We start from the raw sequence: 72089 nt of genomic DNA, 5'->3' as shown, positions 1-72089 counted from the left end.
GTCTTAGATGGGATAGTATGGGATGTTGTTACATTTCAAATACATGGACCGACTGAAGTTATTAATGTCTCTAATGTACTTCGTGTTGCAATGGGCGATGTTATGAAACAAAACATTCGCTTTGATGATTGGGATGTGCAAGCCGTGGAGGCTCTATTTTCTGATTTGAAATATTATGCTGCCTTTGATGCTGAAGATTTGTACTTAGATTCCGCAAATTAGGCTGATTTATTTTGTTACCAACACTATTGCAATAATGTTCTGCACAAAGCGAACACATTTAGAAATATGGTTAATTATACACAATGGGAACATTGTCCCGCCCCTGTTGAAGGCAGCTCCTAAACTCTTTTGAAAAAGTTTACTTTTTTTACTGATTTCAATCAGTCCAATCCTGATGCATTTATTTTTTAAGGTGACTGCTAAGTCCTCTTCCAAAGTTAGACTTACCCACACTAAATTATTATATTCCAAGTCCTTTATTGACCAATTGGCTATTGGGGGCTATGGAAAGATACTATTGTGGAGTAGTGTGGCTCACTGGTTAGAGGCGGCAGGCCTCAGAGCAGAAGTCAGCCCAGGACCAGGGTTCAATTCCCGACGCGGCAGGGTCGTGGACCTTGGTCAGCGGACTCGATAATTATCGCTTCGGTGCTTACTCTAATCAGGGGTTCCACTCGCAACTCTGGGCATTAGCTTGCCTAATCTCCACAACAGCCCCACCAATTCCGGGGACGCCTGGCTCCACCTTGGGGACTCCCAGCAAGGGACCATCCCACAGGGAAAGCCAGGACGGGTTCCCCAGAGTTATACAGCGCCGGGACGCCCCGTTGCTGGGGCAGCTGTGCGCTTTACAAGTATACTACATTTACATTTACATCTTAAATCTGTTTGGGGTTCTAAAAGTTGGCAAGTGCAAGGTCTTGAGGCTTTGCATTGTGCGTGTCTCATCCCAAACCATATGTTGTTTTTTAATTCAACAATTTCACATACCACCTGCTTTTGATTGGCTACGTTAAAAAATTAAATGCTCCTTCTCTTCCTAATTTGGGAGAATACCACACCTGGTACAATCACACAAGTAAGTCACTTTGGGCCCGATGTAGGAGCCCTAATACCGGTCGTAAACGGCCGATTTCGGCCGTTTCCGACCGGTATTAGGGTTTTCTAATGTAGGAGCATGCTTTACAGAATCGGTATTTTACCGAATCTGTATTTACAGATTCGGTAAAATTACCGAATCGGTAAATACAGACTCGGTAAAAATACCGATTCTGTAAAAGCACATGTAGGTAGCACATCTTTGAGTGCCGCAGGCCTTTCAGATTCGGTATTTTACCACCCAATGCAATTGGGTGTTAAAATACCGAATTCAGGTGTGCATGCACATGTGTGCATGCACACCTAGCCATGTGACAGACAGACATGCCCTTAGGGCATGTCTGTGTGCCACTTGGCGCACATGCCTATTTTTGGGGTGCCAGAGGGTGTCAAAGTAACACCCCCTGCACCCTTGCAAAATTCGGTATTTACCGATTCTGTAATTACAGAATCGGTATTGCCCATTGATTCCTATGGGCTTCAAGGCCCATAGGAATCAATGGGCAATACCGCTTCGGTATTTACAGATTCGGTAAATACTGAATCTTAACGATTCGGTATTTACAGAATCTGTAATACCTACATCTCCCCCCTTCATATTTACCGACTCTTAAATACCGAATCGGTAAAATTCGGTATTTAAGAGTCGGTAAATATGAATTACCTACATCTGGCCCTCAGTGATTTACAGTCTCTGTTACTAAATGTGTCCTTTAATATTTGCAGTTTTGATCCACAAGTTTGGTTATTATGGCAAAAAAATTCAGATTCATGCCAACATAATTTTCTGGGTTTGGCCCCAGGTTACACACAGGTTAGGGTGGATCCCCATTTTGAAAGTGGCCATTCAGTCACTACCTATTCATTCCACTTTAGCTTTGGTTAAGCTTCATTTATCTAAATTGACTGATAATGTTGATTTGAATGACTTTGTGAAAGGTCCTGCCACAGGCAGATCCAAAAGATGGATTTACGCTATTTACAACGAGGTTTGGAAACTGTCCCAAATTGAAGCTGCTTCTAGGTTAAGGGCTATTGAGCAAGGTAATTTAGAAAAAGTGCTTGCAGTTGTAGATAATAGCATTAACACACTTTCTTCCAGTATTTACACGTTAGATAATATTGTTTCTTCTGTTTTTGATATTGTGCAAGATGATGTCTCTGTTTTGTACCATGGTCAAAATCAATTGCGTTCTATTATGCAGTTTGCATGGACTTTACAAACTTTGAAGGCTGGGAAGGTGCCTTGGGACTACATGAACACTTCTCTATTTTTCCCTTCAATCTGACTGTAAAACAACAATTTATGTCTAGAAAGGATGCTACATATTTGCTCTTGCATATTGAAAAATTGGAACCGTTACCATTTTATGTGGCAGAAACTAATTCTGCTGTTTGGATAATACATGGGTTAATAACTCTACCTTTTCCATTATTTAAATTTGATGCATATTTGAAACACTATGCCATAGGCAGATATGAACCCTTAGGTAGCGCTTATCCCCATGAAGTTTGGTCCCTACCATTTACCTATAGGTATCTGAGGTAAGGTAAAGACGTTTATTTGAAAGTGAAGATTGTACTTCAACACCCGCCCACTCATTGGCCTGTAAAAATATACAATTGCATGGCTCATGTAATTCTGATGCCCCGAATTTGGCCTGCATTTTGAAAGGTACACCAGCCCCGGCTATTACACCGACTTTCACTTTGTCAAGCAAACGGTGGTTATTTACTTTTAAATAATGAAGATTGCTTTGGTATGCAGGCAGGGATTCCATACATAGTGACTGTCTTCCAACGTGTTGTCTGTTGTAAAAATGTGCTGTTTTCTCCTCCGCATGGGAAGCTCGATGTATCCATCAGGCCTTCCATTCCGACCTTGAAAGCAGAGTTCAACAAGATGAGTCGAATAAGGGCTCTTTTGTCTCAAAAAGAAGTCGCCCTTACATCCACGCGTGAAACATTTGTCCTTCACGTAAAAAACACTCGCACAGAGGTGCATGCCCTTTTGAATACTGATCTGCCACTGCATTAGGCATTTGGGGCCAGATGTAGGTAGTGAATTAGCGATCGCAAACGCCGAACTTCGCAGAATTTCCACGTCTGCGATTGCTAAAACCTCATGTGAAATGTAGAGGCAGAAACACCTAATCGCAAAATAAAGAATCGCTAAAACTAATGGAAAAAACTTAGCGATTCCTTATTTAGGGAATTTGCCACACCGACTCACTATTTAGTGAATCGCTAAATAAGGGATCGCTAAATAAAGTCGCAAAACAATGTACATAAAATCGCTAATACCGATTCCATTAAAAATCACCAAATAAGAGTCGCAAATTACCACTAACTAAAAGCAGGTGGTAACCTGGTGCACAGCATATAAACAGCCCCACAATGCATCTGCGTGAACAAAATGGGGCTCTCTATGTCATTGCAAGGCGGATACAGATACAAGCTGCAGCTCAAAGGATCTGGAGACAACAGGAATGCGTATACAGACTGCGCATCTCACTATTCCAACTCACAGAGGCAGAAATCCATAAGTGGTACAGTCTTCACCCAACCACCATCCTGGACCTGATACGTGACCTGCACCCACTCCTGGAGCACCAGACACCAAGGGTGCACACAATACCTCCTCATGTACATGTCCTCTGTTGCCTGCACCTACTAGCATCCAGCAGTTACCAGGGGGTAGTAGCTGTGGTTGGTGGTGTCTCACAGAGTTGCCTGTCAAGCTTTTTCAACAAATTCCTGGATGCCATGATGCAAAGGATGCACCACTATATCCGGTTCCCCAGCACACAGGTGGAACTGCACAAAACAAAGATGGACTTTTATCAGAAGGCCCAGTTTCCACATGTAATAGGGTGCATTGACGGGACACATATACCAATCTGCCCCACCTCTGCTACTGAGTACATCTACCATAACTTCAAATCAACACATTCAATCAACGTACAGGTCATATGTGATGCTTCTCACATCATTACCGACATCGTTGCGAAATTTCCAGGGAGCACACATGATTCCTACATCTTCAGGAACAGTGGGATCTATACCCGTCTTGCTGAGGGTGAATTTGGAGAAGGATACCTGCATGGTAATCAATGTGACACACCCTGATGTATACCTTTGATGTATCTATTGCTGACTGTGAATAATCTTTCTTCCTTTAACACCTAGGTGATAGCACATATGTGGTGCGAGCATTCATCCTGACTCCATACCTCAACCAATCTACCCTAAGTGAAAGGAGATGTAATGTTGCACATAAATCTACGCGGAATGTGGTGGAGCGTACATTCGGACTCCTGAAAAGCAGGTTCCGCTGCCTCCACAAAAGTGGAGGTGCACAGCAGTACCAGCATCTGACCTGCTGCAAAATAATAGCAACATGTGCCATCCTGCATAACCTGGCTACAAAGAAAGGAACCCCCCTGGAACTTACTGAATCAGATGATGAGGGAGAGGATTGAAGAAACAGAAAAGGGTTTGTAGTGTGCAAAACTCAAACAAGCAACAAATGACCCCTGTACTAACCTATGAATATGGTATTCAGTGACATCCTTGTGGATAAGCCAGGGATACCCATCAGTCACCACTCGGAACCGCCCTTCATCATTTGGGAGTCTTCCAAAACCATCCACATAGATGTATTCTTATCAAGCAGAAGGAGACCAAGATGTGAGATAGATCTCTTCTACTGAAAGAGCAGTAGTATGGTATACCACTTCTCAAAACCAATAAGTGGTGGAGTGCGGTGTGACTGGAGGAGTGCAGTGCAAAACAAGTGAAGTGCAAAAAAACATATAAACAAAGTGTATACAATTGGATGAGAGAGTATAGAACGGTATTTATTCAAGTGATACTCACTCCACCAATATTAAAAATCTTTTGTTCAGACAGTTTAAGAAATACACTGTCTAGAGGTGGAACTAGGTCGACATGTTTCAGCAATATATGGACAAAGGTGTCCTTGCTTTCTTCAGGACCTTACAACAAAGAAATGCTACTGCATGTATAAAAGAAATATTAATAAGTGAAAGCTAAGAAACACAGTTCACAGACAAGTACTAAGGTCACCTGCAGTTCCTAGGTGAAGCGTCTTGTCCTGTTTCTTACAGCTATGTCATTCACTATAAAGGGTTAGAACAAAAAGGGGGGGTCAGATGTTAGAAAGGCTGCCCTTGCACAAACAAACACAAATAATAGCTAGGTCTCGTACACATAGACCTTAGACTGAGCCCGATTCTCAGTGCTGGCTTCAAACACTCACAAACATAGTGTAAATATTTAACCATATCGGGATATAAAAATGATATGCCCCAATAGAAACAATCTTACCATGGCATGTAAGAAGTGAAGACCTCACCCCACCTGGCAGCAGCTCAGGAGAAGAGTGAAGCGCCGCTCTAGAGGACAAGTAAACAAAGCAAAAACTTGTCGCTCATCTGTATACAGAGACCTACAACCAGAAAGTACCTTGAAATCGATTAAATAGTGTCTAGAAATTAAACCATGTTCAAGCTGGCAATATGAGGACCATAGGCTCACATTAATCCATAATCTGATAGTATTGGAAGTGACTTAAAGCCAATTGTCCATAGCTCACACTTTGAATGAGGATAGTATTACTATCCCGCATTTCACGGTGGTATTCAACATCACGGTCTATCCCCAACAAAATACCACATTTTGAAATCAAAACGCCGTTCACGGCTTACCTATCCGTCGGTGTTTCAAAATCGGCGTCTGAGCCGACTGGGGAGGCACCGAAGGATTGTTTCGTCTTACTTTTTAAGCTCACATCTGATTGGGCGCGAGTATCACGTGATACTCGATGGCGGCCACTCATTGGCTCTCAGTTGAACAATAATGTGAGAGCGCTTTTCATTGGAGGACTCCGCTTTTCATTAGATAGACCTCCACTGCCTACGAAACTCTAGTTTGTTTATAATCGCTGCCCAGGGAGCCCAGGTTCGTACACATTTAACCTCCCCGCTCGCCGAGACCTCGCATAAGCCTAAGCAGGCGAGTCTTATGAATCTAAGGAAGTCGCATGGGTAAGTTCTACACAGTCCCCACGTCCTAATGGCAGACCAGAGTATTATGTCCTACGTTTATCACAATAAGGAATCAGATATGAGTCTAAAATCAATGGCATGTACAATGGGCAGAGGGGCGATATTATAATAAACAGGGTCTCGAGGGAGTTTAACTGACCCTAGTTTCACCCCGAGTGGAAGCGTGGACATGTTGATTGTAGTTAGACCATTAATAATGGATAGTGAATGATGTAGTCACTGAACTAGTGTAAGGAATGAGAACACAGTTGTTACAGTGCTTCTGAAGGGTAATCCCTGAGATTGCATTACTGAACTGGTTATCACTACACAGTTGGTATAAAGAGTACTTGTAGAAGGTGGTCCATGGGACGTCAGCATTAAACCCATTATAACTATGCTACTAACTACAATGTAGAGTAGTGAATATATCAAAATCATTTAGTTTCATAATAGAGAATTGTTACTGTTATAAACTGTCATGTCCACAATGTGACAAATTTTCTCCTTCTGAAGGAACAGAAATGGGTTCTAAAGCTTGATACTCACCACAGGGGGCTGAATGACGAAATTCCATGGTCCAGTTTATAACAGTAACAATTCTCTATTATGAAACTAAATGATTTTGATATATTCACTACTCTACATTGTAGTTAGTAGCATAGTTATAATGGGTTTAATGCTGACGTCCCATGGACCACCTTCTACAAGTACTCTTTATACCAACTGTGTAGTGATAACCAGTTCAGTAATGCAATCTCAGGGATTACCCTTCATAAGCAGTGTAACAACTGTGTTCTCATTCCTTACACTAGTTCAGTGACTACATCATTCACTATCCATTATTAATGGTCTAACTACAATCAACATGTCCACGCTTCCACTCGGGGTGAAACTAGGGTCAGTTAAACTCCCTCGAGACCCTGTTTATTATAATATCGCCCCTCTGCCCATTGTACATGCCATTGAATTTAGACTCATATCTGATTCCTTATTGATGATAAACGTAGGATATAATACTCTGGTCTGCCATTAAGACGTGGGGACAGTGTAGAACTTACCCATGCGACTTCCTTAGATTCATAAGACTCGCCTGCTTAGGCTTACGCGAGGTCTCGGCGAGCGGGGAGGTTAAATGTGTACGAACCTGGGCTCCGTGGGCAGCGATTATAAACAAACTAGAGTTTCCTAGGCAGCGGAGGTCTATCTAATGAAAAGCGGAGTCCTCCAATGAAAAGTGCTCTCACATTATTGTTCAACTGAGAGCCAATGAGTGGCCGTCATCGAGTATCACGTGATACTCGCGCCCAATCAGATGTGAGCTTAAAAAGTAAGACGAAACGATCCTCCGGTGCCTCCCCAGTCGGCTCAGACGCCGATTTTGAAGCACCGACGAATAGGTAAGCCGTGAACGGCGTTTTGATTACAAAATGTGGTATTTTGTTGGGGATAGACCGTGAGGTTGAATACCACCGTGAAATGCGGGATAGTAATACTATCCTCATTCAAAGTGTGAGCTATGGACAATTGGCTGTAAGTCACTTCCAATACTATCAGAGTATGGATTAATGTGACCTATGGTCCTCATATTGCCAGCTTGAACATGGTTTAATTTCTAGACACTATTTAATCGATTTCAATGTACTTTCTGGTTGTAGGTCTCTGTATACAGATGAGCGACAAGTTTTTGCTTTGTTTACTTGTCCTCTAGAGCGGCGCTTCACTCTTCTCCTGAGCTGCTGCCAGGTGGGGTGAGGTCTTCACTTCTTACATGCCATGGTAAGATTGTTTCTATTAGGGCATATAATTTTTATATCCCGATATGGTTAAATATTTACACTATGTTTGTGAGTGTTTGAAGCCAGCACTGAGAGTCGGGCTCAGTCTAAGGTCTATGTGTACGAGACCTAGCTATTATTTGTGTTTGTTTGTGCAAGGGCAGCCTTTCTAACATCTGACCCCCCCTTTTTTGTTCTAACCCTTTATAGTGAATGACATAGCTGTAAGAAACAGGACAAGACGCTTCACCTAGGAACTGCAGGTGACCTTAGTACTTGTCTGTGAACTGTGTTTCTTAGCTTTCACTTATTATTATTTCTTTGATACATGCAGTAGCATTTCTTTGTTGTAAGGTCCTGAAGAAAGCAAGGACGCCTTTGTCCATATATTGCTGAAACATGTCGACCTAGTTCTACCTCTAGACAGTGTATTTCTTAAACTGTCTGAACAAAAGATTTTTAATATTGGTGGAGTGAGTATCACTTGAATAAATACCGTTCTATACTCTCTCATCCAATTTTATACACTTTTTTAATATGTTTTTTTGCACTTCACTTGTTTTGCACTGCACTCCTCCAGTCACACCGCACTTCACCACTTATTGGTTTTGAGAAGTGGTATACCATACTACTGCTCTTTCAGTAGAAGAGATCTATCTCACATCTTGGTCTCCTTCTGCTTGATAAGAATACATCTATGTGGATGGTTTTGGAAGACTCCCAAATGATGAAGGGCGGTTCAGAGTGGTGACTGATGGGTATCCCTGGCTTATCTACAAGGATGTCACTGAATACCATATTCATAGGTTAGTACAGGGGTCATTTGTTGCTTGTGTGAGTTTTGCACACTACAAACCCTTTTCTGTTTCTTAGACCCTCTGGTACTCTTTTGTTGTTCTGTATCTTTGGGGGCTGTTCCCAGAGCTTGGTCTTTAAACATTCCCCCGGGTCCTACTATACCTTTGTGATGTTGTTGAGGGAGAGGATTGTCCACAGCCACAGCACAGCACTGCAGATGTCGCAGCAGCACCAGATGGGAGACACAGACGGGCTGGGATCACACACAACTATTTCTGAGTAAGTAATGAGACAAAGCGAGGAACTGCAATAGCGTAACAGTGTTTTATTGATGTTCAGTCAAGCAATAGGACAGCGCACCGCCACACCATGATGGCCTCACAGTGCCTCAACAACCCCAGCATGGCATAGATACTCCCCATGCAATATTCCAAATCCCATCATTATGTCAAATGGGTTACTTCACCCATCTCCCAATGTCAGGGGTGCCTGATTTTATTTTCTGCGCCCACGTGCAGCACTGCTGCGTTCACAAGGGACACTGTCCTCCCTAGAGGTCTGTCCTGAGGCTGGCCTGTGCCTTCCACTGCGCCTCCTGGACTCCTGTAATGGGGGAGTGATACTGCTGCTGCTTGTTGCCTCCTCACTTTCACCCCTATCCCCCGATCCTCTGGCAGCGATTTGCATGGTTTGCAGCACCTCCAAGGCAATGATGACTGTGACCAATCCCCTTACGATATCACGGCTGCACTTGGCAATCTCTATCTGCTTGGCCACCGAGCGCCTGCTAAGGACATGGGTGGCATTGCATAGCCCGTTCACTGCCTTTGTGTACCCATCCATTCTCTTTCTTTCCCTGCGCCTTGCCCCATGTTCGTTTTCCATCTTGCTGCATAACAGTCTAACACCCTCTGACATGTCCTGCATGCCCTCAGCCATGGTGTTGTCAAGGCAGTATATGGCCTCCTTCATGTCACGCATGTTTTTGTTGTTGGCCACCATCTGGTGTTGCATTGCCCTCATTGTTTTGCCTTGCAGACGCTGCATCTTCAGCATCTTCCACTCCAGACCTGCAAAGACACTGGACTCCTCTACCTGTGCATCAGGACCGGTTGTCCTTGGTCGGCGTCTTCGGGCACCTGTGTTGCCAAGTTTAATGGGGGACTGTGTTCCTGCTGTGTGTCCATCCTCTTCATGCAGGGTCTGTTGGGCTCCCATGCTCTCCTCCTCTGAGCCCTCTGTCTACTGGAGGCTACCCACTGCATACCTCCTGGCTCTCAGTGGTGGTGGTGGTATTGGTAGTGTGGTGGTGTGACCTCAGCAGGTGACAGGACATCCTCATCCAGTGTGTTGGGCTCCCTGGGTGCCTCTTCTGTCTCCCCTTCTGCAGCCTGGCACGCTGGCTCGCCCTCTGGATACAGAATGTCCATTTACTCACTTGTCTAGCAGTATTTGCCTTACAATACATTTAACGACTGCCAATCTAACTGTCTGTCCCCCGCTTGCCTATTTACTGTTGTGTGTGACATGCATTTGGGTTCAGAGGACTGACTGCTATGCTATTAGTTGATTGGGACTACATCTCCCATGATTCATTGCTGATTATTGGCAAAGCATAGGCTGGAGTGAGATTCTTGCCGGATAATTTGGGATTGGGGTTAGGGAGGGGGGCCACAGCATGCTGTGCATGCATATTATCTTGTCTGTTGGCTCCTGTGGCTGAGCTGCCCATGTCTCCAATGCCACTCACGCTCTTCAGCTGGAGGGTGGACTTCACCATTTGTTCCAAGGAAGTCAGTGCAGGCGTGGTTGATGTCCCCCACCTGTCTTTCTGGCTTGTTTGAGCCTGTCAGCCAACCTCTCCTTGCCAGGTTTGTGAAGGTCGCACCAGCGCTTCTTAAGATCCTCCATCGAGCGCTGGGTGACGCCGATGGAATTTATTTTCTGCTGGATCACAAGCCATATTTTTCTTTTTTGCGATTCGGGAACGTGCAGTGATTTTTTTCCAAACACCTAGTCGTGATCCTTCACCACCTCCTCAATTAGTACCTCCAACTCCCTCTCACTGAATTTGTGTTTTCTCTTCCCCTCTCCGGCATCCTTTCCCTTCTCCTGTGTGTCCATTGTATTTTTGGTGTGTCTGCAAGGTGGTTGCTGTGCAGCTTCTGTGGTTTTGCTTCTGCTCCATGCCTCTCCCACAGCTTCAGAATCAGTGTAACTGCATGGGTGTGGCCACTTCCTGGTTGCGAGGTCATCAGGAAGCACAGGATTGGCTGATTCACAGATTTGCGATTTCTTTAAATACCAGATTCGCTAAATATCAATTAGGTAATGTGTATTCGCTAATGCCGATTCGGTAATAAGGAATCGGTATTTGTTTTAGCGGATATTACTGAATAGCTATCTTTTAGCGATTTTTTAGCTACATCGGGAATTGCGAGTTCTTAATAGTGATTCGGTAAAAATCGCTATTAAGGAATCGCAATTTAGGTTTTACCTACATATAGCCCTTGGTTGATGTTGCAAAGTCTTTCCACTCTCCAATCTGTGGTGTGTGCATTGAACTTAACCACCTTTCCTTCAGAGTGGCTTAAAAAACAGTAGATCAATATTTGTCGCTTCTCTTCTTTGTTTCCTTCTCTTCTGTTTCTAAAACTAGTTAAAGTAGTCCAAGCAGAGGCTCCCCTATAAAGGGCAGAATCATGATAATCTCCTTTTGACAGTTGATTACACCTTCTTGTCTCTTTAGTCTCTCATTATGAGTTCCTCAATAATCCTGATTCAGGTAGAAATAGGAGTTTCCACCAAACTGACATTACGAGATTTGTGATAAAACCTTCATCTGTCTATTTTTCTCAGATACATTTTTTCGATGAAAAGCAAGTGAAATGTATTCTGTGAAAAGTGCAAGAAATTAAGAAACTAATCCACAGGAACCATTTTGGAAACACTAACCCCTGCGGTTATTAATGATTCAGAGTGTGAATACTCTTAATGAAACACTGATAAAAATACAGCACATATTAAGCACAATTCACACCATCGGTAATTCTGGCTGCTATACTTTTATTGGTTTTCTCACAAACCCCATAATACAGGCCTACGTTTGTATACACCTTGTATTCTCTCGAATTATAAGCAAACTAAATCATCTTTTCTGGCATCTTGGTCTATAACAGAAATCTGAGCCGACCTGTTATATTGATTTAACTGAGATTCATTAGCTTAAATACTGGCTTTGTAACAGGTACTCGCTGATACCACACATCAATACTGGAAACGAAAAGTTATTTTTTCACTGCTGTTAAGTCACCAAGGCAAGCTCCTCCATTCCATGGTATCCCCCCCCCCCCCTTACCTGGGTCACCAGAGATTAAAGCAAAGAAATTGAAGGGCGGTGACGGTGCTTCTGTTTCACCCACCTCCTCCCACCTTGCTGAAGTTGAAAGGGCAGGACCTCTGTGGCGGCTCACCATATTGGGCTCTGGGGTCATGCCATGCAACTATTGAACAGGCATGTAGCAATGACCTTTAAAAAAAATGAGAAAATTGTCTGGTGCTTAAAGAGTGTAACACTATGCAAACTCCATAATGGTATGCTAATTGCTATAAGTATTCTGCAGTCAGCAACCAGTGTGAGTCTGCTGTGGCTGGGAACATGAGGTCGTCATTCAGACCGCCCATCATAAAATCCCAGCCGTTTGCTAAGCTCCTCGAGAGAAAGGGGAGGAGAAATAATCACCCTACAAAAGATCCTAATGGGATTTTATTGTAACTGCCCAAAGTGATATCCTCAGCTCCACATCAGCTGTGACATGTGAATAGCAAAGAACAAGCTTTGGGAATACTATGAAAGTATGACCCACTATCAGAACAGGGCAACAATACATAGATGTGGCGTGTAATTACAGAGAGCAGGGCCAGAGCAGCCATTGAGCAGGAAAATAGCACAGACCACACTAAATGGGCGGTAAAACATCATGGCTTAGCTTTGGGAATACTATGAAAGTATGACCCACTATCAGAACATGGCAACAATACATAGATGTGGCGTGTAATTACAGAGAGCAGGGCCAGAGCAGCCATTAAGCAGGAAAATAGCACAGACTACACTAAATGGGCGGTAAAACATCATGGCTTATTTTCGAGTTTTCATGACACTTTGCTCAGTAGAGACGAATTTCATGACAGTTTGAGGGTTTTTGTCTTACTCGTCCAAATTTTTAATAAAATGTTATACTTTTGTTACATTTCTTAACTATACTATCCAGTTGGTTGCTGTTCCCTGCTGAGGATGTCAATGTATATGCCGTTATTTAGTGGTATTGTCTCTATTCCAGTGGCGGCTCGTAATGTCGACGAGTAGTGGGCGGACATTACGAGCCGCCACTGGTACAACAACATGTGAACTTTCTGTGCAAAAACGGGAAGAGAACATGCCTACACTTTAAAAAAAATACATGAGACAAGCCAAACCCCTGCTTGCACAGGGTACAAGTGCAAAATTCTTCTACGGCAATCTGATTTCCTTGATACTCCCGTACACAGATCCATACACACATAAAATACATTCACCTACATTAATGCCTGGAGATCATCCCAGGTCCAATATAACTCAGTTCATGAGTCTAACTGGAAGAGAACCTCTAGTCTAGAGACAGTCTTTTGTACCCCATTCAGTCTGGCATCCTCCACTGCCTGCTAACTATGTATGTGCAATATATGAACCAGTACATATATGTACACTAATTTAGAATGAGTCTTACCATGGCACACTATTTTGCTTTTGTTGTTTTTCAATAATTGGCTGTGATTGATCGAGGACCGGAGTCTCTTTAGTGTATTTTTGGTTTGGCGGCACACATTTCTAGAATGGTCGCGTAGCATCACATGACCACTCTTAATGCCAGCTGCATCACTGAGCATCAGCAGTCACAGAAGGCGCGTCAGTGAAAGCTCTCTGAGTCATACAGGTTCCATTGACTCGGGAATTTACATATTTAATCACAATTAAGAGCTGATTGACTGTTGTTCTCCACCACCGCTGTAGAGCACCCGAGGGTGCTTTAGATGATAAGTTGGCCGTGATAGCTCAGCTGTGTGGTAAACTTGCTGCTCCGACCTGATATGACTCAGCACATACATTCATGCATCACGGCTGGCATTGCGGGGGGGTGAAAATGGGGTCGCAGCGGTGGGGATGGGGGAGGCGGGAGGGTTTAAGGGAAGAATATATATAAAATAATTAAACTTACCTTCCCGCTTTTCCCTAGACTCCCGACTCCCGCCGTTTGAATTCTGCAGCTCATCACCAGGAAGGCTGCAGGCAGCCTCCCTCCCCTCCACCAATCACAACGCTGCAATGGCAGCGTTGTGATCAGTGAGGCCGCTGCCCCACACGTATCATTTTCTCTGTATGCTACATCATACAGAAAGAACAGGGAGAGTGGGCATTTTTTCTCGAGGGCAGGGGGGAACGGCTTGTCCACTGTTGTTCCTACTGACTGTTTGGGCAGCCTCTGGCTGCCCAAACAGTCAGTATTAACAAGAGTGGGCAAGCCACTCCCCCCTGCCCTCGAGAAACACCGCCCACCCCAACCAGGAACTTCAGCTTTCTCGCCGTGCGAGAAGGCAGAAACATAAATGGTAGTTATAACCATTTATGTTTCTGCCTTCTCGCACGGCGAGAAAGCAGGGGGGCGGCGCCCAAATGCCCATATAGAGGAGCCGCCACAACTCTATTCAAAAATACTAATGCTTCCTACATGAACGTCATTTAGCCAAAAGCCCTGGGGTAGCGTGAAGTGCCATCAGTCGCTACTTGACCTTTATGTTCACTCACATGCATACACATACACATACATTCCCACATAGAGAAATTGTCTCTCACATAAACACACTCTCACTTGCGAGCATGAACACAACATACATTTAAAAGCATTTTTTACTCACCTTTGATGCCTGGAGGGATTAGCTAATTGTAATCCATTTTTTATTATGCTAATACTGAATATTTTGCTGTTTTCACAGAGGAGGGCATTCCACCTGTCCTCTTTAAACTGTTTATATATTGAGAGTATCCACGTATGGACTGCAAGCACCTAGAGACTGTGGCTTGCGCTTTGAAGTGCATGGTTTACTCTGCAAACAAAGGCCGCACTCTTGAAATATAGCTATAGATGGCCTGCGTAAGACAAAAGGAGTAATACATGCATGAACACCTTGATGATAGCATATTAATGCCCTTTCAAAAGCCCTTTATTTTTTAATATATTTGCAACTTGTGCAGTTATATTTACTATTTAGCCTCATGATGCTCAAAAATATTCTCTGTTGAAAGAACCCTCCCAAATTTTCTGGGCTGAAATGAGGAACACTTTCTTGTTCACTTAGTTGAACATAAGTTGTGTATTTACACACTCACCAATTTCAAAATATACTAGCCGCCACTATGGTAGCTGGACGCCACTTTAGGGTTGTAAAATAGTGGGATGGTGTGTTAGACCTGGCATCTTTTGGTGTGTTTCCCCTGTTTTTTTGCTTTCAGACCTCCTGTTTTTTATGGTTTCACTGACTTCATTTTTGCTGGTTTCGTGTTTTTTTGCACTTTTTCACTGCTATTCAGTGCTAAAGTGCAAATGTGCTCCTACTGTAAAATGTGTTATGATTGTTTCCCATGATTGGTATTTTCGATTTACTAGTAAGCCCCTAGTGCAGTGCACTGTGTGTGCCCAGGGCCTATAAATCAAAAACTACTAGTGGGGCTTGTGAGAAGGTGGCCTGGTATATGCTGTCCACTAATTAAAGTGGGCACCCTGTACCAGTCCACACAACCCTTATGATGTATGAGGTCAGAGATAACCTTATTGAAAGCTTACCTAGTGGTAGCTATGGAGAGCAGCCTTCAGGCTTAATCTTGAAGGAACGTAAAGCAGCTTGTTTTACCAGAATATCACCTCCTGAATGACTAAATGAAAGGAGAGCCACACTGTAGTTATATAAAAAATATGTATTTATTATTATAACACTCTCTACTACCCTCTACACGAGGGTAGAACACAGAGCACACAATACTGGATCAATAGAACAGTTGTAAGTGGCACAATACACAGAGGGTTCCAGGGGGAGACCGTACCATATACTAAAAAAATAAATGGTATAACAATCACAACTTGAATAGGCACAGTGCCTAGAGCACGCAGAATCGCTGGGACCCCAAGGAACCAGCCAAGGTAGTAACACAGAGAGCCCACGGAGAACGGGTGCAGTGAGGAAACACGACCACGTGCTCCGTACAACTCTATGGGAAAGTCGCGGTTGCAAGGTTACAGTTGAAGGACACTTCTAGGAGGACTTCAAGCAAACCCTTTGGAACATAAGAGGTTCTAGAGCCAACCCACCGCTGGGTACCTAGGTACCTGTGCTACCTATCCCAGAGGAGCCGGGTGCATAGGGCTCAAGTGGTGTCGGAAACCTTCGTCGTTTTCAATGGAGAGCTTCAAAGAAGTACTGCTGCAAGGAGGGTGAAGAGTTTCTGGTGGAATCCATGCCTGAATTCTAGGTGAGGAAAACTTGAAAGCAGAGGGGATAGAGTCTGGGTCACTTCAGGTGACCATTGGGCTCTGCAGTCGAATGCCCACCGATGTCGGGTGCTTCAGGTGTGAAGAAGGGGTGCTTGGCTCTGCAGCCACGAGGACCAGGAGATGTTGAGGATGACCAGGATCCGGAAGTGAGCTGTCCCACAAAGGATGTCAAGTGCTAAGGGGTTGATGTCAGGCTGGAGCACCAAAAAACCTTGGCAAATGCAACCCATGCAGGAAGGACAAACAGGTTACGGTGTAGACCAGCAAGATCCAGGGGACTCTCTAAGCAATGGAGAGTAAGGGCACGACCAGAGAAACCCACAAACAAACAAGGTGGCCCTTGCCAGGACCCATAGGCCAACGGACCAGGAGTCGCAAGGAGACCTCAAGCAATTTGCAAAGTATCAGCCCACGGAGCACTCAGTGTGAGAAGGCCGGAATTCTTTGGTGCAAATACTGCTCGGGACAGGACTACACTGAGTCCAATGCACAAGCTCAGGAATTGCCAACAAGCATTTGCTCTTGCAAATGTACACAAAGCACAGGGGTTCAGGTCATGCAGTCCCCACGAGGGATACTGGCCTTCGAGTTGCTGAGGGTGCAGATCAACCTCAGGGACCTTCGGAAACCCACATCCTGTGTTGCTGAAATCTTCAGAGTCTCCAGGAGCTTGGAAGAAGCAAGCCTGTCAGATGCGCTTAGGTGTCTGCTAGTGCAGGGGAGTAACTTCTTTACTCCAAGGGAGATTCTTCAGTCGTCCAGCATCGTGCAGACAGTCGAAGTACTTGGTATCTTCTCAGCAGAATCTTGTCCAGGTGAAATCTAAAGTCTTGTAGCCAGGTAACCCACTTTATACCTACGGGAAAGGGTTGGACAGATTCAGGGGACCCTCCAGGGGGCGGGGGGCGGGGAGCAGGACAGTGGGGTGGCTACACCTATGACCTTTGTCAAGTTTCACACCAGAGCAGGAGCCAATGGCTCCCAGAACTGGTTTGAGCTGGACTATGCCAGGGACACCTAATGTGCCCCCAGTGCAGACTTTCTGGCACTCTCAGAGTGCACCCACCCAGCCCCAATACACTAAACCCTGCCTGGGAGATGGCCACACCTCCCTGTGACAGGATGCCTATTGTTGTGCCTTCCTCCTCTGCTCAAGCTTGGCTCAGCAGCAGAAGGGCAGAAATGTGCTGTGGCTGGCAGCAACCAGTTTGTGCTGCCTGGGTCGAGAAAGCTAGTACCGGGTAGACCGGTGACCCATGAAGCTCGCGTCTGAAAGGTGGAATCATACCTCCCACACCAGTTACTGCTGTGGAGGTATGATTCCAAGGTGTTTGACACCAAACATGACATGTTTCTAAGAAGCTGTTTTAACGTCAGCATTTACACCGAGGTTATAATGCAAATAAAACTACATGTCTGGATGCATCACAGAGAACCCTGGATAATGGTCTCCGAAGGCTGCAGAGGTGCCCTACTCATGCAGGGGAACCCTCTCACATAAACCCCAGAACCCTGCCTTCAGGCTTGATAAGTCCTGCCATAGGGGTGACTGTTAAGTTTTTAAGTGTAGTGATATAGATAGATATAGTGAACCCATATCTAAGTAAGTGGTGCAAGCACTAGCTTACACAGGTTGCAGTAGCTGTCCTCTTGTGTCATTTATAATGGCCTCTCATGGCTGGCATAATACATACTTCAGCCCTTGGGAGGCCTCTGGGGTATCTATGCCCTGGGTACATGTGTACCATGTACTAGGGACTCATAAGGGTACCCCGGTATCCAATCTGGAGTGTACCTAAAGTACATACATAGCAACTTAAGAGAGAAAGCAGATATACTGGGGTCCTGGATAGCAGGGTCATAGTCAGACTAGTCCAAAAACAGTGAGACATCAGCAAAAAATGGGGGTAACCAAAATAAGCAGATCCTACTTTCCTACACGGGCTGCTGCACTGGTGGTGCCACTCACACAAGTTGCCTTTCAAAGGTGTCTCAGACCTGCCACTGCAGTGTCTGAATACAGTTTTTACTGCCATGTTTAACTGGCAAATGTATCCAATTGCCAGGCCCTAACCTTCCCTTTTCTTACATGTACGTCACCTCAAAGGTAGGCCCAAGGTACCCCCATCGGCTAGTTGCAATGTAGGTGAAAGGTAGGGCACCTACTGGTGTGTGCCACATGTCCTGATAGTGAAATACTGTGTATTTCTGTTTTCACTGTTGAAAGACTGTCTGTCCCATAGGATATCATGGGAGCTACACTGTAACCTTTTATGTGTGTTACTTTCGATTGGGACAAGATAGAGAAGTGGAGTTTAGGCTCTCTGAACTCAGAATTTGTGCCGACAGCCCTACTGTTGCACGCACCATGACTTGTCAGCACTGCGCCAAGCACCATCCCGCTTCGCACCGCACCCTGGTCTCACCAACACCACTGGATGCCATCACCGAGCCACTGCCTACACCCTGACCTGAGGGCACCACACCTGCACCTCTCCACTTCACACCAAAGCCCCGACACCTGCCAACGCAGGCGCTCCTGACATCAACATCACAGAGTTCGATCTGCAATGCCTGTGACTTCAAGGGCCCGATTACTCCTTCACTGACCGCCGGACCTCATCGCAAGGTCCACAATGCCCTACATTTCCAAGGTACTGTTTGTGAGTCTTTTTGACACCGTAGTAGGCCCGCGACACCGAGGTCGGACAGAACTGTTGGATTTATTTGTTCATGATGTTGCTATGGACCTATTGACTACAAGGAGCTGTATTTTAAGGTTTTTCTTGTAATCTTCATATTTTGATCTCGGTGTGGAGAATTTTTTATAGTTGTAGACTTGTTTTACACAGATACATATTGGCTATTTTTTGTAAACTGGTGTGGTGTCCTTTTGTGGTGTTTTTACTGCGTTGCAGTGTGTTTTGTGCAAATGCTTTACACATTGCCTCTGGAATTAGCCTGGCTGCTCATGCCAAGTTACCAAGGGGGTGGGCAGGTGTTATGTTTGATGTGTAATCCCTTTATCCTGATTAGTAGGAAGAGTCCTCATTTGGACATGGTGCATACCTCTGCCAACTAGAGAACCCCCTTTCGAACATGGTGTTTCATAAATTCTTTATGAAGACGAAAAGACACAATTTTTATTATTGGATGGGCAGGTAAGGGGTGTTCTCCAAGGTGGTGGGGTAATTTGGAAGGACGACAGGTACTTCGTTTTTTTTATATGTTGGGATGGAGTGGGGGATGGTGTTTCAAGGGTGCTCTGGGATGGTACAGGGTATTCAATATATTTTGTGCATTTGCAGGGGTGCTGGGTGACACAATCCCAGATTAATATTATATGTAAATTATAGGGCTAAAGGAGGCAAAATGATGTGGTGCATGGCTTTCCAATGATACTGCTTCTTCTGCGCAGCTGATAAATAAGGTCATCTGAGCTAAGGACGAGGATTAGAGGGCATACATAACATATAGCTTGAAGAAGTGTAGTTGCCACTAATGTGGAGTTTTCCACCTTGACATCAATGCAAACTTCTGTTGTCTATTTAATGCCACTCAGGACTCCTTGTTGGAAAATAACCCTGTTATTGCCAACTACTGATCGCTAATTCTTTGCGTAATAAAAGGAGCCTTGAATACATTTATAAAAACATGTTACCTCATTTTCTTATCACAATCTACTTGTGACATCATCATCATGCATCTACAATAAGAAAACAACATCACTCCTCAGTTGTAATAAATTACTTCCATTGAGCTGTGACATCACAATTCCTACCATCAGAGCATTCGGACATTGTGAAAAGCAGGTCACTTTGCAGAATTACAACTGTTGTTTAAACAATGAACAAACTTACTAGCTTATCAGATAATTTTCCTCAAAAGTAACAGTATGTAGGAGATAGGGAGTTCTAATTAGTAATTGGAATGCTAGAGTTCATTACAAGAAATCTATTTTAATGCGCTTTCTAAACTACAGCTCCTGTTGAAGGAGTTTTAAAAATATGCTATATTCACTTACAAGTAGCATGTTGGCATGCATATTTTCACAATACATATTCCACATGTATTTTAAAGTTCGCCACACAACATTTCTTTTTCGTATAAAGCAACAAGTAACGCAACAGTAGTATAACGTTGGTTGTAGAAAAGTAGCTGGACTAGCCATACATTCTGTTCTAAAATACCCTCAACTATAAGTTACATGGACATCAATTTGGAGCTGAGTAACCTCATAAAATAACTCATGTCTTTGGCCGGGTTGATTTTTATTGTTTATTGGCACAGAACTCAATGACTTGCAATGTCTCCATAATGTACAGCCGGGGGTACTTCATCCCCTCCGTACCAACCTCTCTGTAACATTAGCAAATCTACAGCACATTCTGTTGCTGCCAAAACCTCAGTCACTTCAGCTGCTTTTTATACCTTGAAACTAATTTAAAAGATTCTTCCGTGTATACCTAAATACTTACAAAACAGTAGTCACCTCCATGGTGATGTCTAGAATTAACTATACGAACAGTCTGTACCTAAATGCCCATCATCAGGTGTTAAACAAATTGCAGACTCTACCAAATGCGGCGGCATGAATCCTTTTGAAAATCCCGAGATCTCACTCTGCTGCAGATTCCATCAAAAAGCTACACTGGATCCCTGTGAGTCAGAGAGTGCTTTTTAAGGCTGACTGTCTGCATTGTCTACAAGGCTTTGCATAACCAAGGTCCTGATTTTTTTAAAAACAGTTTCAGCTGGTATTCACCCTCTAGACCCTTAAGATCTACTTCAGCTAAATTGGTATCAGTACCCAGGTACAGGTGAGCCTCATGGGGAGGTAAAGCCTTTGTCATGGGTGCCTCTAAAGCCTGGAATAATTTTCCTTTTTACTTAAAATCGATGCCAAATCACTTGGATTTCAGGAAATGACTAAAAACCTGGCTCTTTAGGTCTTGCTATTATTCTCTTCAGGGGGTATCTCTCATATGGTCCTTCAGTTAGCGCCAAGACGCCCATGGGCATTCAAGTGCTTAATACAACTTCTTAACATAGCATAAGACCCAATGAGCATCCTTCACAAATGAGTCATACATGCACATCATACACATGCAAGAGTGAAAATCTACGACTTTTGGGAATTCACAAACACTTCCGATAGTACGACTGGTAAGCTGTGCCAACTTTCCAGGCATACTACTCTGAATGTCATATGACATTTTCTATTTCCCAAGTGCAGAGTTGTATCCACAGTGAAATTATGTATTGGGGAAATGTGACCCTCCGTGCAAATGCACTTTTTTCTTATTTTATTTGATGCCCAAAAGTGCTTTTCCCTATCGAGAAACCCTTTCCCCCAGACCCCATCTTTTTTTAGGGTAGCTTGTTCTCCTTCCCTTACTGGTAAGGGATTTACTTCAGCCTTTTGCTGTAGAATTCCACACACTTGCAGGAAAAGGTGAGAGAAGATTTTAGAAATTGTAACAAATTCATGGGCTTGTGGGTGTTCAAAAACTGTCAAGACCGGCACACTGTGATCCAGGGACGTAACACAGACCTGCATCCCCTCTGTGCGGGGGGGGGGGTCAGCTGCAAGGACCCCCTCAACACAGTACTCAGGTCTGAGCGTTCTGGATAAAATCCAGAGCCGGGCCCCTCCATCTACATTGCTGGTGAGGCCTATAAACTTTCTTTACGCCACTGCTGTGATCCAGCCACTACCCACTTTGTGTATTTGGCTAATACTGCCTAACATGGCCTAGCTGTAGGAAGAACATATGAGTGTTACTCGCTAACAGCGATGAGAAAGGTGGCAAGCAGTAATTTTTACTATGTATTCTTGAACTCCATTATATCATCCGGATTTTTGAGTTGCTTGGGGAAATTACCCTGATGAAGAGAATTTGATTGCTGAAGAACATTGGTGCATGATCAAATTTCTCCTTAGAATATCTTGTTAAACAATTGAAAATATAAGCAATAAATTCAATGTAAGAAAGATTTCAATTAAGTTTTGAAGCATGTTAAGGAGCGCATACACAATTAGTGCAAACAGTCACATCAGTGCATTATAACTGATAAAATAATACAATTAGAGATATGGATGATTCACACTTCTAAAAAAACCCTATGCCAAAATGTCTCTGCCTGTTTCGCCTTCTTTCAGATATAGTTTTGCCAGACCTATTTGATGACATGTTTCCATACCAGTGAATCATTTTGTGACCTATGAGATGCTCTATGCTAACCTTCCCTCTTGTTGGTGATGAAGCAAGATATTTTGTGGGTCCTAATCCCAAAATTGCTACTCATGTTATACTAATCGTGCACTACGGCATCACCTCACTTCCATTTAAATATCCTTTCACCCCTCTCTCTTTCTGCTGCTTCTCTAAAATGTGATTCAGCTTCTCCAAACTCTCCCCATATCATCAACAAAAATGATTTGATGAGCAGTGGCATTATTGAATATCCTTGTAACATTGGTGTCCCTAAAGGTAGTTGCATGATTTAATGAAGGCACGTTGCGATTGGGTTCACACTAAAGTACCCTGGAACGCTTAACATACAGTCTAAATTGGTGAACAAGAGCAGGGACCTCCAGGCGCTGCCATTCAACAGTAAAGGCGAGTTTAGGAAGAAATATTTCTTCATGATGTGTTTGTTTCAGACAACTGTGTCAGTCTGTCTTTCTTCAGTAGTTGACTTGGTCTTTTTACTATCTGCAAACGACGAAGTTGGATCATCTGTCAACACGTTTCTTAGTATGTTCTTTATAGACTTCTGGAATTTCTCCTTGAAGTCCTGCCCCAAAATCACATAGATAACAGGGTTTATGCAGCTGTTGATGAAGGCAACACTGATGAGCAAAGAATCCACAGCATTCGTTGACTTGAAAAGGTCTGACTTGGGATGGTTGGTGGCTAGTATAAGACCGGACACGTGGTATGGCAACCAACAAACAAAAAAACCAACGATCACAACAAGGATCATTTTTAGCATCCTATTTGAATGGCTGAAGTGGCTGCGATTGACTTTGACGATAAGCAAGGTGTAACAAATTAAGATGGCGAGGAATGGAAGGATGAATCCGAACAAGAACCGAAAAACAGCAATTGAGGTCTCCACATTTTGGGCATAATCACCGGCGATGCCATAATGTGCATTGCAAGTTGTCTTATTGATTGACTCAGAGATGTTAACCTTTCTGAAAATGAAAGCGGGACTTGTCATGAGAAGCGCCAATATCCACAGCGACAGACAAGCTACCATGGCTTTCTGAACAGTGCGATGATTCTGGCACCAGATTGGCTTCATGACTAGAATGCACCGATCCAAGCTGATGGCAGTGAGGATGAGGACGCTGGCGTACATATTGAGTAGATACACAGAAGGGATGACCCTGCATGCAAACGCGCCCAGGGGCCAGTGGTAGTCAAGGAGTGGCAGCATGATGGAAAACGGTATCACCAGACAGCAGAGGAAGTCTGCAATGGCGAGGTTCAAGAACCAAACAGTGTTCACCGTCCTTTTCATCTCATAGCCAGTCATCCAGATGACCACACCATTCCCTGGAACCCCAAGAAGGAATACAATGCAGTAGATCACGAGGGAAACCACCCTCACTGCGCTTAGCGTAGGAGGCGGTGCCTTGCCATGGAAGTCTGGCAAGGTGAAATTGATCACTTGTAAGTCATAGTCAGATGTGTTGTAATCATAGTCGTCAACTTCGTAACTCATCTTCTCCCGGTCTGTATGGCACCTTAAAAAAATAACAAAAAATACAATGAATTTTTATGCAAGAAATCACGTTTCATTAAAGTCCATAAAGCTTGTTATAGTTCTGGCAGACTTTGAAAGTACTTTTTCGGAGGGAAAGGGGGGGGGGGGTAGACAGATGAGAATATGCAGCAGAAACTGAAACCTTAATTAATGAAAGCATCTCGCTTGTACCCTATAAGGTTAAGTTAACACTGAGTGGCAGAAAAGTCAGAATTTAGGCCAAGGGCCTCCTCTGCGTTATAGTGTTAGATCTCCACACCCCACTGTAGAGTGAAGCGATATAAAAGAAGGATATTTACAGTGAGTGGGTAAAATGATATTTTCACGTAGGGGAAAGGTAATTGCCTTACTGGCAAAATTTCACCAAAGCTTTCTTATACTAAAGATAATATTGTTTAGTGAATGACTGGTTTATTACACAATGCTAGTTCAACTGTTAGAATCAAAGCTCTGTAGTTCCTTAGGTTGAACACTTAGTGGAGAAGAATAAACAGCCAAAGTAACCAGCACTGCAGCCCCATTCTTTGACTCAATGTGGCAAACCGAGCGTAGTGTGAATGGCTGTTTATTGCACGTTAAGGGGCTCATTAGGATGGCGGACGGACTTGCGTCCGTCAGCCACCCTAGAGGAGGAGGGACCGTCCGCAGGGGCCGTGGCGGTCCCTCCAGTGCAATTAGGATGTGACCGCCAGGGTGGCGGTCACATCCTCTATCTCTAACATTGTGGCGGGTGCAGCTTCGAGCTGCACCCGCCGCAATGTTAAAAATGCATGCACCGCATTTGCGTGCACAAAGCGGCAGGCACCGTGCGGTGCCTGCTGCTTTGTTCATGCATATGCAGGGGGGCACCATAGGTACCCCCCATGTGCACCCCCCACCTCCCCTTCACCCAGGGGGCCCGCAACGGGCCCCCGAAGTGAAGGTCCGTATGCTTTTTCACGGCGGAAAAGCCGCCGCGGAAAAGCATACATTTTACACCATCCTAATATGGCTGGCGGTGTCTGATAGACACCGCCAGCCATGTTAGAGCTTTTCCGCCGCGGTTGTAAGCCAACCGCGGCGGAAAAGCGGCGGACTGAAACCAGGACCCACCAGCAATCCTAATTTGGCGGTGGGTCTTTGGTGGGTCCGCAGAGGATTTTCCGCATCCGCCGGGCCGGCGGTGGCTTCCGCCGGCCCGGAGGATGCGGAGAATCCTCCATCCTAATGAGCCCCTAAGTTTTTTATGGAACTGATCTTCATTTTTCCAATTCTTCTCCAGACAAATTTGTCTCATCAAGTCCTGTAATCTCCTACTACTCCTGCCTATACGTTTGGCATGTCATGGAGGCACGGCCTTTTTGATTCAGAAATACACATTTTCTAACTTTGTTTCTGAACAACAGTGAGTTACTGGCATTCCAACCACCTACTCCAACAATTCAAATGGGGCAAATCTACTTGTTCTATACTGTTCTCGCATACTATTTATGTGAGATAGAACCAGTGCAACAACTGTTGTTTTGAAATGTTCAGAGGTGTTCTAAAGTGATATGTGAATGTGCCATGTGAGTTCTCTTGAAGATTTGTATACACCTTAAACCGAGCTAGGCAGCTATAGAGCACTGTTCATAATATGGGGAACCACGATCCTGAATGGTGATCATTGCATTGGCTGGTAATACAACTTGGGTTAACAGTTTAAATGAGTGTACTGCATGTTATTGAACTAGGTTATTGTTGGTTCTTTTCCTTCTCTATGAGGATGTATATAGCTGCTCTCCGCATGGTCGGACTCATGCAAAATATGCTCGGGCACCAAACTAAAAGGGATCCCCAAACAGTCAATGTGACAGCTAAAAAAGTGACCTACATCTGCTAATCGGGTGGTTTTAAACTTGTAAAGACACACTGTACAAGTCGTTTTCAAGGTATTGGAAACTGCTTGCATTTGTGCTTGCTACATGCAATGCCTTTGGTAATATCAGGGAAATCAACAGTAAAAACAGGCCCATCGGGCTATAAAATACGCACACCAGAAGCCAGAAGACAGCCCATACACTAACCTGTCAGACCAGCCCTTTGGGAACTGCCAGATTGCCCTATTTGCTCTCCCAGTCCCCTCAAGCTTAGTTTTTTCTCTGTATATGGCTAGTGCAAATGTACAGGTACATTTCTCTTTCTTGTCTAATCCTCTTTCACAAAAAAGGTCTTATATCCAAATTTTGTCCCGTCTCCCTCAGATCAGCGATTCTTACATAGATCTCAAACGACCCTCACTTAAGTGAGCTATCTCTTGCCTTGCCCCATGTTTTTCTTGAAATAATCCCTCTTTATGGTCTTGCACTCCCAAATTTCATCTGACCGAAAATGTTTTAGTAGAATATTTAGGTAGCATCTTTTAAATTTTGTAAATACTTTTTCGGAGGGAAATTTTAACATAGCCTAACTTAACCTAACCTAACCTAACCCAACCTAACCTAACCTAACACAACATAACATACATAACATAACAATTAAAAAACGATAACAATAGCAATAAGACAGCGGTAGCATAACATAACATAAATAACATAACACAACATGACAACGCAGCATACCATAACAGAGCAACATAACGAAACATTTCATAACATAACACAACATAAAATAAGATAACATAACATCAAATAACAATAATATAACAATAGCATAACATTACATAACAATAACATAACTTAACATAAAAGAATATATCATAAAATAACATACCAATAACATAACCTAAAATAACATAACAATATTGATAACATAACATAATAATAATATAACATACCACAACATACCATAACATAACACAAAAGTAACATAACACTAACATAACATACCAATAACATAACATAAAATAGCATAACACAACATACCAATAACATATCACACAAAAACATAACAAAACAATAACATGATGTTAAAAAGCTGGTATCTAATACGGAAAGATCCTTAAAAATTAAGATGTTCCTAACGCCCAAAAAGTGGCATTATAGAGTAGGTAAAGTAGTTAGTACTCCTGCCTTAGTATAGAGAGTGAATGAATGAATGATCTGTATTGAAAAATGAATTAAAATTATTAATCATATACTGGGTGATTCACAAAAGCATTTAAAGTAAGTCGTACTACAAAGTATTCTTTGTAAATTGCCCCCATAATATCTAAAATGGAAATACTCAGGCAGGCTTTACATACCGATAGAACTAACAGAAAGGACTGTGCCCTCTTTGAACTTTGATTAATAGGGACTTGGACAGTTCAGGGCGGAAGGCGTGTAAGAGTGTGCAACAGAGTCGTCCTGCTGTACTACTTCCTATTCTCCTAAATGCTGTTGTGCAACAACCCCATTACATTTAGCTCTAACCTCAAAGGCCCTCTAGAGTAAATAGAATGCACACACAGCAATTACTATCAAACTAAAAGATATGTCAACTCACTCACACCAGATGAAAATAAATAAATGCAAGAGTAGAGGGAACAAATTATAAAAGGCAATACAAACCATGTAACCATTCTGACATTAAATGAATTCAAAAAGTAAACGAAAAGTATAAACCAGGGCAAAGCCCAGGGACACACACGCTCACAGAAATGGTCAACTACATATTTTCACTGAGGGCAAGTCAATGCAGATGTGAACCTCTTCGAGTAAACGCCTCTGGTATATGTCCTTAGAGAATATATTGCAGTTATTCAGCGTTCTTGTTCAATAAGCGTAAAGCTAGCTTTGACCTCGCATATAAAATGGCCTTTCACGATATAAAACTATGTAACAAAAAGGTGTTGCTTTTTTCAAAGGTCGAATCTTTATTTTCAGGGTTTATATGGGCAAAAAAGACCCCTCGGATAGCAATAGGAACACTCTACGTTGACACCTAACAGGGAGGTTTATCGCTACCTAATATTAGAGATTATTATTTTGCATATTTTGCTCAGTATTTAGATAGATTTAAAACTGGAATGCAAATTTGTCATGAGGTCCAGATTCCCTCTCCTTTAAAGGTTCCTAAATCTCCAAAACTCGTTCGATATAAGATTATGAACTGGTTCTTTAAATGACGGGACGCTATTCTTAAAAGATATTCTCTCCCTCAGCTTAATTCCGGAACTCCCTTAATATATGCTTTTTCCTATATGGGAATTAAATTAGGAGTAAATACTGTAATGCATTGGGATCGTGCTGGATTTCATACTCTATTCGATTTTTTAAGGGAGGGAGTATGGTTAACTCCTGGAGAGATGCAACAATTAATTCCGGGGAATTTTATGTTAATAGGTTCCTATACTCTGATTTATAAAATGTTGGAACAATTGGAGTCCAGGCACATCTGTCCCCCTACTCAGCTTTGGGATGACCTATTTATGACTGTACGGACTAGGAAGCCAGGGGAGTGGAAACGATGTCTAGCTCAATATAGAGAGGTAGATTTGAGTCTGAAGGCTATTAAAAAATGGCAGGACCAGGAGAACCATGTCCTTACTGTTAACACTTGGAAGAGTATAAATAAATTGAATTTTAGTACACTCCGTGGATCTAACTGGAGAAGAATGTTATTTTTTACCAAATGGCTATTGTACCGTACTCCTGCCGCGATAGCTAAAATGTAGGTTAATACGAGTGCCAACTGCTTTAGATGCCAGCAATTTACTCCTGCCAATTGGTCTCACATTATAGTTCACTGTTCTCAAATTGTGCCTTTTTGGAATAAGATTTTTGTATACTTGCGAATTTATTGCGAAATTCAGATTACTAATAATGTTAAACTAATGTTGTGTGGATTTGATTCCGATCTTGGATTTGCAGATCAGATGGTTAAACTATTGTTTATTGCAATGGCAGTGGCAAGGTCGTTGGTACTGCAAAACTGGAAATTAATACAGGCTCCTTTGTTTCATGCTTGGCTTCAAAAAATGAAGAATGTCAGAAAGAGTGAATTACTATACGCACAGCGAATTGGAGGGATGAGGAAGTTTGAGAGAATTTGGAGATCCTATTTTGAGTAATTATGGACTTATGTAACTAGGTAAATAGTGTCTTTCCTGCTTTAATTCTCCTTATGTATCTTTTTGCATTCATGTATTTTGTGGATGTTAATGTGTGTTGTGTTTGCTATGATTTTGTGACCCCAAGAACTTCAATAAAAAAAAAGGTGTTGCTCTAATGTTTTGTTGCTAGTGCACAGGAAAAGCAAATTCGAATGTGATGAGCTCCTGGTAAGATGGAAAGAGAGAGCACATTTCTAGGCACGGACTTGCATCCAGTGGAGGTAAGTTTATGTTACCTGAGGACAAGCTATCTAAACTCTGCAATATTATATGTTTAAAACAGTTTGCAGCTTTAGAGGCACCTCAAATTTATCTGAAAACTCACATAGGCCTTCCTGAGTGTGTTCAGTATTATTAATGTAGCACTGCTTCTGTTAATTAAATGCATCCACACAGAAAGGGGCATAGACCTACACCTGTCCTGTCTCTCATGGGAGGAATTCTCCCCCCAAAGTGTGTATAGGCGTAAATGTGGGAGTGGCTATGGCAAGTTGCTGGAAAATTGGGAATGTTTACACCAATTTTGAAGGAGGAAAGAAAACACTATTCCACACACATACACAAAGAAACATCATAACACGTTGTATTCCTCATTTTAGGCATACATCCCCACTCCATCTGCTGGATAGTATCTAGTGAAACGTTGTGCCCTGGTGTGAAATTTGGACCACAATTTCCTGATGCATCGGCTTCACCATGTCTTGGTCTCAGATGCTAATCCACTGTCTAAGGACGTTGGAGCGAGACCAAATGATTCGACAGGACTGTTGAGGTTCTTTAATGGAGTCTTAATGGCTTTTATTCGATGACACAGCAAAATGGAGGTTCAGTTTTTCCGAACTTAAGCTTAGTCTGACTGAGAAGGGGCGTGAAGTATGGACACAATCATGAGTACAAGCAAAGAGGCACCTGGATATTACCTATCTGGATTTTTCTTTATTGCTTTTGGCATTGCCATTGTTGGTGGAGGAGCTTACTAACAGGTAAGTATGCTCTGATGTGGGGAATGAGACTGTAGTGGCGGTGATCAACAACCAGCTGGTGGAGAAGAAAGAGTGCTAAATCCTTCAATAGTATTTGCCCTATGGTTTTAAACAGATATGTGCTGTATATGTTGGGGTTTGGGAACGCTTCCTAGAAGCTCTCTTCCATTCGAAGTGAATTGAGTTCCAGAGGTTGGGATCCTGCGAAGGGGCCTGCTCAACCTCCATTCTTTGAGAATTCAGAATCATGGTGAAGTGCACGTTTTTATTGGCAGTTGCACTAATCATCCAGTATAAGAACAGCATTTGCACTCACCAATGAATGCAAAATGTGTTTTTTCTTACTCCACTAACACCAGTGTTGGATGAGATAAGTGGGGGACCAGAATCAGAGTTCCATGCCCCTGGACATCAATTAGAGGTAGCCAAGGGAAGCACAGGCTACCCCAGGTCTGCCCTTTCATGGCACTGGCACTGCTCCTGCTACCACTGGCCTCGCAGGCTCCAAAGGCAGCTGCTAGAACAGAAACTAAACATGTGTCTAAGAGGAAGTCATTTTCTGTAGTTTCTTCTCCTTGTCCAATCCTCTAAGGGTGAGAAGAAATGGCAACTCAGTATTGTCATCTGGCCAGAAAGTGTGTGATGGTATTTCGGTCACCCCTGACAATTTAGTAAATTGACATTGATGTCTGTGTTGAAATAAGGTTGGGTAGTGAAAGTTAAGAATGCTTGAAGGTGACGTTTTTTATGAGTTCATCATGTTAGACCAGGTGTTAGATTTGGGGGTCTCTAGTTGGCATAGGTAGGTACCTGTGACAAATAGGGACCCTTGCATCTAGTCAGAGTAAGGGGCTACACTCCTACAAAAACCCTGCTCATCTCCTTGGTAGCTTGGCAGGATCAGGCAGACTTATCTCAGAGGCAGTGTGTAAAGCATTTGTGAACACATACAGTAATACAGTGACAACACTACAGATGGACACCACATAGGTTGTTTTATAAAAATAAGTATTTTATATAGACTTAACACAAGACCAAACGACAAAAGTCCACTATACTGTCCTCAAGGTATACTTAGAAATAGGTTGTTCACTTAAAAAACAGTCTCTAGCAATGGATAACTCCATCATGAGTTATCACGACGTCGTGACGGGAGAAATGCCAAAGTACGGCGCCGACCGCGAGGTGCACGGCGTTGGGCCCGGAGTCACAAAGACCCCCAAAGAACAGTACCTTGGAAATGCGATGAAAAACAAAGACAGCTCACGGCGTCAGGGAGGTGCGGTTATGTTGGCACTGCAGGGCGTTGGTTCCTTACGACCCCAGGGGAGGTGTAGACTCAGTTCCTTACTGCAGCGCAGGGGAGGTGAGACAACGGTTCTTTACTGCATCAGGGAGGTGATGTCACGATGGCCCCGAAACCACGGTTCCTTACGATGTTGTGCAGTGGATGGATTCTCGGTCACCCACGTCAAGGATCTGCTCTGCGATGTCAATGTCGGAGTTGATGCGGCCAAGCAGCCGGCTTCGGGACCACAGCACAAGTCGGAGCAGCGCTCATGGCTTCGGGCAGGGTACGGCAATGCTCGCTGGCATCGATGTGGCACGGTGGCTGGTGTTGGGTCTACGGTGCAAGTCGGACCAGCGCTCACGGCTTCTGTGCAGAAGATGGCGTCGCTCGCCGGTATCGGTGTTGCAAGTTCCTTCCGCTGCAGCTAAAACTGCAGTTCTAGATGCAGGCAAACAGAAGGGGTTAAGTTTTGTATCCCTGAAACTTTAGGCAGGAGGCAAGCTCAAGTTCAAGCCCTTGGAGATCTTCTTCAAGGTGATGAAAGCACACTCAGTCCTTTTTCTCCTTTCTTTGGCAATGAAGCAACCACTGTAGACCAACCCCAACAACACGCAGCATAGGGGTAGTCTCCTCCTTCAGTTTCCTGGTTTTTCTCCTCAGCAAAGGTTCGTCTTGATTCCCAGAAGTGATCTAAAGTTCTAGGGTCTGGGACCCAATATTTATACTACTTTTCCCTTTGTTCTCTGAAGGCAGAGAGGCCTTTGCCTAGTCCAAACCAGTTCTGGTCAGTCCTGGAGCACTTTGTTTACAGGACTCCTTCTCTTCCTTAGACAGTGCAGGCCAGGGACATCAGACACACCACAGGAGGTGGAGCCAGCATTATGGAGGAAATGCACAGCCCTGTTCAGGTCCCAGGTGTAACTCCTCTCTCCCATCTGCATGCAGATCTCTCTATTCAGCTCTGTGGTGACTCACCCTGTCTCCTGGAATCCACCAGCCCCTGTCACTCAAACTTCAGACAAGGAATACACAATTTAGCAGAAGCAGTCTTGGATAGTTAGGCAAGAAAATACCTACTCTCTAACAGTGGTATTTTCAAACACAGAATGTTAAAACCAACTTCACTAAAATAGGTATTTTATCATTCTGAGTTCAGGCATACTAAACTCGAATTTCTACCTGATTCCCTGAGTCAGTTAGGATTATAAAATGAAATAATCTAACTGCCTATTCTGGCCTATGGGGAACAGGTAGCCTTGCAATAGAGAAAAACATAAATGATGGTAATTCACTATTAGGACATGCCAAACACATCAGGGCATGTCCTACGTTTTAACTACAATGCACCCTGCCCTTGGGCCTACCATAGGGGTGACTAATATGTATAAAAGGGAAGGATTAGGGACTGGCAAGTGGGTGCACTTGCCCAGTCAACATGGCAGTACCAGACTGCACACAGGCCCTGCGAAGGCAGGCCTGAGACACACTTTACAAGCTGCTCCGGTGGGTGGCACAACCAGTGCTGCAAGCCCACCAGCAGCATTGGATTTTACAAGCCCTGGGCACACGCAGTGCACTGTACTAGGGTCTGACACGTAAACCAATCAAGCCAATCATGGAGTCACTAATCCATACATCAATTTACCATAGGGAGCACTTGCACTGTGGCACTGAACAGCAGTGGCACAGTGCCCAAAAGCATCTAAAACTAGAAAAAACATAAGAGGCAACAGCAAACAAATGGAAGGGAGACCCACACCAATGGTGCCAGGTCTAACACCAGGAATACACGCCATCTTCTCATATTGTTGACCAGTACCCTGCAAACAGAATATACCTGGAAGACAGCCATTTTGAAGAGCTAGACAGCTTCTTTTAATGACTAGTTGTGTTATATGAATACACAAGGAGAGTAACTGTTCATAGGAAAGATGTGTCTGGATGGATAATAGCGGGAGTGAGGAGTCTTCCTTATTGGAAGGTAGTGCTCTCACACACCCACGTGGGTGTCATACTTCAGCATTGGGCTTAGCTCCTCGTGAGGCTGACGCTGCAGTGCCCCACGTGCCTTGCAAAAGGGCTCTTTGGCAGAGATCTTTTGTGTATATCAGTGATGATGAATGCGGGTAGGTGGGGAGAGTGAGTGTTAGAAGTGGCCCTTTTGAGAGGTTTATCCCCAAACCTTTTGCCCTTCGCCTCCTATTTTTCTGACCCTGTTTTTGTTTTGGCTATAGGATTCTGGGCTCTTAACCACTGCTGATCAGTGGTAAAGTGCATATACTCTCTGTACAAATTATCCATGATTGGCATATTTAATTGACTTGTGAGTCCCTAGTAAAGTGTACGGTGTGTGCAAGGGCCTGTAAATCAAATGCTACTAGTGGCTTGCAGCACTGGTTGTGCCACCCACATGAGTAGCCCTTTAATGTGTCTCAGACCTACCACTGTAGTGTCTGCACGTGCAGTTGTGAACTGCCATGATGACCTGGCAAACGCACCCATTTGCCAAGCCCAAACCTTCCCTTTTCGTTACATGTAAGGTACGCCTATGGTAGGCCCAAGGTACTCCCATGGGCATGGTGCAATGTATGTGAAAGGCAGGAAATGTTCTGATGTGTTCAACATGTCCTGATAGTGAAATACTGTGTATTTCATTTTTCAGCAGATATCCTTTGTTGAAAGGCTATCTGTTCCTTGAATTACATGGGAGTTCATTTTTAACAACTCACAAATCTAACTTTCCCTTGGGATAAGATAGAGAAATGGAGTTTAGACTCTCAGAACTCTGAATTTAATATCACATATTTTAGTACAGATGGATTTTAAATGGTGTGTTTGAAAATGGCACTTTTAGAAAGTATGCATTTTCTTGTTTAACCATTCTGTGTGCCCTTGCCTGTTTGTGTATTCAGAATCTGTTGTTTGATTGACATGAGCTGAGATGTGCATTCACTCTAGACAGTCACTGGTGGGCAGTGGGTTGAGGTCTGCCCTGCCTTGCTTGGGTGACTCATCGCTAGGCTGAATAGACCTGGTCTGCATTTAGAGTGATACGAAGAGTTGCGCTTGCACCTGAATAGACTGTGTCTCAGGTTTCGCAATGCTGTCTCCGACCCCTGTGCTCATGCTGCACCAGGGAGCACGGGACTGGTTTTGACTGGGTTCAGAGACCCTTGCCACAAACAGAACAATGACAATTTGGGGGAATAGTGTTACACCTAAAACCCCAGGACTTTAGAATACTTCCAGGGATAAGAGGACCCTGCCAAGAAGAAGTGCAGAAGTACTGTGTGAGGAGCGCTGCCCTTTCTGTGTGAAGGGTGGGTTGGCCTGCAGTTGCTGCTTCTGTCTGTGGTGAAAGAAAAGGACTGACCTTTTTTGCCCTGCTGTGGTATCCTGTTTGGGAAAGAAGTTTCCAAGGGCCTGTGTGTACTGGCCTCCTGTTTAAGAAGACTCAGGGACATCAAAGTCTTCTTTCTGCATACTTTCTCTTTGCTTTGGGAAAGGTTCTGGTGCATGCACTTTATTTTACAATTTGTGTTACCAGATCCGTGTGCTTTCACTTTCATTTTCACCATACTGGTGCTTATTTTTGGAGAAGCGTCCTTCTGGTGCTTTCACAGTGGACCCTACCCAGTCCTGGTGCTTTTCTGGCCATTGTATGCTGTAGAAAGCCTCTTGTGACTTTCTTGACAGAGGAGCCCATGTGAAAAGCCATCCATGAGGTCTCCGACCTCAAAGGTAACAAATTGCAGCCACTCCCCAGCTGGGCGAGCACTTCAGGACCGCCAAATGTAAATGTAAATGTAAATGTGCTGGATTTGTAAAGCGCACGGCTGCCCGTGAGCGTCCCGGCGCTTGCTTAGGGAACCCGTCCTGGTATTCCCCTGTGAGAAACCCCTGCAGGGTGTCCACAAGGTGAAAGCCAGGCATCCCGCCGCGAGGGGCCGTAGTGGAGATTAAGCAAGCTATTGCCCAGAGTCGCAGAGTGTGACCCCGTGAGTTGAGTAGGCACCAGAGCGAGAATTGTCGAGTCGTGGAATTTTGAGCCCAAGACCCGCCGAGGCGGGGAATCGAACCCTGGTCCACGGTTGATCTCAGCTTCCGGGTCTGCCGCCTCTAACCACTGAGCCATGCTTCTCCACTACCACTGAGCCATGCTTCTCCACTCTTCGCCAAGAGTTGCTGAGCAACAGACACCATAGAAGGCTTCTGCAGCGCCAGGCAACACCTCTGCAAGCCACCCTCAGCAGCTGGAGGAAGAAGCAGGAAGAAGCAGTCTTCACCCCAGCCCCGCCCAGCACCAGGCGGAGCTTGTTGTGGAAGAAGACCCAATCCCAGCATGACCTGCATCGGTAGGAAGACGCCAGAGGGCCGCACTGAGGGAAAGAGGATCCCTGCTGGGATTAAAAGAGCTGCGTGGCTCTTCGCCCTGCTACACCCCACAGGGGGGGTTCAGAGAGCCGGAGATGGTTTGGCAAGGACATCGGGCTTCTGCAGTCCCTTGAACTGCACACATTGCGGCAGCTAGAAGTCAGGTTTTGTGAGCGGGAGCCAAGTGCTCACAGTGGGGCCGGTCCAGGCTCTGCCCACCACAGCTCTATTGCAGCCGGTAGGGCGCTTCACACTGGGCTCTTCCACTACAGGGTAAGCTCGATGGAGGCCCCCGTGCCCTTTACCCAGACGCCACATGTAATGTACTCCCTGTAATAGGAGTGCAGGGATACTGAGGCCTGTGTGGGCTTTGTGCTACTGGCCCGTGAACAGCAATAGAGGCCCTCACTTCGCGCTGGCAGAAGAAGCCCAGGTTACCCTCATTCTGATAGCAGGAGCACAGCTGCTGTTCCTTGAATGACTATGGCATGGATGGGTGTTACATCCACCATGAGTGGCTGATAGTAGTATATATGAACATATCTGCAGCATTTTCCTCTGTTGGTTTCATGCCCCGTGGTTTGCATGGTATAGGCACAGTGTAAGCATTGGCTTTATTGCCCTAAATGTGATGGCAGTTAAAACAAGTTCTACGACGGGGGCTACCTATTATGTACCATGCTAAGGTTTTCCTGAATGGTTCTGTTATAACAGGTGCACTTTAGGAGTAGTTACCTTTGTGGCTCTCCCTGTGATGTTGGGGAATGTTTTAAGATGGTATTCATAACCTGTACAACTTATAAGTATGGCTTCAGTACAATAACTGTTATGTTTATGACCATTGCCTTAGGGGAAAGGGAGCTATGGTCTATGTGACTTCATGACAAGTGCCTATTGGCACAGTGAGTTATGTGATTGTGGTCTAATGTGTTTTATGTATAATACAAAGGATATTTTTATCTAACCTTGTGTCGAGTCTCTTTCTGTGATGTATGTTGGGTGTTACTGGTGTGTGTGTTTTTTGCATACGTTTTACACATTGCCTCTGGGATAAGCCTGACTGCTCTGCCAAGCTACCAAGGCGGTGAGCAGGGGTTATCCTGTGTGTTGAACTCCCTTACCCTGGCTAGAGTGGTGGGTTCTGCCTGGCTTAGGTGCATCCGTAGCCAACCAGAAACCCCATTTCTAACAATGAGATGGTGAAATTAAGTGAATTAAACCTACCTAAGGGGTAGCGAAAAATATATTTAATCAGGGGTCACCTTAGTAGGGTTACAAATTATTTGGACTGTCAACTATGGTTATGAAGACTGAAAATCTCTCAATATTGTGTTCTGGGGGTCAACTGGTTTCATGCCGTAGACGTCCAGGAGGGATCCGTGGTACTACTTCAGGACCAAAAACAGGTATCTCCACCCTCAATCAGGACTGGGTGCATAGATCTAGGAATATCAACAGATTCCAAAAAAGATTAATAGGGACATAAGTCCAAAAGTACCTTCAATGAATAAACCTATTCAGGTCTCCCAATCCAACCCTAAAGTCAAGGACCTGACACGCCTTGTGTTAGAAGCAGAGGACTGCATAAAGACTGCAGTTAAAAGTATAATTCATTGCAGTGAAGAGCGTGTCATCTACAATGTGCTCTGCCTGCCTGGAGAGGCATTGCAGCGCCGACCCCAAGAGGAGCTGACCCCGATGATGAAGCATGACACCCACACAGGTGTGTGATGGCACTTCCTTCCAATAAGGAAGACACCCTCACGCCTGACATTATCGAACCAGCCACATCTTTTTTAGGAACAGATGCCTTTCTCATATATTCGGACTTCTTCTTGGGAGCAAGGGTGCTGGACCTTGTAATAGCTCCTATCCCCTTCTCTTATGTAATTGATGGTTGTGCTATACAACAGAGATCAGAGAGCCAACCAGGAGGCTCTGGAGATATCAGAACATGTTGAAATCAGTCATCTGTCACTCCAGTGACTGTTCCTAAGCCCTACCGGCTCAGGCCAGTATGGAAATCTTTCAACTTCTCAGTACGCTTGCTAGCCTTTGCTACAAAACCTAGAAAAAATATGCAACCCCATCTGAGGAAGTTTAGAAAAAGCTCACGTTTCCTTGAACAATCATGACAAAACCATACTTCCTTTGCGACCGCAGCAAAAGAGAGAGGCGACAACGTGTCATGGAACCTAACACTAAATAAAAAAGCCAAATGGGCCACACACCACCTACTTTAATAGTGAAAGACAAACATCATGGGGGTAGAGACCCTTCACCAGCCATGGGCACTTGTGCCACTGAACCTGCTGCACTAATGATAGCTGTGACCTAATCTTTGTTTTGGAGGAACTTAGAAGCAGTTACTAGTGAGTCAAGAAGCATCAATTGTGAAAGAAAATTTCAGATCCCTTTTTATCGCGCGGTTTGTGTTGTGGAGCAGTTTGTGGGAGAGTTATAGGCCTGCCATTTAATAGTGCAATATTCCAAATACTGAAAACATACCCTCCAGATCAGAGCCTCGTGAAGCAATCACGCAACGCTTCCAACGTATCCCATATCATGTGCAACACCAGAGCCATGTCTGATTCTTTTCAGCCAACAGCATTTTGCATTCTGCCTCTTGTAGTTTTGGTTTACCTCCATAAGCTTGGGCTCAGCATCCTCTACTTTGTTGGCAAAAAAACCCAGTACATTTCAGAAGTGTGACAAATAACACAGAACTGACAGCTATGCTGATATGCTGAACTCAAAGGCTGTAACGAGTCCTTCATTTTTTTGATAATGGGCTTATCGCCGCTTTAGCGAAAGTTTTCTGCCGCTAAAGCGGCGATAATTCTAACGCCCGTCCTTGATAATATGCCCCAAGGTTCCCCTGTTTCAAGAAAGGGTGGTCGCTCTGGCGGTAACGCCACATCTTCTCCTATTAGGAGCACCTATCCGTGGCTATATGTATTACTTTTTATTTTATAACTTTTTGATAATTGCTAAACATTGTCAGAGAAGAGAAAGACAGGGTTACACCTATTGTTTTTGCATCAGAGAAACATGATTTTTTAAGGATTTACATGAATCTAATTGATAGCAGAAAAGAACGGGAAACTGTTTTTTTCCAAGCAAAATGCAAGTAGCTCAAATTCTATATATGGAGGGCAAATATGGCACGCTTTGACACATGCTCTTAAAGCATGTACTTTGTATACACAAATTTGAATGAGTAGTGTCAAATTATTTGCATACGTTGCTGGGAAGTTGGGGCCAAATATTGTTAATACAATAGTTCCCCTGTGTCTACGGATAGTCTGCTGTGTAAATAGGCTTTGGAAGCCATTTTGTTTTTAGCAAAACTAGAAAATCCCTCCATAATTATTTATGGTGGGTTATAATGGAGTTGTGAAATTGCATTTATGGTGTTGAAGTATGTTTAATTCTTCCTAGAGAGATGTTTTTAATGCCTGTGGAATCAGTGTGACTAACAGTAGCAAAAAAACAACCCCAATTACAGGGATGAAAAACATTTGTGTCGCAACAGGGCTATGGGGGAAGATATGGACAACTTAGGGACCAGGAGTTTTGGACTGTGCAGGTTTGACACAGATGTAGGCAGGAAATTGTCTCTGCAGTACCAGCATCCCACAGGAAGGCCTAGTGCTTAATTAGTACCAGTGATTACAGGTGGTTGGCACCAGAACCAATTTTTATGTCAGGTGGTACCCAAGACCTTTTGAGTTTAAAGACCTGATATGTATAATATACTTACTTATAGGGGCTTTGAGTCAGCCCTCTTCATCCATTGCTCTGTTGTGTGTCATTCACATATGTCTTCCACCTCAGAACCATATAGAACGGGGCAATGAGTCAATCAATCAATAAATTCTTTATTCGATCCATTAAATACAGATCATAAAAGCACAGTTAAAAAGAAATACAATAGCCAACAGTTCATCTGGGGGTAAAATCCAAATGACAGCTAAAATTGCATATTAGATACATATATAAGTCTTTTGAAAAGTTTAAGACATACAATAAAAGAAATAGAAACAGGTATGATTTTAGACTGATGGCCATGTGCAATATATTTAATTTTATAGTTTAGCTTCTTTTAATTAAAAAGTGAAAGACGCCACAGCAACTAAAGAGCCCACTGCTTTCTCCTTCTTGAACAAGCCCACAAAAATGTGGCTACCAAAAAGAAGACAAAGGTATCAGGCAAAGATTTTAGAAAATATGGTGCAACACAACACTGTCTAAAATTATAGCGAGTTAAAATACCTAAAATATAGTCATCTCTTTCTTTCTTATAAAACCCACAGAGCAAGGCTAGGTGGAAGTCTGTTTGGGGAGAGTGATTATCAAGGGACACAGAGTCAGATCTGTATGTTTGCACCTTCTCTCAGGGACACAAAGTCAGCCCACATCAGCCATTGGCTAACTTCGCTGTGAGTGACAAAGTCCCGCCCTTTCACAAAGACCACATTCACACAAATAAAAGGTCCCTACTGTGTGAGGCTCTGTTAGAACTGGGGGTCTCTAGATGGCAGAGGTAGGTACCACTGTCCAAATAGGGATCCTTGCTTCTAGTCAGGGTAAGGAGGATACACTCTTTAGATAACCCCTGCTCACCCCCTTGGTAGCTTGGCACAAGCAGTCAGGCTTATCAATGGCAATGTGCACATTATTTGTACCAACACTCACAGTAACACAGTGAAAACACCACAAACTGACTCCACAACAGTTTAGAAAAATAAAGGTATTTTAATCTAAACTACACAAGACCAAAACGACAAAAATCCAACATACACAGTTCAAGAATATGGTTTCACAAGTGTTCTGAAGGTTGCGTTAAAATAATCCACTGTTGCGTCACGTTTTAGCCAACAGTACCTTTAGATGCGACAAAAGTTCCAAGTGAAAGCTGCAGCGTTGAAAAGCAAGCGATGCGTCACTCCTGAGACCCTGGGGAGGTGATGCGTCAACCCCGCTGGACGCAGCGGGCGTGTTGCGGTGACTCCGGTCTGAATGGGGAGGGATGCAAGACCTTGCATGGATTCCGGTGCAAAGGTTTCGGTGGAAGCGGCTTGCAAAAGGTACGATGCGACGATCTTTGGGACGGCGACGATCTCCGGTGCGGTGACGATGTGCAGCTCAGCGGCGATCTTCTCCTCTCACGGCCCCTCGATGCGATGGCTCTGCGACGACTCTCCCAGCGACGTGATGCGGTCCGCAAGCAAGCGGTGCAACGATCTCACCCATTTACGACAGGTCCTGCGACGATACTCGCAGCAATGGTAATCTTCCCGCACCGGACTGGTGCGTCCCGCAAGCAAAGGATGCGACAACTCTGGCAGCGGCAACAGGTGCTGCGATGATCTCAGCCTTCACGGCAGCGGAAATTTCCTCGCACTGACGGGGATGTGCTCCGCAAGCAGGTGATGTGTTAAACTTTGCAGAAAGTTCTTAAAATCTTGGTTTTCAGGTTCCCAACACAGGTACAACTTCCAGAGGCACCACAACTGGCCGAGGCACTCTAAGAAGGACAGAACTCTCTCAGTAGATTTCAGGGAAGCTGGGGGTGAAGTCCTTTTGTTTCTGGGACTTCTTACCAGGGAGCCAGCTCTTCTCGGGCACTTGGAGATTCCTTCAAGCAAAGGGACACAGCACAACCAAAGTCCTGCACCTGTCCTTGGCAGCAGTGCAACTTCAGGTCAGTCCAGCAAAGCAACAGCAGGACAGTCTTCCTTCTTCAGTCTTCCAGCTTTCTCCTTGGCAGAGGTTCCTTCTTGATTCCAGGATGATCTAAAGTTCAGTGGTATGGGGTCCTGTACTTATACCCCAAAAAGTCTTTGTTCCCTTTGTGCAGGAGGGCTCTGAGCCCGGTCCAAACCAGTTCTGGAGCACTCTGTTTACATTACTCCTTCTTTCCTTTCACAGTGCAGAGCAGAAACATTAGACGCCCCACAGGAGGTGGAGGCAGCATTGTGGAGGGAAAGCACAGCCCTGGAGCACTTTGTTGACATGATTCCTTCTCTCCTTTCACAGTGCAGGGCAGGGACAACAGACGCACCACAGGGGGTGGACCTAGCACTGTGGGGGGCAGACACAGTCCTATTCAGGTCCCAGGTGCAACTCCTCCCTCTCATCTAGATGCAGATCTCTCTATTCACCACTGGGCAGACTCATTCTGTCTCCTGGAATCCCCCAGCCCTGTCACTCACAAACCAGACAGTCAATTCAAAAACAGGCCAAGGCACACAGAAAGGTCAGACAAGACAACAGCCACTTTCTGAGAGTGCTGTTCTCAAACACAGGATTTAAAAAACACCTTTCCTAAAAGATGTGTTATTAAATTCTGAGTTCAGGGATACCAGAGTTTTATGTCCTACCTTGCTCCTATGGGAAGATATGCTGGTAGCCACTGTAGCCAGTATTCCCCATGATAGCCTATGGGCAAGGTAGCATTACAATAGTGAAAAATGAAAATGGCTGTCATTCACTACCAGAGCACGTCACCTGCACTAGTACATGCTCTACCTTTCACATACACTGCACCCTGCCCAAGGGGGTAGCTTGGGCCTTCCATAGGGGTGACCAATGTGCACAGAAAGGGAAGGGTTAGGCCTGGTCAGTGGGGACACTGACCAGGATGACATGGCAGTTCACAGACTGCACACAGGCACTTCGGTAGCAAGCCTGAGACACCATTTTAGGGCTACTCATGTGGGTGGCACAATCAGTGCTGCAGACCCACTAGTAGCATTTGTATCACCAGCCCTGCTACACTCAGTGCACTTTACTAGGGACTTCTTAGTGGTACAAATATGCCAATCATGGATAACCAATTACAATAACAATTTACACAGAGAGCATTAGCACTTTAGCACTGGTCAGCAGTGGTAAAGTGCCCAGAGTCTTATTGCCAACAACCACAGGTCAGGATAAACAAGGGAGGAAGAAGCAAAAGGTTTGGGGATAACCCTGCAAAAAGGGCCAATTGCAACAGGCTCTACTATGAAAATGTGTGTTTTAGTATCGAACAAATGTTTCCTTTTAGTCAATTTGTTTCAGATAGACAAGGGTCCAGCACCTTCCCCAACAATGAAGCTTTGAAAAAACCATGACAAATCAAAACAAGAATTAACAAAGTTAAAAGGCATGCAGCCATCATCAGACCTACTACCTCTGTCAATGTTTATTAGCCTTCATCCCACCTAATGCCTTTCTCAGTTTTGCCTGTTCATCTCACTCAAAGGGGGTCTTTTTCATCCTTGCTCTATCCATCTGTCACTGCTACTAACTTTCACATCATCCCCCTTTCTTTCTTTTCATTTCTCTGTCTTGTTTTTGGTCAAAATCTGACTATAAAAAATATGCCCTGATCCCTCAAAAAATAATTCCATTAGCCACTACCTGCAATCATGCAGGCAAAATTGAGCACTGGTCCTGTAGTCACAATGAAAAAAAAATCTGGAAGCACTTGAATGTAAAGAAGAATAACAAAATCTTAGGGTAAACCAATCAAGCCTAATGTTTTACAATTTGAGAGCTCTGTCTGATTGTAGCTGAACATATGCTCAGTAGTTTTTCAAAAGGCAGGTGGAGTGGAACTGACATCACGCACCCTTTGTTCCCACATGATATCAAAGGATCAGCGGTGGCTGGCTCAGTTATGGGCAGTGGGTGGGGCAGGGCGCGGCAGGGGGGAGCAGAAAGACAATGGAATAGGTATTATTTATTTAATTACACATATTCAGTCGTCTGTCGACTTCCCCCTTACCACCCCGCCCTGCCCCGCCCCGCCTCACCGCATTTACCTGTGCCCGCTGTGGCTGCACAGGATTGACCCTTGCTCCACCCTGACCTGCTCAAGGGCTGTCTATTTGCTGCTGAATGCTTGGGAAACTGCACAACCCACACAAAGTAAGGCTCTTTCATCCTTTTTAGGTCTCGCCGGTCTCGTGAAATCTATTGTTTTTAATATATAATTAAAAGGGGCTTACATCCCGACCCCTCTCTTTCCTGGCTTTTCATTGGTTCCTGTGCTTGTCACATACTTTTCCTCCATTTCTATTGGCTGCAGCATATTTTCCTGCATTTACCAATGCTTCTTCCTCCTCTGCTTCTCTTATCAGTATCCCGCAGCTGTAATACTGCTAACATTGCTTTGGTAGAACAATTTTTTTCATAAAAACGTTGCAGCAGTTGGGGTGCAAATTTTTTTGTCATAAAGTTTTGCTCTCTTTCAGAGTTTTTCGACTTGCAGCAGATTTATATAATGCAACTTGGGAGAGATTAAGTGATTTGCCCAGGGTCAATCACTTAATGTTTCACCACAAGTCTTGAACTGCGATCGCCAGCTCTTAAGTCAACAGCTCTAGCCTCTGTTCCACATCCTGCCCATTCCCATAATGCTTGTTACAGTTTCTTGATGTTTCTCTTCCCCCCTTTTCTGTCTTTCTCTCTTTTGTTCGGGATCAAAATGTGAGGATGTAAACTAAGTCTGAGATTTAAAAAATGAGTGCCGGCGAGCCCATCTGTACAAACACACACACACACACGCACACACACACACACATGGGACACACATAAATGCATGCACACCCTTTCTGCAGTAAATGCATTAACCCCTCTGCTATCTTACTCCTTTTGAGAGTGTAGATCTCTGAAAAAAATGCGTTCTAATGCTAGCCCACAATTGTTTGCGGAAATAGAGTGATATCATTTGGAGATGACGTTGCAGCACTTGGGGGGATGCAACATTTTTAAAAAGTGAATGTTGCTGCAAAATGTAACCGCCCTAGTTTTACAGTGTTATCTGACTTGCCTATTTTCCGTCTGTTTTTTAAGACTGGCAGCACGGCGAGCAGTTATTTCTAGTTTAAAGGATCCATCGTGAACGGCTGATCTGAACATTATGTTCAACTTGAAATAACTAGCTTGTTTTTTTACGTTCCTGCATTGCTTGCCTGTCCCTCCCCCCCTGCATGCCCCTTCCCCTTTCGTTGCTTGTTGTTATCACATGAGTCCTTTACGCTTTCACAAGGTTTTACGACTTTCACTAAAGTAGAAATCTTCCTAAAGTGATCTAGTGCTGGGACAGTCTGCCAAATCCATTGAACGCTTCTGTCAGGTCAGTGACGATAGTTCAGCCAACATAAACGTGTTTGGTTTTCACACTCGTAGACGTGTGCCTGTTATGCAGACTGAAACATGTGATTGTTCCTTTTGACACTTGTTTTTTTAGTAGTATGAACAACCCCAGCTCAGACCTTACTTACTCATACTTTAGAATGTGACATCGCAGTCGTACTAGAGTCTGGTTGATGTCGTGGTCTTTCGGTTGAAATGGAAGGGGTTTCAGGCAGTGTCCTTGCCACAAAAGGCTACCATTGCTCAGTTGAAAAGATAATGGCTATGTTCGCTCTGAATGTTTCTGAAGCAGTTTTAGATTTCAGATTGCACTGGTCTGCCTACCCCTTGGGCACCTGTGCCTGTTTAACACACTTGCAAAAGAAATAATTGATGGACTGAATGCTGGACAACGTAAACATTCATCCCCAGTCACAAGAATCTGGGTTAAATCCATCATTCTTTTGCTCACCACACCACCCACAGTTTGGGCCCAGCCATATGCAAATCAGTCTTGATCCTGTTCCTTGTGGGAACAGTCCAGCCCAAACTGCCAAACCAGGTCCTCCCTGGACCGGAAACAAGCATCCTGGGACCGGTTTTAGGGCATCACCCTTCATCAGACAGGCTAGCTTGAATCCAGTGGTGTGGTGAGCACGGGACCCACGTCTGGGCATACCCTTCCCACTTAGGGCGACATATGCAAAATAAATAATTGATGGACTGAATGCTGGACAATGCAAACATTCATCCCCAGTCACAAGGATATGGGTTAAATCCATCATTATTTTGCTCACCACACCATCCCTGTTTGGACCCAGCCATATGCAAATGAGTTTTGACCCTGTTCCTTGTGGGAACAGTCCAGCACGAACTTCCAAGCCAGGTCATTAGCTTCTTTTTGTGTTTAGCACACTGTCTGACATGTATTGCATGACTTTGCCTCTGACATCGTCCTAGAGATTAGAGGCTGCAAACCACGCAGAACCTACAAAAATACTTGCTTAATATTGCTTAGTTGTGTGGTCATCCTTCTGGGTTTTTTACACTGATGTATCTTCTGCAATGTACCCCTACCAGCAAGTCCTGCAACACAGTAGAAGTTGTGGTAGATAACACGGGTAAGTTTCGAACTATGTGCAAAGTGTCTTTGCCATGATAGTCATTAAAAGAATGCTTAATGATGTCCAGTTATGCTTGCTGAGTATACACTCACCGTTTGTGAGGTTACTAAAAAAAATACTTTGATGGGCTTTCTCAAACTTAGATTGCACAGCTGCTCTTCAAGCTAACATTTTCAACAACAAAAAACTATTGTTAATTACATAGGCGAAGCCTGGTGCATTTACCAATGCTTGCTTATTTGCTGTTCTTGCTGCTCCTTTTATAACCTCTCCAGGAGTATCAGCCGATGTGCCAGGGAACCAAAGTGCAAGATGGCAGTAGCACCCACTGGCCTTAACTGAGGCCTATGCTGAGCATCTGACACCCAACATGGGAGAACTTGAGATCTATGTTAGTTTGCTGTTTGGTGTCTTCCATCTAGAGAGTAAACCAACACCTTTGGGGATCGCAATTTTACTTGAAAAGTAAATCAGAACCAATGAAAGTTTTACATTGCAGAAAAGTCAAAAAATGTATCATATCCTGCAGCGAAACAGACCTGTCGTTAATTGTTACAGGAGGAATGCACAGCTTACCCGGAAATCAAACTTTGATGGTCTGACTTTTAGCACTACTGTTTTCATGCGAGGATTACGGGATCAGGATCTTACCCCTTATACCCCCTTCTATTAACAATCCTCTTTCGGGGACATCAGTACAACTGCTGTTGCTCAGTCTTAACCCATTATTGACCCAACCCTCACCTTGGGAATGCAACCCCAGGGCAAACCCTACATCCAACACAGCTCCAAGGACAGCCACACCAGCGACTCATGGTGGGTGAATCTATAAGCACAGACACATATGGATGTAAAGGAAAAGTGTTAAGGGGCCAGGTAGCTGACATTCATATGGTATATAAAACAATGTAACCTCATGTAGCATAATATAGCATAATAGCCCGCTGACAGGCGGTATAACAGTTATTAATGCCCTCTCCCTGAGTTGTAGAACTGAGAGGCAGGCAAGGGTCCATAAGGGAAAAGAGGGCAATTTGGGAACCTGTATAGCCCGAGGCAGAAGAGCTGGAATGCTCTTAGAGCAGGGGTCTCCCACCTTTTCTGTGATGGGAGCTACTTATGTTCAACGGAAATCATCCCGAGCTACTAATATTAGTGATGTAATAGTGTCCACCCCATCTCAAATCAAATCAAATCAAAATATCTTTATTTAGATATAAACATATATCTTTAAAAGAAGTTACAAAATTCACATTGTGTAGCTACTGTAAAAAAGCGAAGAGAAACATGTAACAGACAATTAGCCAGCCGTAATAAAAGTAGAGATTATCCACTCTTGAACCTCCTTATTCCATGACAGTTTAAAATAAAAATAAAAACACAGGGTGATAATGATGAGAGAAAGGATAAGTTAAAACATCTTGTGCAAGATACTTTTCCCATCAACCCCTTTGTGAGGTACCCATTGTCAATGGCACCGTACATGTGCAAGACAACCAACAGTCCTAAACCACTATGTTAAGGTTTCATTTTGTCCCCCCTCAAAATTAAAAACTGTTGTGGGGTACATCAAGATTAAAAGAGTGTAGGGGGGGCGCATTAGCAGGACCCATTTTGGTTAAACTTGCGGTATGCCAGCTGAATGAATTTTGTGAGTTTTATATTTAAAACAGTATTTTCGGGGTTCAAAGCCACCATAATCCCTTGCCTACAGGACCGGACGCCCTGCTTATTCCATTCAACTTTAAGTTTGGACCTGCGTTCGGAGTTAAGGGCTGGGCAGAGGCAGACCACATGCAGCAGAGTTTCAGCTGCTTTGCCACATCCTCTGCAAGTTAGGTCCTCCGCGGTGCGTCGCCATGTGGGTAGATCTAGCAGGAAACGCCAATCACCCATTCTGATAGCGGTAAAACTACGTTTAAGATACAATGTGTATGTGCTGGCCAAGTAAGAGGCAGGGGCTAGCCGACTGTATGATTTTAAAAGAGCCCAAGCATGCCTGCATTTCGAAAAATGTGCTTTATCCATGATGAGGGATTTCATTCTCACATATTTTTTAATCCCCATTTTAAAAGCTGTCTGACTGGGGTTAAGGGCCGATAGATCACTCACTGACATTTGCTGAATTGCGTCCTTAAAGAGGCGACCGAACGTTCCACCTGAATTTATCTGGGAGATTTCTAACCAGACTAGGGATTCTAGTGTGCCAGGGTCCGCCTGCCTCAGTTTGTGACAGAGGTTCAGGTATACCCCGATATCAGAGGCGTCATAGTTTAATAGCCGCATCTCTAGTCTTATCTGTGCAGCAGATGCGGACTTTGGTTGCTGGAGAACCTTTTTGTAAATTTTTGTCGTGTGCCTATTCAAAGCGGTGTTCAATTTACCCCTGAATGTCTCCATGCCATATGATAAAGTGGGGCCAATTTTAGCTCTCATTACTGCTAAAAGAGGCAATAGTGTTGTACCTGAGAGTTTTTTAGAGAGCTTGCCTAGTGACACCGCAAGGGTCGTAGCTTTGACTGTGATCTCACGACGCTGTTTTGAAAGATTACGTCTAGAATCCAGATGGACACCTAGGTATTTGTACGACTGACCTGTGACGAGGCGTACGTTGTTAAATGACCACCCGCCACCAGTATAACGTTTCTTACCAAAGGGGCGACTTGCGTTTTCTTTAAATTGACCTCTAGCTGGTTCATGATCGTGTAGCTGAGCAGTTTGTCGAGGAGCCTTTGTAGCCCAACCCTCGTAAGACTGAAGAGAACCGGATCGTTGGCATACAATAGGTTGCTGAATGCCAGGCCTCCCACCTTTGGGGATGACTATTTGTATCATCCAGGGTCGTCGGCAGATCTGCTATGAACAGGTTGAAGAGACCCCATCTAAGATTGCCAGCAGTGATCACATCAGTGCATGAGGCAGGGTTTCCAGCACTAATGTAAAAATAACCCTTTGACAATTTGAAATTACTGAACATGGGTAATATATAAAAGCCATAGCTGCAATCCCCCTGGCACTACTGTACTAATATGAGTAATAACCCTCCCCAACTCAATAATAGTTTAAAAAACATTTTGAAAACGTAAAAATTTTTCTCCAAACATTGGCTTAGGAGTTCTGAACATAGACACATTTTCATTTTAAGAACATGCTTTTAAATTTGAGCATACATATAATAATTCAACCAAGCAAAAGCTTCTATATTAGTATTCTGGGCTGAACACAGACGAGCTACTCACCTAGCTGCAGAGCTACGTAGCTCATTAGCTACTTGTCGGAGACACCTGAAAATTGAACAATAAAACGATATACAAACATTGAAAGTTGAAGTTTAAAGCCTGCACCAGCTCTTATTGGTCCTGAGCCACTTCATTGTCTTCAATGGAGCTTTCAGCATTATACTTTTCTAATAATAATTGCTCTGGTTGTACTAATAGATAAATAACTAATAGCAATAAAATCATGTGTAGCCTGTAGGACACCAGTCATATCCACCACCATCTCATGTAACTGGATGACACTCCTAAGTGGTGCTCTCAGCTTAGTGGAGTCCTGCAGCCAGTCCAGTGATCTCTGCTTGACCCCTTGGTGACAGGTTCAATCCTGGTAGGCTGACTCAGCCTTTCATTCTTCCGAGATAAGCAAATTAGCACCATAGAATTGGGCTGTAATAAATCTGAGTGTTCTGTCAATAGCGCCTAGAGACCTGGAGGGGTGAACATGCGCTCTAAAAATACGCTTTTTATTATGTCATGTTATCATGATGTAAAACAACGACTCAAAACTATCATTTGAGACCGAGATAATACAGAGATTGTAATTTGCAGACAGCAAATACATGCACAACTCGAAGATGAACAAAAGCAGGGGCTACCGCAAAAAAACAAAAATGAGTTGGGACCAGAAATGCAGGCATATACATACATGTTTTTCGCTTCCCTTGGAATCGAAGGCTGCTCCAAGAATTTGTGAGGATACTTCCACTAATGCAACATGCTTAAAGTAACCAACTGTCAATGATGCTGCAGCATTTATAGTGTAGCACCTGCCTCATTATCATAAGTGAAAACGTTTTATTTCGTTTAATTTCTATATGTTGAGGTATCCAACTGCAATTTACATCGTTAGCCCATTTAACATCTTAGACAAACATTCTGAAAAGTCTTTAAACGAAAAAATGACATTTTCTCCAAAATACATGCAATTCTTTCCTTAAATCTTAAAAATATGAGTACATTCCGGGAGACACGCCTTACCTCTATGGCGAGTGAAGAGTACCGAGAATATGGGAAGTCGCAGATGGAAGGAAGAGCAGAAATGTAAATTCAGCAGGCGCCTGTTGCATTTATATGCAGTATCAGGAAGTGAAGCAGGCTGGAGGAAAGCCAGTGCCCTGTTGCCCTGATACCGACAAACACAGATACTGCGATCGTGCGAGTTTTTACATATCTGCATTACGTTTTTCATAGTTAACCGTCTCAAGGCGCTATGTTGTCAATTGCCTTTATAGAGTGCCATCTTTCCCACTGCCTGTTTTTAAGTGTCTATATGTTAGATCTGAGGAGCCGAGGTGAACGATAGGAAGGAGTTCATTCGACTGAGAGCGCCAACGACTGAGCAACTTCGACCTTCTATGTTGTTGTCTGATGAGGAATAACATTTTTTAGAGGACCCGCCGGTAATATAGTTCTGATTGTCCATTTGTCACAGCCTTTTATGAAAGAGAAGCTGGCATTTGAAGCAGTTTCGGACTTCGAGTTGATTGAAGATTAGTGCCCCAAATATGTTTTTTTCAAAATGTTTATTGGAAAAAAACACCACAATAATAATATGTTAGAAATGGGGGTCTCTAGTTGGCAGTGGCTGGCCACAGTCCAAGTAGGGACCCTTCTTCCTAAGTCAGAGTACGGGGGTTACACCCTTTGATAACCCCTGCTCAACCCTGTGGTAACGTAGCACAAGCAGTTAGGCTTATCTTAGAGGCAGTGTGTAAAGCATTTATGATCATACATAGTAACACAGTGAAGGACACTACAAAGGGACACCACACAAGTAGTTATAAAAAATAAGTATCTTTATATATAGACTTAACACAAGACCAATAACGGTAAAAAAGCCACAATACTGGAAAAGGGGTACTCTTGAAAAGTTGGAAAGAGTTCAGTGTTCAAATAGGGGTTCAGTTCAATTTTCCCCACGCTAGGCCAGCGATGCATTTAATACTTGCCGCAAGGGAGGATGATGCGGTGATCCTGTGGCGTGTGTGATCTTGTTGCGATGAAAGAAAATGGCGCTCCGTGAGGGAGCGACGATCGGGTGCGATGCGAGGAAAATGGCGGACGCACGGCGTCCGCGCTGCGATGATCCCGATGCGATGATCCGGGGTCAGAGAGCCTTCGAAAAGCCCGCAAACGTGCGATGCGATGATCTCTGTGGTTAGCGAGCGCTTTGGGGCCCGCAAGCATGCGATGCGATGATCTTTGGTTTGCGAGCACTCGGGGGCAGCAGCGCGTGGATTTTTCTTACGCTCTTCAGCTGCGGCGGCTCGCAAACGGCGTTAGCGACGATTTTCAGCTCTCTTTTCTCTGTAGTAGAACTAGAGGCCCTGGAACTCACAGGGGCTCACCTGCAGATAGAAATCCTTGCTGGGAGGAATCAGGAGGCTGGTGGGGGAGTCAGATGGGCCTGTGACTCCAGCAGGAGGCTAGCTCTCTTCTAGCCCTTGGGTGATTGCTTAGCAAAAATAAGTCTCTCAAAAGTCCTTTTCCCTCTTCTTCCAAGTCCAAGGGGAATTACTGCAGGCCAATCCAAGAACCAGCACACAAGCACAAGGACAGTCCTCTCCTGCAGATTACTTCCGTAACACGGACAGAGGTTCCTCTTGACATCTAGGAGCAATACACAAATCAGGGGTTTGGGCACAGATATTTATACCCCAATAGTCTTTGTTCTCAAAAGTCTCTAGTCACTTAACCCAGCCAGAACAAGTTTTGCTCAGGCCTGGAGCACTTTGTTTACCAGGCTGCATCGTTCCTTTCAGAAAGAGGGGGTCTGCCATCAGACGCACAGTAGGAGGTGGAGCCAGCATTCACCTTGCCAGGCACAGCCCTATTCAGGACAAGGAGCTACCCCTCCCCAGTACTCAATGCAGATCTCTCTATTCAACCCAGGTCTGACCCAGCCTGCCTTGCCCCTCTAAACCGACAGCCAATACACAAAACAGCAGAGCACACTGGAGGCTTAGGCAAGAAAATACCTACTTTCTAAAAGTGGTATTTTCAAACACAGAATATTAAAACCAACTTCACTAAAAGATGCATTTTATTATTCTGAGTTCAGGCATATTAAATTCAAATTTCTACCATGTTCTACCATGTTCCCTGAGTCAGATAGGACTATAAGATGTAATAGCCAGTCTGCCCATTCTAGCCTATGGAGAACAGGTAGCCTTGCAGCAGTGAAAACAAAATGGAGGGGGATTCACTACCAGGACATGCTACACATATCAAGCCATGTCCTACCTTACGCACACAGTGCACCTACCATAGGGGTGACTGACATGAGGCTAAGGGAAGGGTCAGGGGCTGGGAAGTGTTGGCCCTTCACAGCCAAGATGGCAGTCCTGGACTGCGCACAGACACTGCAGTGGCAGGTCTGAGGTGCACTTTACCAGCTACTTCTGTGGGTGGCGCAAACCAGCGCTGCAGGCCCACCAGCAGCATTTGGGTTACCAGACCTGGGCACACACAGGCCACACTACTAGGGACTAACAGGTAAACCAAATAAGCCAATCAGGGATATACCAATTCACAAACATATTTACACAGGGAGCATTTGCGCTGTGGCACTGAATGGCAGTGGCACAGCGCCCAGAGCATCTAATACCAGCAAAAACAGAGGAGACAAAAGCGAAAAATGGAAGGGAGACCCACGCCAATGGTGCCAGGTCTAACATAATAAAACTTAAGTGCCACGGTATGCAATGATTTAGGAGGAAGCCACACCCGTGACTGCATAAGCAGGGTGCTTCCCAATGGTCCCCACCATGCCACTCCACATCATGCATCTTTCTTCCTCCAGCAGGCACTTCCTGTCTCTTTATCGCTCTCTTGCAGGGGCTTTCTCGTCGTTGCTATCTCTCATTGGCACTGGTCTCTTATTTGTCTCTTCCTCATTCTTTCTCCCTATTTTTTCTTTCTCTGTCTTGCTCTTGGCTGAAATTCTGATGATGACAAATAAATTGTGCCCCCTTCCAAAAACTGAGTGCTGTTGTCCACTGTCTGGCACCAGCAAGCACCCAAAAGAATAAGGACTATTTCGTAGACGTAACTATCCTTAAACAGAGCCCTAACATGCACCCTGGTCCCCAGCAGCTGCTATGTTGCACTTGTAATGGAGGGAGAAAGGAAAGGAGAATTGATCTTTTCACATGAAGCCTGTTTCAAATGACCATATTGTGTGGTACTGCACTACATTTTTACCTTCTTTAATTGAACATGTTTTTATTGGCCATAGAACTCTGCACAGTTTACTCCTGCTAACCAGTGGTAAAGTGCTCGTGTTCTCCCTTTTAAACATGGTAACATTGGCATACACCTAATTGGCACAATTATTATGCTTAGAAGTCCCTAGTATGTGGGTCTACAGATACCCAGGCCCTGTAAATTGCATTCCTATAAGTGGGCTGCAGCACTTATTGTGTAACACACTAAAGTAGCACTGTAAAATATGCCCTAGGCCTGCCCTTGCAGCCTGTGTGTGCAGTTTTAACCTTCCATTTAGAGTTGAAAAAAAAATCTTTTCCCAGGCCTAAACCTTCCTTTGTATTACCCATAAAACATCCCAAGGTATGCTCTAAATTAGGGGTGGGCATAGCTAATTTAATTTGCTGTGGCATTATTACTTGAAATTACAGCAACATTTTGTGATATTAGGGGAATTATATGAGTAGCATAACCTGCTTTAGAACTATTTTCTTAGCAAAAAATGCATCCTCGAGCCCAAAATGAACATTTTGTGCTAAGAAAAAAGCACTGAATGCAACAAAAAGAACAGGATCCGGCAGGCGCTTGCGCTCTGTTCCTGTGCTCTTGAGTAGGATTTTGTGCCCTAAATTACTCAAAAGAATTGTGGTAATCTCGTAATTTTGGATAATCACGTGTCACAAGAGTTACACACAATTACTGAAATTACTCCGATTGTTCAGGCGTAAATACAAATTCACCCAGGCCTCACCTAATTGCTCATAGTGCAGTGTGCATGCTATTTAAAAAGTAGGACATGTATATTTAGGGGCAGATTTATGATGACTGGCGCATCCCCAGGGATGCGCCAGTCATCCTGCGCCGCTGCTCCGCCACCCATGGTGCGCCGCATTTATAATGCGGCGCACCATGGGGCAAAAACGGCACAGATGCGTGACGCATCTGTGCCGTAAAGGTGGCGCATTGCTGGAGCTGCGTCGCAAGCGCGACGCAGCTCCAGCAAGGCTCGAGGGTGCCCCATCTCCACAATGCTGCGTCAAGACCTACGCCTGTTTCAAGCAGGCGCAGGGTTTTGACGCAGCATTGTCCTGAAAGTGACTGAGTGAAATCTCATAGATTTCACTCAGCCACTTTTAGGAGGCGTTCCTGCGCAGGAACGCCCCCCCCCCCTGCGCAGGAACGCCCCCCTTATGGCGCAGGGCTTTACAACGTGACGCATCTCCTAGATGCGTCACGTTGTAAATAGGGCGCATTGTTTGCGCCGCCGTTGCGTCAAATAAAGTGATGCACCGGCGGCGCAAGGCCTTCATAAATCTGCCCCTTAATGTTTTTCATGCTTTGGCATTGAAAAAAATCCTAAAGTCGTTGTTCACAGTATAAAGGCTGGCTCTCCCATAGAAAACACTGGATTACATTATAACAATTTATAATGCTTTTTTTAGATTGTGAGAAGCTAAGAGATAATTCAAAGACTCATTTATGGTAAAGTCAGATTTTATATTACTATAGTTGTAATTTTCCTGACTAAGCCAAATGTGCCTTTCTGCCAGTGTCAAGTGTCAACTGGCTCCTGAATGGCTTCCCTGTAGTGTGATGTGGATTACTCCCAGCAAGTGAACAAAAAGCTTGAGTTTGGAGGAGTGTTTTCTGCCCAGATTAGAAGAGTCTGAGGGGCAGTGTCAGTCCCTTTATGAGCTTTAAAGGGTGCCTACTCTGCTATTGGCAGATGTAGCTCAAACGTAGGCCTGGCTCCCTTGTTTTCCTACTCAGTTTGGCTCCATACCCAGTGGCAGAAGGGAGCTTCCCCAGAACTAGTTTGGAGTTGCCAGGTGTGGAGTGGGCAGGCTGTTATGTCCCATACGCACACTTCTTGATGGGCGCAGGGAGCCCTGGCCAGGGAAAGAAGGGTTCTGCCACTTTGGATTTAGGTATCAAGGGCCACTGTGGTAAAGTTTACAGTAAACATACAAGAAGTGCTACAATAGTAGTTAGGGTCACGCTAGGAAACATTTACCCATTGGTTAGGGAGCAGCTGGAAGCTGCCTCCACCCACAGGCTGGCACTGGGCATTAATTTGACAATGCCATTATCCTACTGAGATCGCTCCTGTACCTGTGAAGAATCAGAAGAAGGACTGCCCTGCTGTCTGAAGAGCCTGAAGGTAGAATGGACTTGCTTGCCTTGATCCCGGGATCCCAGTTGTGACTCCAAGGGGCAGTTGCGAGGCCTCTGTTTGATGTACAGGGAGATAACAAGCTTCCAGAGTCCTTTACTGTATCTGCCCAGCTGACCATGTCCAAGAGGACCAGCACTGGGCCCTGCTTCTGGCCTCTGCTGGAATGACTGCTGCTGACTCCCCAAAGTGCTGTCCCTAAGTTCCTGGACCCTTGACTGGTGTCAAATCCCACAGTCTGCTCTGAGAAACTACTGGGAAACGTAGCCAAACTGCCAAGCTGATCCAAAAAGGGGCTTCACAAAAGAGCCAAATATTCAGGTTGCTACTGTTATGTTCTCATTATCAACAGAAAATCCAAACCGGTGGGACTTCACTGACTTCATGGAGCCCTCTTCAGCTGCACCCGTGCACTGCTGGAAGAATACATGGTCCAAAAAAAATTGACTAAGTCCGAAGGTAGTAATCTCCACTCAGAGAAGACGCAAAAATATCTGTCTGATGAGGGACCTTCTCTTCAAATTTATCTTGCTTGGAGCTTTCCTGCAAAAAGTCAAGGGCTTCATGAGACCTCATCCAGTGGCTATCTGACGATGTTGAGCCCTCTTTGGTCACAGCCTGCTGCCTTGCCGTCTGAGATTTCTTTTTACTTCCTTCCCTAAACTGAGTCCGAAGGTAAAACCTTTAACCCAGATGAACCTTGTTGCTGTAGCCAACTTTCACTGCACTGTTGTTGGCCTTAAACCTTACCCTTGTACCGGTCCAGTGCAACCAGATGACCTTGATGACCAGATTCGCGTAACCCTTTTTGGTACTATTTTGAACCATACACTTTAAAATTCTTAACTCCAATTCTATAGATAAGATATTTTTATTTGGTGTCATTTTATCTATTAAAATTGGCTTTATGTTTGTTAATTTGTTTGGGGATTTTCCTGTGTTTAGTTTTCACTTTAATATTGTTTAAGTACTGCATAAATGCTTTACACATTGCCCGTAAATTAATCCTGACTGCTTTGTGCCAAGCAACCAGGGCGATAAGCACAGGTTTATATAGTGACTTTAATGGTTCACCCTGACAAAGACTGTGATTATTATTTGAGATGTGTTTTCATCTCCTCAACTAATACTCCAGTTTCTTACAGAGCACCACCAATCACTCCCTTCCCAGGGCCACAGACACAGTTTAACTTGACTACTGTTCCAGACACTGGCAGCTAGCTAGAACTGCCCTGGCTGAATCGCACAAGCCTCTTTGGGATGCCAGACCTATGGTTAAGCAGTTATGATCTGAGTTGCAGAAGAGATCTTAGGGTGCCAAGATCAATAGCCCATGCACAGACTAGTTCTTCACTGAGTTGAATTATTCTGCCCGGTTTTATGGAGTATATTATCGTTCTGTGGTGTCTCATTTATATGTAGCTTTGGGTCTTATTTTGAATTTGGAACACCGGGAGCCTCACTGTAAATCTATGGGGCTCCAGCCCTGCAAACTAATGGTTCATCCACTCTGTTTAAAGTGTGGTATGGGCCAGGTTTCCTGTAACAGATGCTCAGCTGTCTCTGCCCGGATGTATGATGTTACAACGCATGCTATTACAATGCATGGCTTTACGACGCAAGTTTTACACCGCAAGTCGTTACAACGACTTGCGTTGGGGGGCGCTGGATAGTAAATAGTTTAATTTCCTATTCCAACTCCAGTCCCCGTGGATAGTAGGGAATGTGTTGGAAACTATTACCTATCCTAGAGCGCCCCCCAGCGCAAGTCGTTGTAAAAGTTGCGTTGTAATGGTTGCGTCGTAAAGGTACTTCGTTGTAACAGTTGCATTGTAAAGCATGTTCCCCTCTCTGCCCTGAGACACCTTTGAGTGGACGCCTGTGCATCACAGAGCCATGGGTCGATGAATCTCAGCCCTGCCCTATTTAAGGCGATAGGTGTTGTTCCCACAACATGCATTTTTCTTATGAGGGTCAGCCACAGAGTGGGACTGAGCAGAAGCTATAGTTTTCAACTCAATGGCATTTAAAAATGTAATGCATTCCTGTAGAAGTGAGGTACATAAAGTAACTGTAAGTAACTTGCTTAGCCTAACAATGTAACAAAACATACAATCCAACTCTCTTTTTCAGATATATTTTTCTAGATTTAGAGAGTGACTTTGAATAGCATGAGAAGTTTAAGATAATGGTACTACATTTTGGTCACTTTCCATCTTAGCACAAGGCTCGATATTTCAACAATATTAAAATCTTTAGTAAATTGAAAGACCAATATGAGCCTCAAGAAATGCCCAACAGTGTGTAGTTTAAAGGCCAAGAGTGGTACGAATCCTGTCAAGGGAACAGGAATTGCTGAAATGGAAGGTTTCATAACAGAGTTAATATTTCCCTCACCTTAAAAGTGTCAGAGCGCAGTGATAAATGGACATTCAAGAAGTGGGTTCGTCATTTAGGCCTCTTGTGGTGAAACTTCATTGTTCTTATAGCACTGTTTGTCAACCTGTTTCGGATCCCACGCTCTCATGGGCTCTGATCATTATTATATATTAATAGATATGGATACGTATACGTTTTGACTTACCCAAGATCCACAGAATTACTTCAAGCCTTGAATCTAGACATTACTCTCCCTCTGCTCCTAATTCATCAACAGTCTTAAGATTCAGAGGTAGGAAAAGACCAGCCGCGGTCGGTAGTGGGAGTACCTGCCGGGCGGTGATGTGAGGAGGGGGAGGGGCAGGGTGGGGGGTAGTAATCTATGGATTAGGGAGGTTTACAGGTAAGTAAACATATAAATAAATAAAACGAATTTCGTTGCGCGCACTGCATTGCATTTGGGGATACAGTGCACGCAACGAAATCCATTTTATTTATTTATATGTTTACTTACCTGCAAACCTCCGTAATCCATAGATTACTACCCCTACCCTGCCCCTCCCGCTCCCCACGTCACCGCCCGGCAGGTACTCCCACTATCGACCGCGGCTGGAAATGACGACCATGCAATGACCCGTTCTCCTAACGACTGTGGGTGGCAATGGCATGTAGATATTGACCACTACTTTACCAAAGCTTTACTTTCAGTAGTGTCATCATTCATACATGGAAGGCTAAAAACCACTGGAAGTGACCCATACGCCAGTACATACTCACAGGAACCGTTGTTAAGACCAGTTTCTCTGAGTTGTCCTGACATCTTTCAGAGGCCCCCACAGGAGGATTCCACCCTTAACAACCTTTATACCAGACAACATACCACAAGGAAGTAAAACGCAAAAAGCATTCATATTTCTTCAAGCAACTAGGGCTACTTTACAGTGTCAGTCAGGACAGCAAAGCCCTTGGAAAGATTGGTAGTAACATCTCACTCCAGTTTCGCGAGCAATAGGGGTTAGAGCTAGAAGAACTAGACCAACAGGTATGAACTTCCATGCAAGCTACCTACGGGAATTATTTCCTTAAGTAACTTAGGGCCTTATTAGGATGTCAGGCGGACCCCCACGGACAGGCCGTCAGGCCGTAATCACTACGATGAGTGTGGTGCCAGCGCAGGCACCGCCGTAGGGATTACGATGTTCCTTTCTGACATCCTTATCCCATCGCCATTGAAAGACTGTCAGAAAGGGACTTGTACTTTGGGGGCCCCAGCTGGGCCTCCAAAGGCCTCTTCTATATGGCTTGGTGGGCACATGTGGTGTTCCCCCCAAACATGGTGCCTGGCACAAAGTACATAGATGTTCAAAAACATCCCTTTTTCTATTGCGGCTTGGGCCCTTTTCTGGGTCGCAGCAGAAGCCGCAATGGAAAAAGGGATTCTTATGACCACCTGCATGGAGTTCATATCGTGATTGGGCTGTAGGGACCTCCAACTCCTTGTCGGGTGGTCTTGAGCCCAAAACTATGGCAGTCAGACGCTTGTGCACCCGCCATTGTAATTAGGCCCTTGGTTACAAAGCTTGCAGGTCTCTTTTACAGGATACCCTCCACGATAGCATGTTCAATCCTCCAGACTCACGGATGCAAGGAAGCATTTTACATGAAGAAATAGCAAAAAAACACAAGTGCAGCGAACAACACCTGCACAAATTTTGATCATTTGCATTGCCCCGAGCTGCAGAGTAATAGTGTAATTTCTGCAATTTTGCGTAACATTCAAGTTATGCAAGATTACACCGGCATAATGGAAATTTTGCCTGGACCTATACAATACTGTCCAACTGTGCATAGGTCAATGAGTTTCCTAGCACAGGAGTTTGCCATTTCTTTTCAGAGAGACAACCATCTGAAGTGTGTAGGTATTCTGCAGAGGTATAGTTAAAAAAATATTTTTAACATGGATGTCCCTGCACTATACAGGTGGAGTGCCCTGTGTCTACTTTCTGAACCCAAAGAAAACACCAGTTATTGAAACTTACACAGCTTGAAGTGCTCACAGTCACATTCTGGTATTGTACATAAGAGCAGTGGTGTTATGTAATCATTGACATTTTGAGGAAGGGAGTTACCTCTTCTGATATTGCAAACAATTACCCTGTCAATGATGTTCCTTTCAGGGAGAGGGACGAATGCTGTTGGACGTATAAAGTTAGATTAGAGGGCAAATCAAAAAACATGGATCCCATTGACTTTGTTTAAAATCATGACCTCATTTGACAGTACACTAGTGTGTTTTTTTGGCAAACCAGTTCATCTCTACCTGGCTTATACTGGGAGCACCAAAAGCTCTTCTCTCTCACTTATCTTTAAAAAGTATTGGGGGCGTATATCAAATAATGCTCATTTAGAGTTTCAGACTAGTAATTTACATACAATTTTGCTCAACACTTTACTCTCGTTACTGTCACCTACTGGCCAAGTTCTTCCTATGGGCTAGCTGCTTTAAATAGAAATGTTAAGTGAGACTAGTACTTCAATCAGTTCTCATCAAACGTTGAAAATAATACCCTATGAACTTATTTTTTTGGTACGGCGAAGAAACTTTTAAAGTGTGAAGCTATTGGCTTATTGTTCGCTCTAGCTAAGAAAAATATTAACATTCCGGAGCAACCACAGCACCGAGACTTCCCTACTCGCCGCCACAGACAACATCCACACCCTTCTCAACCAAGGCCACACCGCAGCCCTGATCCTACTCGACCTGTCAGCAGCATTCAACACCGTCTCCCACCGCACACTTGCCACCAGACTTCACAATGCCGGCATACAAGGAACTGCCCACAACTGAATCCGCTTGTTCCTCACCGTCAGAAGCTAAAGAATCAGACTGCCACCCTTCGTCTTCGAACCCACGGAAATCAACTGTGGAATGCCTCAGCATAGTATCCTACACCAACGACACCCAGATAATCCACTCCCTCACAAAGGACCCAACCACCACCAGACTCAACTTCCAGGATGGAATACAGAACGTTGCATTCTGGATGAGCAACAGCTGCCTGAAACTCAACTCGGAGAAAACAGAGGTCCTCGTCCTTGGAACCACCCCGTCAGCATGGAACAACACCTGGTGGCGCACCGTCCTCGGCAGTGTTCCAACCCCCACAGACCATGCCTGAAACCTCGGCATCGTACTCGACTCCTCCCTCTCCATGACCCGACAGGTCAACGCCGTCGCCTCCAGAGCTTCAACACCCTAAGCATTCTCCGTAAAACCTTCAAATGGATGCCCCCTGAGTCAAGGAAGACAGTTACACATGCATTAATAGACAGCAGACTGGACTGCGGAAACACCCTCTACTCCGACATCAACAAGTCTCTACTCTGCAAGCTCCAGATGATATAAAACACCGCAGCCAGATTTGTCCTCGGCATCCCTCGACCAAGCACATCAGCCAACACCTATGAGACCTCCACTTACTCCCTGTTGAGAAGAGAGTCACTTTCAAGATACCCACCCATGCCTAGAAATGCCTCCACAATACTAGACAGCAAAACCTCAACGAGAGACTCACCTTTCACGTATCCAAAAGAAACCTCCAATCCACCAACCTCGCCCTTGGCGAAACCCCTCCCATTCGCTGAACCAGGACAAGGGGAAGAGCCTCCTCCTACATCGCAGCCAAGACATGGAACGAGCTCTCGATCGACATCAGATGCCCCGCCTCGCTAAACGGTAAACAGTCAAAATATCGAGTACAAAATATCGAATGGACATAATATCGAGTTTAAAATATAGAATGGACAAAATATCGAATGGACAGAATATAGACATCAAAAATATCGTTTTTAAGGTAAGTAATGTAATATCGAATGTTAAAAATATAGAAAGTTAAAATATCGAAGTATATAATATAGGTTATTAAAATTATCGAATTTTTAATAATATCGAATTTTTTATAGTGTTTTTATGTTATTATATGTGTGAAAAATGTGTATTTATGTTATAATTAATTTTAATTAATGAATTTTGTTTTTTTAATTTTTGCGTAATTTAACTCTGTAGCGGGTTGTGGGTTTATAGGGGAATTGGATGGGAAGTAATTTCATTATAATTAATTAAATATGTAAATTTATTTATTGACATTCATTTTTAATTAATTAATTAATTTATATTTGGTAATTAATTACATTTTATTTGGCAATTATTTTAATTAATTGATTAATTGCTAATTATGTTAATTTTACTAATTTATTTTCTGTAGCCGGTTGTGGGTTTATAGGGGAATAGGGTGGGAAGTAATTTATTTATAATTAATTAGATAATTCAATTTATTTAATTGTATTTAATTTCAATTAATTGTTAATACATTTTTAATTGATTAATTAATTAATTGTTAATTTGTAATTAATTTGGATTTATAGGTAACTAATAGTAATAATTAATTTTAATTTGTAAATTTAATTGATTAATTATTAAATTATATTAAATTGGTAATTACTTTTAATTAATTTTTTATAGATATTAATTTATATTTTTTTAAATAATACATGAAGTATTTACTTTCCCTGCTGTTGCACTCTCTGGAGTGGGAATAGTAATTTTTACCCCTACGCTATCCAACGCTTTCCCTACTGTTGCACTCTTTGGAGTGGGAATAGTAATTTTAATCCCTACGCTATCCAATGCTTTCCCTACTGTTGCACTCTTTGGAGTGGGAATAGTAATTTTAACCCCTACGCTATCCAACGCTTTCCCTACTTTTGCACCCACTGTAGTGGGAATAGTTATTTTTACCTCTACGCTATCCAACGCTTTCCCTACTTTTGCACTCACTGGAGTGGGAATGGTAATTTTTACCCCTACGCTATCCAACGCTTTCCCTACTGTTGCACTCACTGGAGTGGGAATAGTAATTTTTACCCCTACGCTATCCAATGCTTTCTCTACTGTTGCACTCACTGGAGTGGGAATAGTAATTTTTACCGCTACGCTATTCAACGCTTTCCCTACTGTTTCACTCATTGGAGTGGGAATAGTAATTTTAACTTGCTATGCTACAGTAATAATATTGTATATTTTTTGATAATATTATGTTAATATATATATATATGTTTTAAGAAATAAAATTGTATTATTTTTTATAACTTTAATTATTTATTAATTTTAAGGTTATTTAAGTATTTTTAAGTATATTTTAGTTATTTAAATGTAATATTTTTTAATTTTACATTAATTTTAATAAATTCGATATTTTTACAAAGTACATATTTTTAAACGATATTTTTGATTCGATATTTTTGTACTTACCTGTTTGTAGATAGGACTTCGATATTTTTGTATTCGATATTTTGGAGTCGATATTTTAAATGCCTATATTTTTGTAGTCGATATTATGTCAGTGATCCTCGCTAAACACCTTCAGAAAGGCCCTTAAGACTTGGCTCTATGACTGAATGGAACAGCTGCCCCCACTCAACACCCCCAGCTCATTGAGACACTCACGGATGAGTAGTGTGCTTACAATTCCCTGATTGACTGATTGATCCTGTTCTCTCTTCAATGGATGTGACCTACACAATATAACCTAACGGTTAGCAATGCTGGTGCTATAACAGTCCTTACCTGTGTCTTCTAAGCTCACCTTTTTGGTATTGCATACATTCTGCATTTATGTTTTCCTTCTTTGAGCTGAGTGAATGTACAGTACTTAAAAGTTCCTCCTAATTAATGGCAAGCAGAAAATTACAAACCATCATTTAATTCTACTTCTCACAGATATACTAGGGCTTCCTCCATAATGTCTCAGATTACAGTGATGGAAGATTGCTGGGCAGTCCTAAACAAAAAGGAAGCCTTTACTTCCAGTTCACCTTCGGCAGCAGCTTCAACAACATCCGCTAAGGGGCTTAAAAAAGATCCGCCACCGCCACCTCCCATAAAATCTATTCACAGATATACTAGGGCTTCCTCCATAATGTCTCAGATTACAGTGATGGAAGATTGCTGGGCAGTCCTAAACAAAAAGGAAGCCTTTACTTCCAGTTCACCTTCGGCAGGAGCTTCAACACCATCCGCTAAGGGGCTTAAAAAAGATCCACCACCGCCACCTCCCACAAAATCTATTCCCCCTATTTCTATGGATTTTTTACTGGAAGAAATAAGGGCCTTTTGTCCTTATATGGACGAGACAAACGCAATGTTAAAATCACTTAGTGACAGATGTTCTCACATGGATGGGTCAAACATCACATCATAGCATAGCAACACTACCCTCAGAGCGAACACTCTTCAGTCACAGGTTTCTACACTACAAAGAAAGGTGGAGCAACTAGAGAACAGAAATAGGAGAAACAATTAACAAGAAGGTACACATCCTATTCGTTTCTTCAAATACTTAATTCCTAAAGTATTAAATATGCAAGCTTTACCACCACTAAAAATCTAATGAGGGCACCATTTAGGGCATTTACTTTCTGTGCCTTCTACTTAGAGGAGTGGTTCTTTACATTCTGGAATTTACAGACTCACTCAGAGTCATCTCTACAACTAATATGATTAAAAGAATTCATGGACTGGTAACTCTATATACTTTTCACAAGATTACGCCAAGGCTACTGCAGACAGACGCAAAAAAGCTTTCAATATTAGATCTGCTCTTTGCTCTCTTGGTGCTTGCTTTGAATTATTTCATCCTTGCTTATTTAAAATGATTTACAAGAACAAAACTACAACTTATGAGGATCTCATTTAATTGAAGAATTTTCTAAAGATTTGCAGAGTTGAAAACATGGACACTTCAAGAACTTTTCATTGTTTATTTACTTTTGTTAAATTGCTTGTTTTTCTCTACAGTGGGTCTATTTAACAATATGAACTAGTTATATAGAGTTGATATATTGCCTTACTGATGAATTCATATTTACATATTTTTTTACATCCTTGGCTTTTTGCCTTAACTTGTTTTTCTCTGGCAGGCATTGTCTTCATGTTTATGCTTCTGCATGTTCTTCCTTTCATGTTCTGCAGCCCTCCTTTCATCTTTCCCCCAAAGCTTGGATGTGTCATGCCTTCCATGTGGCCTCACCTACCCCATCATTTGTTAAATGTTTGTAGGTGTATTTTTCTTTCTTTTTACTCTCAATTTCTTGCACATACTTGCATGCATTCATGATCTCTATAATCTATCTTTACTCTTATGCATATTCACTTTTTATTCTGTCTTTTCATGAATTTACTACTTTCTTTTTTATATGTTTCTTCATGGCTTCTTATTTCCATTACTATATTTCTTCTGTCTTACATGATTCTTGTTCATTCTCCCTATCATTATACTGGACTTACTTTTTCATTTCAATCCTTACCTATGTTTTTAAAAATCATATCCTGCAATGTCAGTGGTCTTAATTCTCGAATTAAGCAGCAACAAGTTTTGACTTATCATTCAGAGCTCAGTGCAGACTTTACACTTATTCAAGAATCGCATCTCACAATAGTTGAATCTGTTAAAGTGAAAAAGGGATGGGTTGGCGAAGTCTTCTGTTCTTCTGGAAACAGTAAAAAGAATGGTGGCATGTCTCTGTGCCGCAGATCCCTCTCTAGTCATTTGGTTTCTCAGGATAACGACAAATATGGTATATAGTTGTTTCATAAATTATTGATCGATAAAGTTCCACTTTCCATTTTTAATATATATGGTCCCACTGCTACTGATTGTCAATTTGTGTCCGACGTTGCCCAAAATCTTATTAAATGCTCTGATGAATTTTTACAAATAGCATCAAAATGATTATGGTGTTCTTTCACCGCACTCTGCCCAGTTCCCAAAGATAGGTGTTCACTCCTAGGGTTGGCCATCCAGAACACCCCAATAATTACAAATTTCACAACAAGAGAAGCACTCTAATAAAAATGTAAGATTTGTAAGGATCTAAAACAAAGGCCTCATATCCTAGAGAGAGTCAAGAAACAGAGTGTACGGAAAAACGCAGCTTTCAGTCCCTTTCCTTCTTCTTTCTTTATTTAACAGGGTCCCAGTAATACACAGTCAACTCACCATAAAGGAGTCAAGCTTATTACTGTGCTTCCTAGAATCTCCCCTCCACATTCCAAATCCCACACAGTGAACTCTACACATCTTCTTTTGCAACACAATTATAACAATATTCAAACAATAATAAATCATGGAAAAACATAAAGGGGCATGCCCAAAAGTTGACATACATTTAGAAAACTCCACGTAGACCCATCAAATAAAACCACCACATTGTGTTTCACTTCTCTTATTCTCTGTAGTTCAGTGAATCTACTCTCTCCTTTACACACAATTCCACCCACCAATCTCCTTCTTTTAAGCATTGTGCCTTTACCCTTTGAGCATAATCATAATACTTCTTAGTTTTGTCTTGCAAACCTGAGACTCTCTCTTTGATGATTTCACAATCCACACTTACACCACGAGCACCTCACAACCACACCGGACATTGCTTCCTTCATAGCTCTTCTCCCTTCAATGAAAACAAAGGCAACACTCCAGTCACTAAATGCGGTGTTGTCCTATGCGCCCAGATCATTTTCCTTAATTCTTTCTTCCACGGAAGTTGGTTATTCAATGAAAGTTGGATATTCTCCATAACCATCCTATTGACCCTTTCAACCAACCCATTGGCCTGTGGCCTGAATAAAGCCACTCTCTCATGAATAATGCCCATCTGGTCAAGATAGCTAGTCATTTCACGGAAAAATGAATTGGACCCCATTGTCTTGAATCAAGGTCCTAGGAATCCCTTCCTCCATAAAGACTCTCTCTAAAAATGCAATTACATTAGCAGTCGTGATCTGTTCAAAAGTCTCTACAACAAACCACTTAGTATGAAAATCCACTATGATCAAGATAAATCTGTTTCTCACCCCTAGTTTAGCCACAGGACCAATAAAGCCATTGGCGAACCTTTCCCATGGCTTCATGAGAAATTCAGAACACTCCAGAGGTGGTTGCCTTACTACCTTGGTTTTGTCACTATTTGCACATGCCACACACGTTTTTATCACAGCTTCAACATCACAATCCATTCCAGGCCACCAATAAGATTGACGCACTCTCCTCTTTGTCATGTTTCTTCCTGGATGTCCTTCATGAGCTAAAGCAACAATTCGATTCCGAATGCCAACTAGAGAAAGAATCTGGATTCTTCTCAACACCTTGTCCCCAACAACACTCAACTCATCCCTCAGTTTGTAGAATTCCTTTGGATTACAGTTAAAAATATCATTCTCGTACCAACCTTGAACTATCCTACTGCTCACTTCGGTCAAAACCAAATCCATATTCATAGCTAACTTCCATTCTTCACAACCTAGGGCCATTCCACTGTCTTCACAATCCGCAGTCACTTCACTTTCTCCAAATTTACCTTCCAAGATTTCCCTCTCCTTGCATTCTCCATCATTCACACGCAACCTGGGTAAACAATCTGCAACAATGTTCTCTATAACCTTTGACATAGTCTACCTCCAAATTGTGGTCAAGAACCGATAATATCAATCTTGATATCCTCGGTGTGATATTACCTTCTAATTCACAACCACCTTCGAAAATGTAGGTAAGTGGTTTATGATCAGTTTTTATCTTAAAAGGAATGCCCCACACAGAAAACTTGAAATGTTTGATGCCCCAACAACAGGCGAGAGCTTCTCTCTCAATGACCGAGTAAGAAGCCTCTGCTCCTCTCAACTGGCTCAATGCAAACCCAATCACCCGCTGTTCACCATTCACATAATGCATCAAAACTTCCCCCAATCCACCCCCTCTAGCATCAGTGGCAATGTACGCTTTTCCTGATACTTTTAAGTGTTCCCAATGTAGGTGCCAGCACTATACATTCCTTAATCTTTCTAAAAGATTCCTTACAATTCTCACTCCATATTGTTTGCCATAATCACCTTCAATGGTTCCACAATATCTGTGACATATTTTGAACAATACTCAGCGAGTCCAAGAAAAGATCACAACTCATCTTTGTTTGTTGGTTCAGGTGTGTTTTCAATGGCCCTTACAATACTCACCTTGGGCCTTACTCCATTAGCATTTAAGACATGTCCTAAATATGTCACCTCCCTTTTTCTCAATTGACATTTTTCTCTTTTAATAGTTAATCCATGGTTCTCCAATCTTCTCATTACCTCATCAAACAGCATATCATGATCTTTTTCATCTTTTCCTAATATAAGTATATCGTCCTGAAAGCATATAACTCGATTGATGTCCCTAAATATGTTTTTCATCACCCTCTGAAAGACAGCAGAGGCTGGCGCTAATCCAAATGGCATCCTCTTATAACGGAATGCCCCCAAAGGTATTACAAAGGACGTTAAGTGGCGTGACCCTTCAAATAAATTCACCTGATGACAACATGTCTAGGACATTAAAGATAGATCCACCTCCTATCACAGCAATGGTCTCAGATATATTTGGAAGGGGTTGTCTGTCTATCCATATAATCTTGTTCAGATCGCGCAGGTCCAAGCAAAACCACATTTTTTTCCCCTTCCTTCCTTCGGTGCTACCACTATAGGGGCCAACCATTCAGATGCTTCAATCGGCTCAATTATGTCTTTTTCTAGAAGTTTATCCAACTCCTTACGTACGGGCCCCCTCATCATATTTGGTACATTCCTTACCTTGTGCACAATTGGTTTAACTTCTTTCTTCAATATGATCTTATGAGAAAATTTCTTCAGCAGTCCCAATTCATCCGTAAACACTTTAGGGTACTTTGACATAATGAGACTTTCATCAAAATCTTTGGCTAGACACTTTTTGTAGGTTCCACCACCATCACTGGTTCTTTGGTATTTGGATTTATCACAATATTCAAGTCTCTCTGATGACGCCAGCCCAAACGGTCTGACCCAAAGTTAGTTACATACACATGTCCAAAAACACCCTCAGATTTAAGCTTGAGGGTGATTCACTTCATTCTCAGAATTTCAATCCTTACACCACCATAGCCTATTGCCTTTATATCGTACAAACTTCCAGAATCTGCAAGTACTTCATCATTTTACCGTCTATCGAGATCATACAATGTGGCTTCTCTAAACTAGCAACACTTTCCAACTTTACCCTTTCATTAATTTTCAGTTCAATTTCCTTTCCCTTTACGCTGATATCATCTTCTCCATCAATAGAAAGAAGGATATCAAGGACATCTTCACATAAATCATCGATATCTGCCCAAACTTCTTGTACTTTTTTACCACATATATTCATACTACACACTTTGGCAACGGATATATGACGTTAAAACGCATGTTTTTACAACGCATACCGTTACAACGGGACTTTTACAACGCCAATACTATTACCACGCATGTATTTACAACGCATTTTTTTACAACGCAGGTACCTTTACAACGCATACCATTACAACGTAAGTATTGGTAAGTATATATTTTTTTTTAATTGTATATTATTTAAAATTAATATAATGTAATGTAATTGTATTTAATTTAATTTCATTTAATTTCATTTCATTTAATTAATTTAATTTAAATTTAATTTTATTTTATTTTTACCCTGTATCCCTTTACCCAAAAACCCAAAACTGACCCTGAACCCTAAAAATACCCCTTTACCCAAAAACCCAAAACTGACCCTGAACCCTAAAAATACCCCTTTACCCAAAAACCCAAAACTGACCCTAAACCCTAAAAATACCCCTTTACCCAAAAACTGAAAACTGACCCTAAACCCTAAAAATACCCCTTTACCCAAAAACTGAAAACTGACCCTGAACCCTAAAAATACCCCTTTACCCAAAAACTGAAAACTGACCCTGAACCCTAAAAATACCCCTTTACCCAAAAAACTGAAAACTGACCCTGAACCCTAAAAATACCCCTTTACCCAAAAACCCAAAACTGACCCTAAACCCTAAAAATACCCCTTTACCCAAAAACTGAAAACTGACCCTAAACCCTAAAAATACCCCTTTACCCAAAAACTGAACACTGACCCTGAACCCTAAAAATACCCCTTTACCCAAAAACTGAAAACTGACCCTGAACCCTAAAAATACCCCTTTACCCAAAAAACTGAAAACTGACCCTGAACCCTAAAAATAACCCTTTACCAAAAAACTGAAAACTGACCCTGAACCCTAAAAATACCCCTTTACCCAAAAACTGAAAACTGACCCTGAACCCTAAAAATACCCCTTTACCCAAAAACTGAAAACTGACCCTGAACCCTAAAAATACCCCTTTACCCAAAAACCCAAAACTGACCCTGAACCCTAAAAATACCCCATTACCCAAAAACCCAAAACTGACCCTGAACCCTAAAAATACCCCTTTACCCAAAAACCTAAAACTGACCCTGAACCCTAAAAATACCCCTTTAAAAAAAACCTAACATATAACATTTTAAATATAATTATATACTTACCAATACTTACGTTGTAATGGTATGCGTTGTAAAAGTACCTGCGTTGTAAAAACATGCGTTGTAAATAAATGCGTTGTAATGGTATTTGCGTTGTAAAAGTTCCGTTGTAATGGTAGTGCGTTGTAAAAAATGCGTTGTAATGTGTGTTTACCTTTGGCAACATGTCCCCTTATTCCACAGTTTCTACATATCAAGTTTCTCGCCCCACATCTCAAATTAGAAGATATGTGCCCTGGAGCTCCACACCTAAAACATTTTACTTCCCTGGAATTTCTCTCATAACGCTTAGTAGTGTTATCAAAATTATTTCATGATCTTTTCCGAATATCCATTTTCTTGTCCACAACCCTTCCCTGTGTTTTTTATTTCACCTTGTTTTCATTTAATACCTAAGCAACCATTTTACGCTGATCATTTTCCTCCATTTCCTTTATCCATTATGCAGTATGCATCATACTTTTTGCAATTTGTATAGTCATTTCCAAATTATTCTCTTTCATCAGTAGTTTCCATTTCACATTCTTACTCTTTGTACACTTAACTAGTTGGTTTCGTATTAATGAGTCTGTTAATTGTTCAAACTTACAAGACACCTCCAATACCCTCAATGCAGCTACCCTTGCACCCTGGTAAAGAACTTATGGCGTTTGAGAACCAAGTTGGTTTTTGGTGTAAACTGCAAAACCAATATTTGTAAGGACATTTCCTAGATATTGAATGACTGACTACCCCCATCCACAAAGACAGCTCTGGGAATTCCTCATTCACTCTTCTGCCTTCCACACCTAAATGGTGTAATAAGATTGCCTGTCCATATAAAGGTCCATATTTATCACCCCCACTTGCCAAAATGTAAGTTAAAAACAACTTCTTCCACTGTGACCATGGTACTGGAGGATCACCTGGAGTAGACAAGAATGGTGGTGGTGACGCCATTGCTTGATCAGCCATACCTGTAAAATATCTAAAATAATAGTTTAATAAAACTAACTAACATAAAAGATTTTTTAAAAACTAACTAAAATAACAATACAACATTGCAAAACTTGAAAAGTTTGACATTTTTCCAAGATTCACTATTTCTGAGGACCATTCCTTCAACTTAGCAAAGGCATTTCCTCTAATTGTCCTCCTATTTTCTGATTCCCAGAATGTAACAGGCCGGCTACAGACAAAGAAAAATGTTTGGCACGTTGTGAGTCCAAATAAGTAGATTTATAAATTTCACACTTCTGTAATGAAACTAGCCTTCCCATGTTTCTATTTTACTAGGCTACGAATTTGCGCACTCAATCATTACCCGCAAAGCTTTTTGATCCTCTCAGCTCCACGAGCTCACCCTCGTGCAAATAATGCTCACAGAATATCAAGGGGGGCTTCACAAGCTTCTCCCTCGCACACGCGGGCCCAGTTAAAAGCCTTTGTGCTGCGTGCGGCTTCACAAGCTTTTCCCTCATGCAACCGATGCATTAAACTTGCACTCCTTGTAACTGTCAAATATAAGTATAATATCTATACCTGCAACACTGATTTCAATCTGAT

At 43.2% G+C, this 72089-nt stretch overlaps 1 protein-coding gene across 1 annotated transcript; it reads right to left on the bottom strand.

Moving 5' to 3' along the window:
- Positions 1–20272: 20272 nt before the first annotated feature.
- On the bottom strand, positions 20273–50362 carry C5AR1 (complement C5a receptor 1). Its single transcript, XM_078661007.1, has 2 exons — positions 50319–50362; positions 20273–24088 (listed from the first exon to the last, which is right to left on the bottom strand). The coding sequence occupies exon 2, from the start codon at positions 24064–24066 to the stop codon at positions 22993–22995; it is 1074 nt and encodes a 357-aa protein (XP_078517133.1). The 5' UTR covers positions 24067–24088; positions 50319–50362; the 3' UTR covers positions 20273–22992.
- Between the last annotated feature and the right edge of the window lie 21727 nt (positions 50363–72089).

This window comes from Lissotriton helveticus, chromosome 9, assembly GCF_964261635.1.
Source record: "Lissotriton helveticus chromosome 9, aLisHel1.1, whole genome shotgun sequence".
NCBI classification, from domain to species: Eukaryota; Metazoa; Chordata; class Amphibia; order Caudata; family Salamandridae; genus Lissotriton; species Lissotriton helveticus.
The sequence above is the reverse complement of the archived record's forward strand: the minus strand, read 5'-3'. Positions and strand labels throughout refer to the sequence as shown.

Bases quoted from the DNA above. Each gene is read 5' to 3' on its own strand.
- C5AR1 (XM_078661007.1), bottom strand. From the start codon at position 24,066: ATGAGTTACGAAGTTGACGACTATGATTACAACACATCTGACTATGAC.